General features: G+C 48.4%; 1 protein-coding gene across 1 annotated transcript; it reads left to right on the top strand.

Moving 5' to 3' along the window:
• Window positions 1–12103: 12103 nt before the first annotated feature.
• On the top strand, window positions 12104–40874 carry LOC129148498 (cyclin-Y-like protein 1). The gene is made up of 10 exons (XM_054713479.1): window positions 12104–12362; window positions 18148–18210; window positions 18951–18985; window positions 24655–24752; window positions 27669–27704; window positions 30174–30225; window positions 32701–32820; window positions 35798–35964; window positions 38956–39118; window positions 40764–40874. Exons 1-10 carry the CDS (start codon window positions 12104–12106, stop codon window positions 40872–40874), a joined length of 1104 nt encoding a protein of 367 aa, XP_054569454.1.
• The last annotated feature ends 30678 nt before the right edge of the window (window positions 40875–71552 follow it).

The raw sequence follows: 71552 nt of genomic DNA, 5'->3' as shown, positions 1-71552 counted from the left end.
ATTTGGACAAATCCCTAAAAAACAAATGCAGCAAACAACATACAATCCTAATACTCACTAGATCAGATGGGAATTATTGACATCATCACAGGAAGAAATTCACCCCAAAAGCCAAAGAATATTAACACTCTTCACAAGTTCACATGTCATTTTCAAAGACAGACCATATATTGGTCACCAGCAAAGTCCTTTTCAATTCAAGAAGACAAATCTATATCAAGCATCTCAGATCACAATGGCATAAAACTGATAAATCAACTACAATAAAAAATAAAAATCAAACATATGAGAGTAAATAGCATGCTATTAACTTTTGCACTCGATTTAGTGTGACTCGACAACATTTAGCCATCGGTAGCAGCTCGGAAAAAAAGCAACAATTGCAAATTGTTGTAAACAATAGCTGTTACCAAGAGACACAAGAAATAAATAGCATCATGGCAACAAACAATAATGACAACACAACATCCAAAATATAGGGGAAAAGGAAAGTATCTTGAGAGGGTAAGTTCAGAGCCTACAAGCACTGCAAAAACAAACACATTGTATTAAACCCTAACCCTAACAACTCAAAGAGTTAGAAAGAGAGCAACAATAGAACCCAGTGTAAGTCAAAGGATGTAAAAAATAAAATCACGTGGAGTAAAAACATTATAACCAAAAAAAACAATACAAACGATCAAAAGAACCAAGAGCTGGCTCTTTGAAAGACTAAATAAGATTAATGAACCTCTAGCCAGGCTCACCAAGAAGCAAAGAGAGAGGACCCCAAATAAACAAAATCAGAAATGAAAAAGAAATAACAACAGACCCCATAGAAATACAAAGGATTGTTAAAAATTACTATGAACAACTCTATTCCAACAAACTGAAAACCTGGAAGAAATGGACAATTCCTAGAAAAATACAACCTTCCAAAACACAATCAAGAAGAATCTAAAAATCTCAGTAAGTGCCAAGAACTATGGGACGAAATTGAAGCAGTCATCAAAAAGCTTCTGAAAAGCAAAAGCCCGGAGACAGATGGCTTCACAGTGGAGTTATACCAAACATTCAAGGAAGAACTAAAACCTATCTTCCTCAGATTACTCAAAAAAATTCAAGAGGAAGGAACACTTTGAAGCTCCTTCTATGAAGCTGCATCACCCTAATACCAAAGCCAGATAAAGACAACAACAATGAAAGAGAATAACAGGCTGATATCCCTCATGAACATAGATGCCAAAATCTTCAACAAAATTCTAGCATACTCAGATCCAGCAGTACATCAGAAGATCATACACCATGACCAAGTAGGCTTTATCCCACGGATGCAAGGATGGTACAATAATCCAAATCAATAAATGTGACCACATCACATAAACTGAGAGATAAAAATCACATAGTCATATCAATTGATGCAGAAAAAGCATTGACCAAATCCAAAACCCTTTTCTTGATGAAAACTCTCAGCAAGGTGGGAATAGAAGCCACATATGATAAACCCACAGCCAACATCATACTCAATGGGCAAAAACTAAAACCCATTTCCCCTAAGAACAGAACAAGACTGGGATGCCCACTCTCACCACTCCTGTTCGACATAGTACTGGAAGTATTAACCGTTTGCAATTACACAAGAAGAAAAACATAAAAGGCATCCAAATTAAAAAATAAAAATTAAAACTGTTCCTATTCGCAGATGACATGATATGTACATAAAAAACCCCAAAGACTCTATCAAAAGCTATTAGACTTAATAAATGAATTTGGCAATATAGGATACAAAATTAACGCCAAGAAATCTCTAGCATTTCTATACACCAATAGTGAACTCATAGAGACTAAAAACGCAATCCCACTTATCATCTCACCAAAAGAAATTAAGATACCTAGGAATAAACTTAACCAAGGAGGTAAAAGACCTATATGCAGGAAACTACAGGACACTGAAAACAGAGACAGAGGAAGACATAAATAGATGGAAGAACTTACCATGTTCATGGATTTGGTAGAATCAACATCATTAAAATGTCCATACTACCCAAAGCATTCTATATATTCAATGCACTCCCCATTTAAATACCAACAGCATATTTCACAGACCTAGAAAAAACTCTCCAAAAATTCATCTGGAATAAAAAAAGGACCCCGGATAGCCGCAGCAATCCTGAGAAAGAAGAACAAAGTAGGTGGGGTCTCAATATCAGATTTCAAGCTGTATTACAAAGCCACTGTTCTCAAAACAGCCTGGTACTGGCACAAGAATAGACATATAGACCAATGGAATAGAATAGAGAATCCAGATATCGACCCAAACCATTATGCTCAATTAATATTTGACAAAGGAGGCATGAACATACAATGGAGTTAAGATAGTCTCTTCAGTAAATAGTGTTGGGAAAATTGGACAGATACATGCAAAAAAAATGAAACTAGACCACCAACTTAACACCATACACACAAATAAACTCAAAATGAGTAAAGGACTTAAACATAAGACAGGGGAACCATAAAAATACTAGAGGAATCCACAGGCAGCAAAATCTCAGACATATGCCGAAGCAATTTCTTCATCAATACCGCTCCTACGGCAATGGAAACTAAAGAGAAAATAAACAAATGGTATTACATCAAAATAAAAAGCTTCTTCACAGCAAAAGAAACCATCAACAAAACAACAAGAAATCCCACTGTATGGGAAAACATATTTGCAAATGTTATCACTGATAAGGGTTTAATCTCCAACATTTACAGGGAACTCATACAACTCAATAAAAAGAACTCAAATGATCCAATAAAAAAATGGGCAATGGACCTAAATAGATACTTTTCTGAAGAAGACAGACGGAAGGTCAAGAGATATATGAAAACATACTCAAAGTCACTAATTATCTGAGAGATGCAAATGAAAACAATGTGGTACCATCTCACACCTGTCAGAATGGCTATCATCAACAAATCAAATGATAAGTACTGCCAAGGATGTGAAGAAAAAGGAACCCTTGTGCACTGCTGGTGGGAATGCAGACTGATGCAGCCCCTATGGAGAACAGTATGGAGTTTCTTCAAAAAACTAAAAATGTAACTCCCATTTGACCCAGTGATCCCACTTCTAGGAATGTATCCCAAGAAACTAGAAACACCAATCAGAAAGGATATATGCACCCCTATGTTCATAGCAGCACAATTCACCATAGCTAAGATTTGGAAACAGCCTAAATTGCCCATCAGCAGATGAGTGGATTAGAAAACTATGGTATATATACACAATGGAACACTACACTGCTATAAAAAAGAAGGAATTCTTACCATTTGTAGCAGCATGGATGGAACTGGAGAACATTATGCTAAGTGAAATAAGCCAGGCAATGAAAGAAAAGTGCCACATGCTCTCACTCATTTATGGAAAAATAAAGAACATTATAACCTGACTAGAGGCCTGTTGCATGAAGAGATTCGTGCAATAGGCCTTCCTTCCCCTGGCTTCCAGCACCAGACCCGCCTTTGCTCTGACTGGAGTCTGCTGCCTTTGCTGCAGACTCTGGCCAGTCTGCCTTCTTCTTCTTTCCTGCAGACTCCAGCCAGAGTCTGCCTTCTTTGTCTTCACTGCAGACTCGGGCCAGAGTCTGCCGTCGTCGCTGCAGACTCAGGCCAGAGTCTGCCTTCTTCATCTTTGCTGCAGACTCTGAATCTGCAGTCTTCATCTTCACTGCAGGGCCAGAGTGCTGCTCCTGTAGATTCCCCTCACCCCCCGCCCTCCCTCTCATAGCCGGCATCCTTCCCCGCCCAGACACTCCACACCTGGCGCAGCTGGGCGGCTGCCATCTTTGTCCTTCTAATTTGCACATTCTCTCCTGGCGGGTGTAGGGGAGGTACGGTCAATTTATATGTTTGTCTATTATTAGTTAAGGTGAACAAAAAGATAGATACAGAGACAGTAAAGCATCGAACAGACTCTTAAATTACAGTGGGAAGGCTGGGAAGTGTTGGGAAGGGGGTAGAGATCAACCAAAGTACTTATATGCATGCACATATGCACAACCAATGGACATAAGACACTGGGAGGGGTTGGATGAGGGCATGCGAGAAGGGGTAGGGGAGGATGGGGAAGTTCAATGGAAGAAAAAATAGGAGATATATGTACTACTATGTGTAATACTTTAAACAATAAAATAAAATTTTGTAGACAGCGCCTGGGAAGACACATGGGCATTTCTTTAATTATCTTCTGCTGAACTCAGGGTGATAGGCAGAGCCACACCCTGGGAACATGCTTCCCCAATAAGGCTGGACATTTTATCAGCTTGGCCTTCATATCAGCCCAGGTGTCAGGGGCAGGCTTTGATATGTGAAGAATGACATAGCACTAATATAGAGCAGAGTGGAAGAAATACCCAGCAGATTAGGGGAAGCCAAGGATCAGATCAGTGAATTAGAAGAGAAGGTAGAAAAAAATCACTCAGAGAAGAAAAAACAAACAAACACAAAAACAAAACTTTAAAAAGGAGCTGTAGGACAACATGAAAGGAACTATTTGCATAATAGATGGCCAAGAAATGTTCCAACAAAATGGACAACCTAAACAGAATGGACATATTCCTAGAAAAATACAATCTTCCAAAACTGTATCAGGAAGAATAAAAATCTCTGAATAGACTGATAACTACTGATGAAATTGAAGCAGTAATTAAAAAAAAAACTTCCAGCAAATAAAAGCCCTAGTCGGGATGGCTTCACAGGGGAGTTTTACCAAACATTCCAAGAAAAAATTAACCAATCTTCCTCAGACTATGCCAAAAATATTCATACTCAATGGGCAAAAACTAAAACCATTTACCTTAAGAACAGGAATAAGTCAGGGGTGCCCACTCTCACCATTCCTGTTGATACAGTACTGGAAGTACTAGCCACAGCAATCAGAAAAGAAGAAAAAATAAAAGGCATCCAAATTGGAAAGAAAGAAAACTATCATTCTTCTCAGATGACATATTGTACATAGAAATATATTCCACAAATGAGTGAGATCATGTGATATTTACCTTTCTCTGGCTTATTTCGCTTAGCATAATGCTCTCCAGTTCCAGCCATGCTGTTGAAAATGGTAATAATTCCTTCTTTTTTTTACAGCAGTGTATTATTCCATTGTGTAGGTGTACCACTGCTTTTTAAGCCACTCATCTATTGATGGGCACTTAGGCTGTTTCCAAATCTTAGTTATTGTAAATAGTGCTGCTATAAACATAGGGGTGCATATAAACTTTCTGATTCGTGTTTCTGTTTTCTTGGGATATATTCCTAGAAGTGGAGATTACTGGGTCAATGGGAGTTCCATTTTAACTTTTTGAGGAAACTCCATACTGTTTTTCACAGTGGCTGCACCAGTCTGCATTCCCACCAGCAGTGCATGATGGTTCCTTTTTCTCCAAATCCTCTCCAGCACTTGTCGTTTGTTGATGATAGCCATTCTGACAGGTGTGAGATGGTACCTCATTGTCATGGTTGATTTGATTATTAGTAACTTTGAGCATGTTTTCATATGTCTCTTGGACTTCTGTATGTCCTCATGTGAAAAGTGCCTATGTATGTCCTTTGCCCATTTTTTGGTTGGATTGTTTATATTCCTTTTGTTAAGTTGTATGAGTACCCTGTAAATGTTGGAGATTAAACACTGATCAGAGGTAACATTAGCAAATATGTTCTCTCATGCAGTGGGCTTTCTTTTGTGTTGTTGATGGTTTCTTTTGCTGTGCAGAAGCTTTTATTTTGATGTAATCCCATTTGTTTATTTTCTCCTTAGTTTCCATTGCCCTAGGAGCTATATTGGTAAAGATATTGCTACATCATATGTTTGTTATTTTGCAAGGAAGAGGCAGAAAGAAACATTGAGGCACAGAACCCACATAATGTGCTCAGGAGACAGGAGATTAGGATGAGGGGCAGGAGTGGTTCAGCTAAGAGCAAAAATGGTCACAAAGCCACGTGTAGAAAGTTTTGTATCCATGCTAGGCAGCGTGTGCTTTATCCAGCAACAATGAAGGGTTTAACCAGGGGAGAGAGACAAGCTGATTTGCATTTCAGAAAGGTCTCTGACATGCCTTGCTATACAGGACACAGCAATCCTGGTATTCATTACTCAAATGCCAACCATTTGAATGGGCTCTGGGAAGGCTCAAACTGCACCTGTGAGAAGTGCCACACAACAGCCTGCTCTTATCAGAGAGTGTGGTCCAAGACAGTGAGGCTGGTGCATGCTGCGGTCCCTGGGGGACAGGGCCTCCTCCTCATCTTCAGCTCCATCTTCAGCCAATAACCTCAATGGCAACTAGGGTGGTTACAGAGTGCATCACATAGAAACTGCTCCCCATTCCTGTTCCAACACCAGTGGCTTCATTACACCAGGGTAGACTCCAATCAGCTGACCCAGCCTCTAGGCACTCCCTAGCTCTTCCTTTCTCTCTGGCTCTTCTCACTATGTTGCAGCCATAGGAGCCTCCCTGCTTCTGTCTGGCATGCCACACTCAAGGCCAGGGCCTTTGCACCCGCCCTTCCCCTTGCCTGGATCATTCTGCCCCTCCTTCTCACAGCACTGGTTCCTTGTAATCCTTCAGGGCTCAGCTTCATCACTTCCACAAAGAGGTCCTCCCTCATTCAGGTGAGTCACTCTGTTATTCTTTATCATAAACCTGCAGATTTTCTTCTGGGCTCCTTTGACAAACTATAATCATTTCACCTGTTACTGTGTTTAACCATTTCTTGCCCATCTCCCCTAAAACACTGTAGGCACCATGAAGGCAGGGATATGGACTATCTTATTCACCTTCAAGTCACCTATACTTAGAACATACCCTGGCATACAATAAGCATTTGATAATTATTTGTTGATTAATTGGACAATGCAAAAATAATACCCAGGGTGGAGAACTGCTGAGAATACCTCATTGTAATTATTGCCTCAATGTTCATTACTAGACATACCCAAGACACAGGAAAATGAGAGAGGTAGTGACACAATACCTTACAATGTTACTGTCCTATATAATAAAGAGGTAATATGCAAATTGACCCCCACACCCTCGCACAAGAAGGCCACCCCCATGTGGTCACAAGATGGCCGCCACAAAATGGTCAGCAGGGGAGGGAAGTTGGGGACGACCAGGCCTGCAGAGGAGGGAGGGCAGTTAGGGGCAACCAGGCCAGCAGGGGAGGGCAGCTGGGGCAATTGGACCAGCAGGGGAGGGCAGTTGGGGGCAATCAGGCAGGCAGAGGAGTTGTTAGGCGTCAATCAGGATGGCGGAGGAGTGGTTAGGGGGTGATCAGGCTGGCAGGCAGGTGAGCGGTTGGGAGCCAGCAGTCCCGAATTGTGAGAGGGATGTTGTGGGGAGCGGGATGTAAGATGACACGGTCCTTGCACCTGTAGGGGCTAGCAAGGCTGGCACCCTACCCACACAGATTTCCCAGGCCTGTTTAGATGGCAACTAATCAGTATAACGAGAGAAGCCCCTGCCTACAAAGCTTTCCCAGGGTTTGTTTATATGACTGCTATCAGTAGGATAAGAGCTACTTTCATGGTTTGCCAAGAAATATGTATTCCAGTTAGTGAGATTTATTGTAACAAGAAACCTGTCCTTCAACTTATCCCTCCAGTAGTGATTTTAGAGAAACAAAATAATGTTTTCCTTGTGAGTGATTCCCTGCTTAGTGTCTTATGTTTAAAAAGCACTGTATTACTAATAAAAGTCGCCAGAGATTCTCGAGAGTCCGTGGACCTCCCGAATCACACTGTCCTGTCTTTCTTTTCTCAAATCCCACCTCCCTACCTCAGCCCGGTTCAACCATCAGGCTAGCCCTGACAGGATGTCTAACTGCTGGTTTGGGATTGGTCCTAAACCGGCAGTCGGACATCCTCCAAAGGGTCCCAGATTGGAGAGGGTGAAGTCTGGGCTGAGGGACATCCCACCCCCACCAAACACATACACATAGTGCACAAATTTTGTGCACCGGGCCTCTAGTTTCATTATAATAATCTTTAGAATGAAAGTGTGGTAAGAATTCCTGCCTCCCAAGTTGGCTGTCAGTTTTAAAATAGAAAGGGCTGTAGAAGTAGCACAGGCAGGGACATTTTGAAGCTTAGCATCTTTCCCGACCAGGGGAGGAGGGTCACTACTCAAACTTTCACCTTACTGTCAATCTTCCTCTTGTTCTCTATAATCACATTGTCTAATACAACCCAAATTAGAAAGATATGAGGAAACTTGTTACTACATAGCTTTTCTTCAAAGCTTGATTCATGATTGCTTTATTTTTCCAAAGCCCATAACTTGCTCTACTAACAAGGCAAAAGATGTCCAAATACCTAGCAACCCGTTTCCCACCTTTATTTTAAAAATAAAAGGTACAACTTTTATTTATTTATTTTTATTGGTAGTTTTTTATTTATTTCTTTTTTTTCAATTAAATTTTATTGGGGTGACATTAGTTAACACAAACATATAGGTTTAATGTGTGGATTACTAAGTTGGTGCACATTTTAGTAATGACCGGTTAAGAACTCACTGTCAGCTGGTGCGGGGAAAGGCTTTTCTCCAGGAGCCAAGTGGGAGTTACTGCTTTCGAACATCAGTCTCAGTTCAAGGTTTCCAGACACTCAATGCCAAATCTTCTAGCTAGAAATGTCCTCACAACTTCCTATAGATAAAACCATTTTGGAAATCAGTGAGCTCCTGCATTTTCCATTCTAACTTAGCCATAATGCCCAGACATAGCCAGGCAGACCAAGAGATGACCAAAGAACCCAGACCGCCTCTGCAAAGTCAGAAGCACTGCTTGGAGTTCACACAAACAGGTCCCGTCAGCGTTAATGTGCTGGAAAATTATTTCCTTGTTGGAACCTCAGTCTCCTCATCTATAAGCTGAGGCCATTGAAATGGATTTCCTATATATCTCTTTCAGAACTAATCTCCAGTGTCCTGTATTGAACATCCATCCAAGTGAAAGCACTGTGTCTGAAGGTTCTCCTCGGCCTTCTGTTTTATTAAAGTTGTAGTTTGTATTTTAAGAAAAGAATGTCTCTAGTTCACCTGGGGCCTGTGGACAGCCATGGACGATGGGGGAGAATGTGTTAGGTTGGGGGAGGCCAGGTCCTGGGCCAGTGGTCTAGCTACAGCAAGTAACCAGTGGTGTGGCTTGATTAATCGCTTTGCTGGTCTGAGTGCTATTTTCCTTCACTGTAAAATAAGTCATGGGACACACAAGGATCGATAACCTTAGTTGCCGATTGACAGAGGTTTGTGAGCTGGAGACCAGTTTTAGGTTTCCACTGTACCCTTATACCATTTGTACCCTGTGAGTTTTACACACACACTTGTACCAACTTTTCATTAAGCAAATACATGTTTAAAAATCTGTAACCTAGAGAGTTGACATATTTCCTTCCATAAGCAAAACCTGCTGTTGTGTTCCTAGCCTACAATCTATATGCTTTGGAGGGTTTATAGTGCCCCCTTCATTTATCACCGTCATGATTTTATGAACAAAACTTGAATCTGGCTCTACGGAAAACTAAATAAAATGACAAAGAAAGCATCCCATTCTGATGCAGGTCATTAATAGGCGTGAGGGGGTCCAAAGCTGTTCCCCAGCTTGGAGCTCCCATTCCACAGCTGGCAGCACAGAGCACGGTGACACTGCCATGCAACCGCACCTTCTTGATTGGGAGTGCTCTCGCAGGGGCAGCCAGTATGTGCCTGGTGAAGGAATGCTGCCGCCACAAAGACAGCCAGGCTGCCAGACAGAATTTTCACTGTCATCACATGGAAATTGGTTTAGTTAATATAATAAATTCCATCCCCAATTTCATTAAATAGGAAATTGGAACCTGTGCACTAATGCCTGGTGATTTCCCACATGTGAGCTGCATATTGTGGGAAAATGTAAGATATGTATGTGTCATATGTGTGTGTGTATGTGTGTGTGTGTGTGTGTGTGTGTGTGTGTATTCTCTCAGATGTATGTTGGAGTGAGGGTACGGAGGATAGAGGAGACAAAATTATGAAAGTTGGCGGCAACATCTCAGAAGCAAGATTTGCAAAAGATTCTATCTAGATTATAATTTCCCAAGTCTATCCCAGTAAATTTCCAGAAACATGACAGGAAGATGGCTCCTTCACCGTAGGCTGTTTTATATGAATCCTTTTGAACCCTGACCTCGGAGCATCCTCTGTGTGTATATCTTTGAGATTTGAAAACTGAGTGCCAGAGGCATGCTGGTTGTTCACAATCAGCAATAGCAAAGGGATGTGCAGGATTCCAGGGATAAGTTTTTGTTTTGTTTTTATTGATTTTTAGAGAGAGAGGAGGGGAGAGGGATAGATAGAAACATTGATGAGAGAGGAACATCACTGATCAGCTGCCTCCTACATGCCCCACACTGGGGACTGTGTCCACAACCCAGGCATGTGCCTCAACTGGAATCAAACAGACGAACTCCTCGTTCCTGGGATGATGCTAAACCACTGAGCTACACTGGCAGGACAAAGTTTTGTTTAATCACTTGATGTAAGCAGAAAGAAACCGTCTCAGAGATGTTGGGCACTCCCTGGTGGTCACACAGCCAGCAGGGTCAAGCAGGAACTACAATGCTTTCAATACGTTTGATGGCTCCCAAGAGCTTCCCATTTCTGGCAGGTGAACATGTGACTTTCCAGGTCAGGAAGAGAAGCTGGGCAGCTGGTAAAGGTAGAGTTTTCCCCAAAGAAGCGACCAAGAAGCAGCGTGCAGTGGACGTTTTATCCGGGTCATTCATGGTTTCTGAACTGTGTCATCTGAATCTTTACCCTTTTTAACAAGTATGAGATTCAGAGGATTGTTGCTGTAGACCCTGCTCTCCGAATGCACCAGCAAGGCAATCATTTGCAGCACTGGCAGCTGTACTTAAGGCTCCGTGATTTATCCCATCTTTGACCCACCAAGGACTGTGAGGTGTGCCAGATGCTCTGCAGAGCCCGACACGGGGGTTGCTCTTCCGTGGGAATGACTAAGCAGCTCTGATTATTTCAATGAACCTCTTGAGTGAAATAATCACCTTCTCAAAACAGACACCGGATGGGAAGAAGGGATACTGCCATCCAGGTAAGGACACTGTCTGGGCCCAGGCCAGGTGTGCTGAAGGCATGCTCAGTGAGCAGTGATATCCTTGGCCCTGCCAGGACCCGGGTGGGTTTGACACTGCAGTTCCTGGTGCAGCAGGATAAAGAGGTGGTGCAAATAGCGGTACGCAGGTCGGTACACAGGTCGTGGGCAGTGCCTATCCCAACAGTGAGGATGTCCTAATGCTAACCCGTCCTGACTGTTCTGGGTGGCAGGTCTAACCCAGTTACAGATCTACTGTGTATCTGTGTGCGCCTATGGAGGCACTGTGAAGGTGGGAACAGGTCGAGAGGTGGGTCTGTGGGCAGGAGGGAGAAGCTGGGTCAGGAGGGAGGCCTGAGCCACCACACACACACCCTCCCACCCTCACCCCCCCAGCCCCTACAGCAGGAATCCAGTTTCCTCCAGGGAACAGGCCTGCACACTGGGGGCTGGAAAGGAAAGGTGGCCTCTGTGAGATCAGGGCACACCCCTGCCCAGGTGCCCCATGTGCCCCATGTGCCCAGGTTCTCCAAGTCGGTGCACCCGCAGATGCAGGTCCCATGGTCTCCCCGGGCCCCGTAGCAGGTCCACCACCTGGTGCCTCAAGATAAGTAGTGCAGGACCAGCCTCCCCTCCCCTCCCAGCACACCCGACCTGCACAGACATCACTCCTGTGGACAGACAGCCTCACTCCCGAGGGGCCACCGAGCCATGGCTTCTGACAAACGGGAGAAAGAAACTCACAGGGGCGCCTGAGGTGACATCTTTGTCCCTCCCCCCGCACTGGTGGGGGGAGCTCCCCTGGGGCTCTGCTTACCTGCAGGTCCCCGCAGGGCAGGGGGTCACGGCCACACCCAGGAGCCTTCAGCCCGGAGCAAAGGGCGTACAGGGCCAACAGGGCGTCACCACGTGCACCAGCCTCCTGACCACAGAGCTCAACTCCCGCAGCCACTGGCCAGGAAGGCACGAGCACGTGCCCAGGGCATCAGCTCACATGCCCCGTGCGTCAGAGCACGTGCCCCATGCGTCAGAGTGCACGTCCCGTGCGTCACAGTGCGTGCCCCATGCGTCAGAGTACACGTCCCGTGCGTCAGAGCGCGTGCCCCCAGCGTGGAGAGCGTGTGCCCTGGACGTCCAGAGCGCATGCCCAGCTGCACGCGGCCTCCCCACACCCCCGGCAGCTGGAGAGCCACGGAGGGCGCGTCTACAGGACACTTTCCGGGCACAGACCAGGGAGACCGCAGAGAGAGCTGGTCAGCGGGGGCTCTCGGGGCCGGGCCCGGGCCCTGCCTGGGCCGTTGTGGGGAGGGGGAAATGGCGTGTGTGGTGTGGCGGGCTGGAGCCAATCTGGCGGACAGGTCAGCGGGGAGGGCAGAGAAACCGCAGGCAAGGGCCATGCAGCGTGCGGCAGGTGTTCATGGCTGAGAATTCGCGCCTGGAAAGCGGTATTTGGAGGGCTAAGTAGACCCGCTCTGGGTGCCCAGGGCCTCACACATCTGCCAACCTCAGAGGGAAAGCTGGTCCAACCCACAGGGACAGAGGACCAGGCCGCCCGGGTCTCCGTCCTCAGGACACGGGAGCGGGCTCTTCCCCAGGAGAGGGGACCCCCAGCTCAGCCCTGAGGACACGGGGCGGGGCTCGCCCACCAGGTGGGGCTCACCTGCCCTCCAGCTCAGCACAGCAGCTTCCCCGCTGCCCGCCAGGCTCCCCGAGGCCGCCCAGGCCCCCAGCCATCACTCGCCGGCTTCGTGGGGTGCTGGGACTTCGGGGGGCCCTGAGGGGTGTCACGGGGACCCTGCCCGGTCGGCCTGGTGCTGCGGGGAGACCAGAGCGGGTTGACCGAGTCCACAGTGAGGAAGTGGGTCCTGGCTCAGGGCCTCTGGTCTGTGCGGGTTCGGAATTCAGCGAAGGCGTCAGGCGGGGGCTCCGGGCGGGCGTGGTCGCGGGGCGGGGGCAAGGGCCCCGCTGCCGCCCCCTTGGCTGTGGCTGGGCGCTTCCTGCGGGGCTCTGCGGGGTCCTGTGCAGGACAGGAGGAGTCTGGCAGAGGCGGATGTGCCCCTTTCTCCAGCCCACACGCGGATTCCATAGGTCCCCCTCTCCCGGATGGAGGTGCAGAGATGGAAGGCGGGAGGCGGCTCCTTCCTTCCGTGTCTGTGTCCACAGGCATCCGTGGAGCCTGCCCTGCGGGGAGAAGCCAGCAGACACCCGGGGACAGGAAGTCTGACAGTGAGGCAGGGCCCTGGCTCCCTGAGGTCTGGCGGCAGTGTGGGGGGCCCTGCTGAACAAATGGAAGGGGGTCCGGAGAGTGGGCTGCCTGGTGCCCTGGGACAGGCCTACACCCGCTCTAACGGGCTTTCTTCTTGTCCCTCCGCGGAGGGGAGGGCGGGAGGAGGGGCAGAGTCCACAGAAGGAGCACGTTTTCCTGGGTGACTGGGCCCGGAGGGAAAACCTTAAATGTCTGGTAGAGGAAGTCTGGTTTTTGTTGGGTGTGTCTCTTGTTAAGTGCGGGCACTGTTTTACCACATCATCTTCAGTGTTGTCTCAAGCTTACAAGAGTCATCAAACTGCTGTCTAATGGCATTCCTAGGACTTTAGACAACAATATTATTAACTAGAGGCCCAGTGCATGAAATTTGTGCATGGAGGGGGGGGGTGTCCCTCAGCCCAGCCTGCACCCTCTCTAATCTGGTACCGCTGGAGGGATGTCTGACGGCCCATTTAGGCCCGATCCCAGTGGGATCTGCCTAAACTGCTCGCCTGCCTGCCTTCCTGATTGCCCCTAACTGCTTATGCCTGCCAGCCTGATCACCCCTTAACCACTCCGCTGCCAGCCTGACTGATGCCTAACTGCTCCCCTGCCAGCCTGTTTGCCCCCCACTTTCCTCCTCTGCCAGCCTGGTCACCCCTCACTGCCCTGCCCTGCAGGGTTGATCGCCTCCAACTGCCCTCCCTTGCAGGCCTGGTCCCTCTCAACTGCCCTCACCTGCTGGCCTGGTGCCTCCCAACTGCCCTCCCCTGCTGGCCATCTTGTAGTGGCCATCTTGTTGTGGCTATCTTGTGTCCACATGGGGTAATGGTGTGTGTTGGAGTGATGGTCAATCTGCATATTAATTTTTTATTATATAGGATAGCAACTAGTTATATCCAGGTCCTACGGATTTAACTGGATGCTATTTAAAAAAAAAAAGCACTGAAGTTCATCAGATCATTTCCCATTCCACTGTGGTCTCCACATTTTAAAATATTACTCATTCTTGTCACCAAAACATACTTATGTCTCTTATACTGTTGAATGTTAATAATCTCTGCTTCCCTGATTTTTTGAGGTGACCTTTCTCTCCTGCTATCCTTTTAATAAAGGAGAACATTCCCTCTGGTCCTTTCTGTGTGTGTGTGGGGGGGGGGGGGAATCTATTTGATTGAAGGGTTTGTAAACGTTTGTACATTTTGTAATTATTGTATACGTCTTTTTCTTCTTGATTTTTTTTCTATTCTTCTCCAAAACGTGTACAGTAATTGAAAAATGTATTCACTTCTTCACCCAGTTGCCACCGCTATGGGCATTTGTAGGTTTCCTGCCCTCCTGACAGCATTTGACTGTGCTGAGGAAATTCTGTAAGGAACCCGAGACTGGGCCACACGTGTGCGCTGGGAAAGGGGTGGAGGGCTGCAGGGCAGGGAGGGCCCCATTCTGACCCGCTGCCTTCTCTGCCCTGCGGGCACGCGGAGGGAACTCTGCCGTGATTGGTCCCTCGTAACCAGGTGACCACAGAATGTGCTCTGGTTGGCTGGGGCCGGCCAGGAGCCCTGCCTTCAGTTGAGAAGCGCTGTGGCAGGCGGTGGAGCTTCGGCTGTGCTCTCTTCTTGCAGTGGTTGTGATTCTCAGCAGTTGCCTGATCAGCACGCCTTTGAACTGAGTGAGACTGCCGGCTGTCCTCACCGACCAGTCACCTCAGTGGACGCGGCAGCGGCTGACAGCTGGGTGGGGGGGCGGGGGGCAGCAGGGGCGGGGTTGGCCATTTTGGGGGGAGAGGGTGGGTTGGGGGGACTGTTGAGCGAAGGCAGTGACAGCAGCGAGGAGTAGAGGTTCCTCATGGGGAACAAACTCACCTGCCGCTGCCTGAAGCCCAATGCCAGCCCCAAAGTGGGCCGGAGCTTGGAGTGGGTGAATCCATACCCTGAGTCTTATGTCTGTGAGGTGACTCGAGCTGCCCGGGAACATAAGGACCTGGGTTTGGTGTTCTGCAAATGCCACCCTGTGCTGCGCCTCAGTGACCTGCAAATGCCCAAAGGTAAGGAGGTGGCAGGTGCTCAGTGCTGTCAGTTCCACCTCTGGCCCCTGCTGACCCCAGGATGCTCTAGATGAGCACCACCTCAGACGCCGTCTTGCCTTCTTTCTGGTATCCCGAACCTTTATTTCTCCCTGTCGTGTCTGGCCACTTCCTTTCCCTGTGCACTACCCAGATGTCCAGTTCTTTCTTCTATACCCAGCTCAGCCTGAGACCCGCCTGTTGTCCCTTCCTGTTCATGGCTCTGTTTAATGTCTCCTGGGACTCCAGGAAGAATTCTGGGTATATGTTCTCCTTTTTTCAATGAAAACTTGAACATCCCAACTGCAGAGTTTCCATCCCATCTCCCTATCCTTATCGAGCATTATGGTACGTAGTGTAGGAATGAGGTAGGGCCCAGTAATACCCTTGCTCCCACCTGTTAAGATAGTTGATACTCTGGACAGTTCAGCTGCAAAGATTTTAGGGTTTGTTATGTAAACTCAAAATCAATAACTGACATAGAACCTATATGTGTTCTTGCGTAGGCTGTTTTCAGTTGCCTGGATAGAAGCTGTTTACTCCTTCCAACTATAATTTGAACACAGAAGGAAATGGTGGGAGAGGGAACTCAAAATTTCTCAAATGATTTTGAGAAACATTACTGCCAGACCTACAGAGAATAGTTGTTTGTTTGAGTTTTACATATAGGAGGACCCAGGGAGTTCTGATTCATATGTCCATGTTGACACAAATTTCCCTCTGTCTTACTTCAGTGACCTAACAGACTTCCCGTCATATCGCTTGTTCTCAAGGAGGGATGGGTTGTTCACAAGAATGTTGGTCAAAAGTTTCCAAAGAAAACACATACATGTAGACTTTAATTTGTAACAAAGTCTTGGCAGTTAAGATGTAAAATTGTGTCCAAGAATGTTTGTCTTCATCGTCTCTCCTACTGCCAGTAGATTCCTGTTTAACTGTAAGAATGTTGAGATAAAAGTTCTAAAGACCAGATGCCTGAAGAGGAGCTTGGGGAGTGGAGAAGTGGGAGGAGAGAGGGAGAAGAGAGAAGATAGGGTACTTGGTTTAAAATAATTCTGGGTAACAATGTAGCTAATGAAGAGTGTGATTTGTGAAGTAGAAAGCATACATTTACAAAGATGTTAAAGCCTCTTTGGCCCATTTTTTTCCATTTAAATGGCAGCGATTATTTAATTATTTCATAGAGAAAAAACATCATAGCTCGTATTCTATTTAAACTCTAGATGAGCTTTTAATTTCTTTAAAAATTAGAATAATTAAGCCCAGGGATTCACCTGGATGATGGATATGTCTTTATAACTGAAAAGTACTCCCTGTTCAGAATATTAAAACAGTGTGAAAAAGTGAATAAATTATGTGAATTAATTAATTGTACCTTTAAACACAAAACAAATGAGAACCTGTGAAATTTCTGTTCACTCTGTTTGGTGCTGTAAAGTATGCCTCTGTCTGAGTGATTTTATAAACCAGTTAGTAGATGGGTAGTATTGGATGAGAGACCAAAATAGGACCTTTATATGGTTCTTTCAAGATTGACAACTCACTCCCATGTATAGCCCGTTTGGTCCTTCTAACTGCAAACAAGTCCTGTGTATATTCTCCTATTGCTGATGAAAAAACCGAGACTTAGAGATGTGAACCAACTGTGAAACCAGCTGCTGAACAGGAGAGGCTGACATGCAGATGATAGATGTGCCCAATTCGATTTGGTGATGCATACAAAGCTCTTTAGAATGCAGCCTATATATTATAAACTCTCCACAAAGTGAGTCTATTTAACTTGCTCCAGTCTTGATTATTTCCATTTGAAATTATTGTATACAACTCAGAAGCAACAACTACCATTCCATCTATGTCTAAAACAACAACAACAAACTGATGAACAAAATTGATCCAGAGATACAGAAATATGAAACAGCTGATGAATCTCAGAGGGAAGGCTGGAGTGGGTGGGTGGCTGGGAATAGATCAAGCAAAAAACTTGTGTGCATATATGCATAACCCATGGACACAGACAATAGGGTGGTGCAGGCCTGGGGGTGGGCTAGAAGGGGACAATTGTGGAAAATAGGGGACATCTGTAATACTTTGAACAATAAAGATTGAAAAAAATCACTTTGATGAAAGTATAAAAAGTCACTGTCATGAAAGGTTCCCTGTAGATTAAAGCAATGAGCTTTTATGCTATTCTTTTAAGTGTGCCACGATGAATAGCCCCAAGTAAGCCTCAGCTAACTAAATAAGTTCATTTTGTGAATGGAGTGAGAATTAGCCTAATAGTAAAGAACATTTGCCAAATACAGCTCATGTGATTTGGGCATATTTGATATATGAGCAGGTAGTTGACAATAATTGGCCACAGTTTAACTTGTTTCTTGACACTTTCTGAAATGTGTTGGTAATATTAGCACGAAAGAGAGTGACCATTTCTAATTGATAAGTAGACGTGGGGAAACACATACATAATTCATAGATTATTTAGGTCCAAGTTAAAAAATAAAGCCTAAGACATAGCCTGGTTTTACTACACATGTATAGCAAATTTCTGCAATTTTGAATTTTCCTAGTAGAATTTTTATATTGTTGCCTTTACTAAAATTAAAATTGGCTTATTACTATTACTTAAAAAGACTTCCCAACAGTAAGTGATATAAATTGATGTATAGCTATTTTTTAAATTATGAATTTTTCTACTCAACAAAATTGTATGCCTTTTTCTGGGCTTCAGGTTTAATCCCTTCTAACCATCCAAGGGCTGGCACAATTTTCCTGAAGAAATGTCAAATGATTGGTAAGTCAAGATAGAATTTAGGTCACAGGTTTTTGTTTGAACAAATAAAAACATCTCAGTTGTTTATATATGAGGATTGAATTTGTGATCTTACATAGTGCTCAAGCAAAGGATGCTATCTCACATTAGAATTTGAAGCTATTCAAACTCTCTCGCTCTATGTAATGCTACCAGGGTACATCAGAGGAACAGAGCCCTCTTGGGTTCCCCAGAAGCTTAGCAGGAGCATGTGCAACAATGTCCATTTCCTGTGTCCTGTTTGTTTTAGGATAAGAACTCAGAACTGTAGGATTTTAACGCTTCTGCTTGCCTGCTTATTTTCCTTAACGTTATGTTCAGTCAAGTTTACTTGCTTTAAAAGGCACACGGATCGAGTCTTTCAGTTGATTGTGACAGCAGAAGTATAGGCAGGGAAGGGTCCATTTTATTTGAATCCATGCAGGTCAATAAAAAGTGGGGGGTTTAACATGCATTTTCATGGCATGTGTACATGACTGTCTGGAGCTGATCATTTTGGTTAGGATTGCTGTATGTCTCAGTTTCTTCCAGAGCCATGGGCTGCTCACCGGTAGAGAGAGGGTGAGACAGTAAAGAAAATGCTATCCTGTGCCCGTCTCTGCAGTCCTAAGGAGTGTGTGCCTCCAGTTTTGTATATTAGTAATCTTTCAGGTAATCAGTAACTTCTGTTTTTTCTACGGCATTTGTATCATTATTGATCAGTTAATTCTTTTTATTCTTAGTGGGAGGAAAGAGAAAGAACAACTATTTCTACCATGTAAGTAAATAGTTGAAAAGTTATGTAAGAAATAGTAATTTGAATTAAAAATTGCCTGCCATAATTGTTAGAAATCTATTATGAACCAGGTATCATTAGCAGGAACCTTTTTTGGAAGATTTTCTTAATCACTTATGTTATCTTAATTAACGAGTTTACATATTCAGGAAAGTTTTTGGCTTAGTAATGGTCATTTTTTAAAGGGGTTCTGACCTTTAAGTTAAATGTCAGTAACATGGTTGTGGTATAAAAATCTGCCTTAATTTTTTGCCTTAACTTTTAATTTTGTTTTTTAACAAAATTAACAACAAGATAATAGCTAAGGCAATTTTTGTGTTATCTATTGACTAATTGTAGCAGCTGAAAGCTTAGCTTCCTCTCTGCAGGGTGGTCTTATTTCCTTTCTTCTGTTCTCCCAACATGTATCATGGTTTTTAGTAAATTAGAATCAGTGTTTCTGTTATCATGACTATGCAAATATTTGTTACTGTTGAGCCATCTAGTTATCTGGCGGTGCCTTTTGCTTGTATACCCTTCATTCTTTTGATCAAAAAATGTATATGCACTCTGCATGATTATGTTGGTGTTTATTAGCTTACTAGAGGCCCTGTGCACGAGATTCATGCACTGGTGGGGGGTGTGGCCTGTGGGCATAGGCCCACTGCTGGAGCAGCCAAGCTGCACTCCCATTGTGGGCATGCACTGACCACCAGGGGGCAGCTCCTGCATTGAGCATCTGCCCCCTTGTGGTCAGTGCACATCATAGCAACCGGCCATTCCACCATTCGGTCATTTTGCATATTAGTCTTTTATTAGGTAGGATAGTTCATTTTCAAAATTTGAAAGACTCTACAGAAGTGAATAAATTTTGTCAGTACCTGTTTTCCAACTGATGACCATTCTGGTCCAGGCACTGCTGGCAAAACAAAGCAATAGAATTGCAAATGTCAAGAATTAATTATTTTAGTCGATAATTGTGTGCCCTCAATTTGTCACCTATTGCCAGTTTTATATCTCCCCATTAAAAAATGTCTAGTCAGAGTTTAAAGTAAGTTTTCTTTGTTCAAAGTATACGCTGGCTTTACCTATTAATTTGAATCAGTTAAACCTGAAAAGGAGTAAAAATTGAGTTATCACCGCAGGTTCAGACATTTGGTGTATGTGCTTGGCTGAGGAGCCGATGGGGCAAAGCTACCATCTGTGGGATTATGACTGAACGCCTCTAAGTCAGAATCCCGCCCAGGCGGAACGATATGGCAGCACCGGGGAGCCTCGGTTGGCCTCAGATAGCGGGTTCCCCCCAGTCCCTGCCAGTGGGCCATCGCGCCCAACCACCTCGCTGAGGTGGCGTGGCATGCTCCGCCATGCTTTGGGACTGGGTCCGGTGCGGAGAGCCCTTTGTCCTGGGAAACGGGGTGGGGCCGGAAAGGGGGCCACCCCCACGCCCTTCACGCATTGCACATTCGTGGGGAACCTGGTGCTAAACCATTCATAGACTACCTGCTTCTGGGTTGGGGTTTCGTACTTTGCAGAGCAGCTCCCTAGCTACAATCTATTGAAAGTCAGCCTTCTACACAAGGGTTTGTAAAGAAAGAAAGAAAAAAGAAAATTGAGTTATCAGCTGTTAAAATGTGTATTCATTTTTGGGACCCCCTATATTACTGAAATTTGAGCACTGCTACACTTCTCCAGGACAATCCAAACCCCTCTTTCTCATCAACATGTCTCACTTAGCCAAATGCAGCAAGTAGGCTGGTCTTTCTCATTTCAGAAATAACTGCTTTATATCTAACAACCTAGGAACTTGGCAGAGAAAGATGACTATTAGACAAATCACTACATTTATGCTACATTAACATAATACCTAGTAAGATTTCATTTTTATGTGTGTGGAATTAATTTTTTTAGTGTAATCACTTCTTTTCTTTTTTTCTGAACATGCTGTGACATTTGTCACATGCCTGTCAAAAATATTTTCCATGTACTAAACACATTTGTTCCATTTCTTATTGGAAGCCATCTTCCTAGCCTTTTGTTATCCTCCTCTGCTATACCCTTGTTCTCCAAAGGCCTGTTCTGTGCCTGCTTTTAAGCATATTCCTTTAAAGTCATCTGGGATCTCACACACTCTTGTGTTGGATCCCTGGTTTCTTAGGTCAGCAATTTTCAACCTTTTTCATCTCATGGCATGCATAAACTAATGACTAAAATTCTGTGACACACCAAAAAATATATTTTTTACCGATCTAAAAAAAAGTATAATTGTCATTCATTCACTTTTGACATCTATTGTGGTATTGGCTGTTGTCATTTTATTATTTGACAATGTAAGGGAAAAGGTCAGTGCCCCTGCCCAAATACTCAGGTATTGCATTTTTTTTTCTTTTTCTTTTTTTAAAAAAACTTTATTAGGTATTGCATTTTGTAAATATTCTTGCCACACACCAGTGTGCTGGGTGGTACACTGGTTGAAAATCTTTGTCCCGTGTTTATGTTTTCCTCTGTATTGTTATTCTCCTTTTTTTCACCCAAGAACTTTTTCCTGGGAAAGGATACATGGGCAGAAATTGTTTAGAGATCTAGCCTTTCTGAAATGCCTCCTACTTATTAATAAAGCAGATAATTATAGGTTGAAATAAATTTTTGCAGTTCTAAATACATTTCTACTATTTTCTCATTATATTGTTACTCTTAAATATATTGGTAATGTATGATACATTATATATTTGCAACTTTAGTAATTTTCCCCACCCTTTCTTCTCTGGAAATGTTTAGAAGCTTACCTATTCCTGGGATTCTGAAGTTTCATGTTATGTTTTGGTATGAACCTTTTCATTTTATTGTGGCCATCAAGACTTCAGGTCTTATCTACTTTCAGGGAATATTTTTGTTTCTTTTATACATTCTTTATTCCTTCTTTTTTCCTAATATTCCTATTACTCAGAAGTTGGAACTCTTAGACTAGTATTCCTGGAAAAATCTCTAAATATTTCCCCCTCTTATTTCCCATTTTGTCTTTTTCTGCTTCCTGGGGATTTCCTTGAGTTTGTTCGCCAAGACGTTTGGTTTTTTTGCTTGTTTTTTTGTTTTTTAGTTTTAATTGATTTCAGAAAGAGATAGAAACGTCAATGATAAGAGATAATCATTGATCGGCTGCTTCCTGCACCACCTCTACTGGGGATCGAGCCTGCAACCTGGGCATGTGCCCTTAACCAGAATTGAGCCCGGGACCCTTCAGTCTGCAGGCCGGTGCTCTATCCACTGAGACAAACTGGCTAGGGCCACCAACATTTTATAATTCTGTTTTTTTTAATAAATATTTATTGTTCAGATTATTACATGTGTTCCTCTTTTTTTTCCCCCATAGCTCCTCTCCACCTGATTCCCCACCCCACCCCATGCCCTTACCCGCCGCCACTGTCTTCATCCATCGGTGTAAGATTTTTGTCCAATCTCTTCCCTCACCCCTCACACCCCCTTTCCCCTGAGAATTGTCAGTCCAAACCCTTTCTATGTCCCTGATTCTATTATATTCATTTTGCCACTAACAAAATGTGCCATTTTGCCACTAACAAAATGAAGTATATTAAAATTGTTGGTATTCTATGATATTAAAGAATACTACTATTACTTTCAACTATTTACAGTGACTAGAATTGGGTTTTGGTTTTACTCTAAGTGGATTTTCCCAACATAGTTTTGGCTATTTCCGTATTTGATTATTGCTGTATTGTTGGGCTCTTAACAAATCAATGAATACTTCTAAAAGACATGAGTATTTCTAGTGTTTTAAAGATAATTTATTCTCTAGCGGGTCTCAAAAAGTTATTGTCATAAATCTGACACTACTGCAGGTAAATTCTAATTGTATCTGTAGTAGGATTTACCTTCCAGTTGCAATTGATTTTAGATAATTGGTCAAACACTTGTTGAACTCCTAATTTGCCCCAGATTCTGTGCTCAGCAGTTGGAGGTAGAAGAGGAGGGAAAGTCCTGCCTTCCCTAGAGAAGCTCACTTTTTATGAGGGGGATGCCCTGGAAGCAGTTGATAACATGTGACAAGTAGTAACTCAGGTGTGTAAAAGTAGAGAAATGGAGAAGTTCTGTAGTGTGGCTGCTGGCAGAGGTACCCTGGAAGTAGATGGGAAGTGGGGTTAACCTTGCTGAGAAAAGGTGGAAGAAAAAGGCCTTGTAGTCAGAGAGAGCAGCTGAGTGAGGCAGGGTCCTGATAAGTATCATGTAGCTTAGGGAATCTATAGATATAAAAGCCTAAGCGGCCGAATGACCCAACATTCGGTCGCTATGATGCATACTGACCACCAGAGGGCAGACACTCAATGAAGGAGCTGCCCCCTCGTGGTCATTGCACTCCCACAGTGAACCTCCCATAGTCCCTCCCCCTGGCTGGCTGGCCCTGATCAGCCCGGATCAGGACTGGGCAAGACAGCCCCAATCGGCCCCGATCAGTGACCAGGCCAAGGGACTCCCACCTGTGCATGAATTTGTGCACCAGGCCTCTAGTAGAATTTGTAATATCATATAAAGTTCCATATTATCTGAGGTTCTCTTTTGAGTAATGTAATAATAGTCTTATTTCAACATGAAGAGGGAGTCAAATTCTCAGAGTTGTTTGATCTGTTTTTGGATGTGAGAGAATCTTAAAACAATACTTTTTAATTCTCAAGGTAAGGAAACTGAGGCCCAGAAGACCTCTTGTCCCTTAACTTATGAGCTACAGGCCAGCCCTGCACACACACCTCTGCCTCAGACACATGTGTTTTGTCACACTGCCTCCTGAACCAACATTTATTATTGGCTTTCGTGGACGTCAATAAGATGCTCTTGCTTCAATATTATAAACTAGAAGCCCGTTGCACGAAGTTTCGTGCAATAGACTTTTCCTTCACCTGGCTGCCGCACCAGTTTTCCGCCAGCAGCAGTTTTCCTCTGGCCACCCGCCGATCAGAGCGCCTCCAGCCAGCACGATCGGCCACCCCGAGAGGAACTCCAATCGGGAGGCGCTCCCATCAGCGGGTGGCAGAGGAAAACTGCTGCTGGCGGAAAACTGGTGCCGGCAGCCATGCAATCGGCCACCCCGAGTTCCGCCACCAGCATCTTCCGCTGGCCCCATGGGTCCTTCTGCAGCGCCGGCCATTTAGGCAGGCGGGAGGAGCGGGGGGTCGGAGCCAATCGGCCACCCTGAGTCCCGCCCCCCACGCCTCCAGCCAGCCCAATCGTGGGAGTAGCGGAGTGATGCAATTTGCATATTACCTTTTTATTATGTAGGATGGCAGTATGTCTTAATGTAGAAAATAACTAGCAGAAATAGAAATCTCAGCAGTTTTTATTTTTTAAGGAAAAAACACTGAAATCTTATTTTAAATGTTTTACATTATTATAAAGGGAATTTATCATATGTGTATGCCAAGTTGGATTATAGGTAGTCTGTCAAGGGCAGCATTTTATGATCCCCTCCTCAATTCTCATTGTTGGAAGTTAGAGCATGTAATGGGTTTACCATAGAGTTGCACATGGTATTGCACTAAAGTAGTTCATAGAGTATGAGAACAATTGTAATGCTTAATTGTTTGACATTTTAGCCAAGGAAAAACATACTTTTATAGGTTTAACTTACTGTCATATTTTCTTCTATTCCCCTTCCCCTTCAGGTATCTCCTGGTCACCTTAGGGAAAAGTACAGCTCATGTGCTACTGTATATGTTGACTACTCGATTTCTCAGCCTGATCTGAGAATCGCTGTGCAGTGGTGAGTACAAATAGGGGACAGACCCCTTATCCTGCCCATAGGTACTTTCATTTGATTGTCCTTTTCAGTGCTCAGGTTAAAAAACTGGTGTCAATTATATATTGATTTCCACTTCCATTTTAATCTCAGAGTGGATGGAAGAAGGGAAACCCACTTAACAATTAAAAAATCCCCCCAAAAGTATTTATCTTTACTTGAGGCATTACTGCTTCTGAGACTCATTGTTGAACACAATGAGAGGAGAAGCGCGTTTTACTGAATGTTTCTGGAATAAAGTATTTCTTCATGAGAAATGGGCCTGGAACCATGTGTACTGACTGCCCTGGAAGCTGCTCTAGGAAGGAGGGGCAGCTTGTCCCCTACTGGCACCAGAGTGCATCTGCATTTACAGCTCATTGGATTGTGTCAGATTTCCCCCATCGTGCTTTCTTTATTCCTGCACCATTTCTGTATCGAAATGCACTCTCCTTCCAGGAAAAATGCATCAAACCAGTCTTAAGGAACAACTTTTCAAGATAATTTCTTTGTGTCTTAAACTTGTTCAGCTGAGGTTTTAATTTCATAGATGTATTAAATGTAGTTATATATATATATGTATAGATATATAAATGCATATTCAAGACACTATATCGATCCATATATAACAAAATCAAAGCAGAAAATCATGAGAGAGGTAAAGTTTTGAAAACCTAGTCACAGCCAGGTTTACGTTTAAGCAAACATAACAGTGTCATGATTATGAAAACTATTCATTAAATTCTGTAAGTTCATAGTCCACAATTGGAGACTTTAAAAAAACACCCTAATCTGAAACCTTCAAGCTTATTTAAGAGAAAAATAAAACCAAACTTGGATGTAGAGCTTCCTGAATTCCATTGGGGTGGTCCAAGGATCATTATCAGTGTCTCCCTGGGATGTGAGGGTTGACTTTCCAGAACACAGTTTGGGAAATGCTACCTGAAAATAATAAAATCCTCATTTCTAATTTTATTTTTCAGTCCTAAAACATAATTTATTTATAAACTTAATTTTGTCTATATTGTACCACCTTTTTTGCTAATTAAATTCTCAGTAACTTCTACGTTAATTAAAAACAGCCAGTTTATAATCATAATGGAAGTTTCTTCTCTCATAACAACAGTTGAGATCAAATTGATTTTCTGCAAAAATTGAGCCCATCTCTCTCTAAAGTCCTGAGTTTTGACACCTGTCTCACAATCACTGAGTCGTTTTCTTCAGTCTGACCACTAAATCTGGGAGTAGAAAACCAGTCCACTCTAGCTGTGTTCCATAGCTTCTTTTGAGTTAGATGATTCTGATGTTACAGTATATAATTCAAGAGTCGTTTTGAATATACACTTTTTTCCTCCAAAATTGTCTAGTTTTTGGAAGTACAGTAAGTTTTCATTTGCTCTTATCGAGTTTTGAAAATGATCATTCAGTACATTTACTATTGATAAAATAAAAGTTTAGTGAGAATTTTAATAGAGCTCATTGGCTTTTAGGAATGGTTTTGAAAAAATGTTTATTGTGGGGTAGTAGTGCATTGTTCTCAATGGGATGGGTGAGCCTTATTATAATCACTTATGCAACTTTTATCTAAATGCGTCTCTATACACATGCATTCCATTACTTCTTTCCCAACACACTCTCCCACTCTCACAAGCCTTCTGATAAGCTGAGGAAGGATAGAAGGAATCTTTATATAGAGAAAAGCATCTGGGATTATTTTTATTTTAATCCTAATTCATGTGTTCCCAAACTTTGCTGCACTTTGCCATCACCTGAGAAGCTTTGAGAACAACCCCAGGTCATACCCAATGCCAGATGAATCAGATCAACTCAAGGTGGTAGAAGGCAGTTTGTAAAACTCCTGTGATGATCCCAATGCACAGCCAAGCTTGGGAACCACATTGCCTGGTTAGAGGGTGGGAGAAGGAGAACTGCTTCTCACTCTTGGTGGGACCTTGAGGAAGTCAGTTTTAAGCCTTGATTATCTTCTCTGTAAAATGGGTTGTTGAATTAAATATCATCACAAGTTCATTAGTTTCTTTCACCTTATATGCTTCAAATTCTATGATTTTAAAATCATTTTGAAGATGAAACTGTTTGAAGCACTATAAAAGTGCCCATCTTTGATGCTAACAATGCTACAGGCCTTTCTACAACTGCTAATATTCTATAACCTAGTTATAAAATTCAGATTTGCTTTTCCTCAATTATTTGGAGCTTCATTTTTGACATTTGGGGCAAAGAGAAAAAGCATATAACTTAATCTACAGCACCCCTTTGTTTCATGTTACACAGCATCTGGGAATAACATAGGGATAATGTAACTTACACAGTATCTGAGCACTTACATCTGCTCATTAAAATTGTATTTAAACTAATTTGGAAATAAATGTTTTTAATACTACACTGTGTATAATTTTACTCCATTGTATTCTTATATTTGCCATTAAATTTTCTTAACAATTATGTAAAAGTGACCTTAAATGATTCAGTTTGGTATAGAGCATTTTATTTAACTTTAGGGGAATGAAGGAAAATAGGTGGGCAGGTGGAAAAACTATATGGCTTAAATTTAAGCATGTGTACAAGTAGGTATTACTTGTACAGGATGAAAGGATATATGAGTAGAAAGGCAAATGATAGGGCAAGAGTGTAATAACTTATATGTTGTAATAATCACCCAAAACATGTCTTCTAACAGCATATTCCTTCGCATTTTGGTTTTCCTAATTTTACTAACCGACAAAGAACTGCAACAAGGCAAAAAGTGCTTAGGAGATACTGTTTTGAATGAGGTCTCATGGCTACTAGGCATATGGGATGGTCTTCCCCCACCACAACCCTTTTAAAACTTGTCTTTAGACCTGACATAAAGTCATTTGTTACTTTTCCTTTTCTCCACAGCCTGGCACTAGCAATATATTACCACATAAAGAACAGGTGAGTTTTAAAATCAGTCCTGTTATTCTAGCTAATAAACTTACAAGATATAACGTTAGTGTTAGGTTTTAACTATAGATATTATTGGAGTAGGCTATAGTGCTTTTATTACATTTTTGAAGCGAACCTTTTTTTTTTTTTTTTTTTGGTCTTAGGACTCCTAATGTTTAAGTTATTGAGGATTCTAAAGAACATTTGTTGATGTGGGCTATATTAATATTTACTGGATTAGAAATTAAAATTGAGAATTTAAAAATAAGTCCCTTGTATGCTAAAACATAGTTTTTAAAGCACTGTTGACATTTTGAGCAGGGTACTTCTTTGTTGTGGGGGATTGCCTTGTGCTTTACAGGATGTTCAGCAACATTCCTGGCCTCTCCTCACTAGATGCCAGTAGCACCCTCTCCCCAGGCCTCATTGTGACAACAAAAATGTCTCTGCCATGGCTGAATGTTTCCTGGAAGACAGAAACACCCCTGATAGCGAGCTATAGCATTAACATAATTCTTTGTAAAAGAGAATCGCTTTCTACAATAAATTGGTCGAATGGAAATTGTGTCACTTATTTACATTTGGCAAATCTCTTTATGTCTGCTTCAACAGAAGACAGCTGATTCTCATGGACACCCTGTCTTCAATCCTTTGTGATTACCTCAGTCATCTCAATAATTTGTTTTGAATAAACAATATGAAGACATAGCCTCATGTATCTTTATGGCTAGAAAAGTTTGTATTTTTTAAGCCTTCAGAATAATTTTGGATATTCTTTGATACTGTACCAGAAGTCCACAGAAGCTGTCTCCTTAAATTAGTTACAATGGTTTTAAATCCTGTCCTTGAACTTGTACTAAGGTCTCTGTTAAATTAGTACCCATGCATACATATTCTATGCTAAATGAATCTCTTACATTGTAAGTAATTTCATAATAACATTATGCATTGGTCATTTGGAAAGTATCAGTTCACATTTCTTTATACAGTATCAAAACTCACTTTTGTTAGTTAGCATCATATAACCACCAGTCTTCCCAGAAAAACCTTTAGGTATTGAAAAGCTGTTAGGTCACAAAAAGGGTACAAGTTTTCCCCAATCTTGATTTTTAGCTTGATAGCTGGAACTGTGCAATTGGCAATAAATGTATAAGTTATTTTTCTGGAAGTGACAGGCTCACTTTTCAGTCTTGAGAGAATGACACTTGTATTATCAAATAAAAATATTATTCTCTGAAAACAGTAGGGCATTCAGCTCACAACTAATTCCAAGTGCTTTTCCTTAACACAAGCACATTTCAGTATGCAGGAGTGCTTAATGCATACTTCCCCTTATTGTAGAGTATAAAAAGAAGATTCAATTTTTAATAACAGTATTCATTGTCATTGCTTTATCAAAGATGTGCTTAAGTAAAGCAGATTTCTTGTCAACAAGTGGCAGTGAAGTGTAGAATGACTACTAGTACAGGGTGGGACCTCTGCCTTGATTCTTGCTCAGAAACCAGTTTTACTGACTTTTGCTTTTATGCAGTCATTGCAAATGTCAGTGTAAATGCAGACTATGCCTTAATATTTCTATACAAACAGTTTTGGCCTCATGGGTCTCCTGAAAATGGTCTAGTGCCGTGGTCAGCAAACTGCGGCTCACAAGCCACATGCGGCTCTTTGGCCCCTTGAGTGTGGCTCTTCCACAAAATACCACGGCCTGGGCAAGTCTATTTTGAAGAAGTGGTTCTAACGCCGAGCCACACTCAAGGGGCCAAAAAGCCGCATGTGGCTCTCGAGCCATGGTTTGCCATTAAATTTTGGCATTAAATGTTGGAGCATTGTCCTGTACACCAAAAGGTGGTAGGTTTGATTCCAAGTTAGGGCAGCACATACCTAGGCTGTAGGTTCAATTCTGTAAGGCTACATAGCTAGGTTTCTGGTTCCATCCACAGTTCAGCATGTATAGGAGGCAGCCAATCCATTTTTTTCTCAAATAAATAGAATGGTTACTTTTAAAATACAAAGGCAAATTTTAAATTCAGACTATTGTAAAGAATCAAGAAGAAATATATAATAAGAATATAGTATAGGAAACTAGTTAGAGAAAAAAAAAACACAGTGAAAAAAACAGGGATCTCATTTTCACATGAAGGATTGCCCATCACTACTGCTTTATAAATTATTCCTGGGTCTTTCAATGAAAAGTTAGAGGAGTGGCAATTGATCTGGTTGACTAGCATTGCCTATTAGGGAGGGTCAATGCTTATAAAGGCAGCTCTGGCAGGTCATTATAGAAAAGGTTTCACAGAATTCGATGTGTTGAGTAAAAAGAGGTCATAAAATTCCTACAGGATATAAGAGAAGAATTTGTAGAAGGACTTTCTTTGTTGAAGGTTAAGCTCCCACCAAAATTCTCTCTACTCCCAACAGATGTGTTGCTAATACAACAATTTCTGGATTACTTTTTAAAATCACGTTCTTATTTTCTAGAGATTCAAATAGATCTAAGGACATTTTTGATGAGAGACTCCATCCTGTCACAGTAAGTGCCAGTTGTATTAAGGTTCCCTCTTTCTCTCAGACACTTGTGTTTATTCCATGCTGATTTGCTTTGAAATTAATCACTAATAGAAAATTACTCTCTCCAGCTTGGAGTTAACGTTACCTTCCTTTTAGTTTTCTTCCCCACCCCATGTTGTATCTAATTATTTTGCAAAAGGAATCAATATATATAAAAGCATAAGCGACCATCCAACCGGTAACTATGATGCGCACTGACCATCAGGGGGCAGATGCTCAACACAGGAGCTGGGGAGCTGCTGTGACTTGGCAGCTGTGGTCCTCAGGTGATGCATCCAGAACCAGAGAGGACGGAGCCCGATTCCAGGGTGCGTAACCTGAGAACTTCCCTCCTGCAATCTGGGACCCTTTGGGAGATGTCAGAGAGCTGGTTTCAGCCTGATCCCTGCAGGCCAGACCGAGGGACCCCACCTGTGCACAAATCTGTGCACCAGGCCTTTATTGTTACATAAGAATCTAGAGGCCCAATGCACAACACTCGTATACTGGGGATGAGTGGTCTCTCAGCCCGACCTGTGCCCTTTTGCACTCCAGGAGCCCTTGAGGGATATCGGAGAGCTGGTTTTGGCCTGATCCCCATAGGCAAGGCCGAGGGATCCCACCTGTGCACAAATCCGTGCATCAGGCCTTTAGTCTATAATAATAAAAGGGTAATATGCAAATAGACCAAACAACTGAACAGCCGAATGACCTCCCAGACTACCTTCTGAATGACCACACTATGACACGCACTGGTGCCAGGCCAGCCAAGGTGGGTGCAATGCAATTGGTCAGGGGGCCCCGCAATCACTCCACGATTGCCCTACAGAGGGAGGCCCAGGCCACCCTCTGCGAGGTGATCAATTGCCCCAAAGAGGGAGACCCATGCTGGCTGGCGGGGCGATCAATCCAGTGGGTCGGCTCCACAATCGCCCCAATGGCGGAGGCACAGACCATTCGCAGAGCCCCAGGTGGGTGGGCAGAGCCCCACGCCCAAACGCCCTAAAGAGGAAAGCCCAGGCTACCCCCACAGACAGCACTGCGGTGGGTGAGCAGGGCCTCCCTCTGCGGGGTGATCAATCTGGGGCACCACAATTGATCAACCCACAGAGGGAGGCCCAGCCCACTGACTAGCGATGTGGTGACGGGTGTGCAGGGCCAGCCAGTTATCACCCCGCAGAGGGAAATTCCAAGCCAGCCAATGATCCCACCCCACACCTGTCACCCACAGAGTGAGGTGACTGGTGGTGGGATAGGGGGTGGCAGTGCTGTACTGATGGCAAGAAGTGGCAGCAGCGGGGCACAACCAGCTGCCTGCAGCCGGGGGAAGGAAAGCCCTGATATGCTCTGATCATCAGCCAAGCCTAGGGACCCTACCCAAGGGGTCCCAGATTACAAGAAGGCACAGGCTTGACTGAGGGCCACCCCCCGCCCCAGTGCACAAATTCGAATTTTGTGCACAGGGCCTCTAGTGTTACATAAGAAACTAGAGGCCCCGGTGGATGACATTCATGTACTGGGGGTCGGGAGGCCCCTAAGCTGGGCCCCTGCCCTTTTGCAGTCTGGGAGCCCTTGGGGGATGTCTGACTGATGGCTTACATCCTTAGTGCTGCTGTGGAGGCGGGGGAGGCTCCTGCCACAGCCGCTGAGCTCGCCAGCCATCATCCTGGCTTCTGGCTGAGCAGCATCCCCCCCCCTCCCCCCTGTGGGAGCACACTGACCACCAAGGGCAGCTCCTGTGTTGAGGCTCTGCTCCTTGGTGGTCAGTGCACATCATAGCAAGTGGTAGTTCCACCATTCAGTAAATTTGCATAAATTTGCATATTACCCTTTTATTATATAGGATATGTCAGTAAGAACTGAGTTTCAGCTTTGTATAATTAGTGAACTAAAGTGGGTCAACATACCCAAAAAACAAAAATTTATATTTTTAAAAGAAAATTTTCAATAGCATCAAACAATATGAATATTTGTACATAAACCTAGTAAATATATCAAGATCTCTAGGAGAAAATTAAACAGCTATTTAAATATTGAATTAATTAGAATGACAAAAATTTTCAAATGTCTTCAGATTTGCTCTATAACAATATGTGGCTGGTGAGCATTGTACACACAGCACAGCCTTAGAGCCCGATGGTTACATTCTCAAAGTTGATTGCAGAGAACTGTGACATGATGACCAACAAGTCCTTGGAGCCTAAAGATAGTTCACATTTAGACAGAATGTTAGAGGGGGAAGGTGGAAAGGAATATATAAATATTCTGAGGTTGTGCCTGTATCTTTAATGAGCGTCATTATTCAATCACTATTGTTTTTAAGGTCCCATTATTTTATTTAAAAGGCTAAAATACATGTTACCCAATAAAAATTATTTTAATTAGCACATGGGCATAAGTGGAACAGGGCTGTTACAAAAGTACTTAATATTTTTCTTCAATGGGTACTTCCTTTCAGGAAGAAAAGGTTCCTGAGGAATCCTTTCATCATGATCCCGATCCCGAATCAATTTACAGATTTATTCGACCTTTTTTCTTTGCCTATAAGGTAACAGCAGGATATGCAATAACAACTTTGGTAAGATAGTTCTTCTTTCAGAACTTTATTAAGGGAAACCTATAAAAGGAAATAAAGTTCACACATTTCAGCTTAATAATCACTATGATTAAAAATGTCCTTGCTTTTTTCACCACAAAATGGTTGCTATTAAAGGCAGCAGGAGAGCGAGATTTCCAATTTCTCCTTCCGGACCTCAGGAGACATAGGCGCAGGCAGTGCACACAGGCACACTTACAAGGTGTGCTGATGGGGCAGGACGGGGGCAATAACAGAGCCTTCTGGGCCCCAGGGAGAGACAGGTTCAGGGTAGGGCTAAGCTGAGTCCCAGGCTGCATTCCCCGGGCAGTTGTAATGTGTGTCCTGACTGACAACTAGAGCCCTAACTTCGCTGTTCCTGGGATGATGGGTGTTCATCCGTCCTTGCTGTCCTCTTGTGACTCCTGTGATGTTGCCAGGATTCTAGTGCCAGTAGGACCTGAAAGGGCATTGCTAGTTGCCTGCTCGGCTACAGCTGTGTAAGGACCTTTGTGTCATTCATCCAGGATTCCTGTGGAAAGAGTATCATTTGGAATGAGCGGTCCATTCTAGTGAGAAGGAATGGGGATTGTATCACTCCTGCCTCAGGCAATCCTAAAGGGAAAAGTCTCCTGCTTGGTGTGAGGGAAGAGTACTTAGGTCAGCTACTTTAGAGAGGTGATCAGAAAGAGCCTCTGTAAAGAGAGGACATCTGAACACTGACCTGACTGAACTGAGGAAGATGAGGAGCTCTGGTGTATGTGCAGATGGAACAAGTGCCAGATTCACAGACGGGAACTTATACTTGGTATTTGAGTAAGAGTGAGGTATGGCCAGTGTGGTCAGAGTGTCAAATGAGGAAAAGAAGGTAGGGCATGAGGGCCAGGAGGGCACGTGCCATCTGATTGGGCCTTTCAGCTTGCAGGCCATGGGAGGAAGTGACATTTTTATTTGTTTGGTGGAAACCCCTTGACAGAGTTGAGCAGGGTGGGGAAGTGCTCTTGATTAAAAAGACTATCCTGGCTGCTTTCGGGAGAAAGACTGTAGCTGGGAGTCTGAGTGGAGAGTGAGAAATCAGGAGGCAATAACAGTGACACAGGTGGGAAGTGAAATAGACTGGAAAGCGATCTGACTACCAGTGACAGGCAGAGATAACAAGAATTGCTCACAGATTGCAGCAGGTTAACTCAATTGGAAGTCTTTGGCCAAGCACCTAGGCAAATGGCAGTGCCCACATGACATTAGGGAATGTGTGAGGAGTGAGGAGCTGTGGTGAAGAGCTCTGGTTTGTATGTGCAAATGCACCGAAGACCTTAGCAGTAGTAGTTTCAGTCTAGTGACAGTGCCGGGGGCAGACTACAGAGGGTGAAGGGGAGAGTGGGAGATGAGAAGCAGCATCAGGGCATTCACTGTGAGCAAACAGAGAAGAAGCATCCTAGGGGTTGTGGTGGGTGGGATGGGTACCATATAAAGACATTCATATTGGGGAGAGTGTCTGGGCCACAGGGAAGTGTTCAAAAAGAGGTAATTGTGGGAGGTGTTCTTCAGAAGTGGGATGGGATTGATTTCACTGCTAGAAGAGTTTCAGTGAGAAGAGAAATCTCAATTCCAATGACACCAGAGGGCAAGTGGTATAAATGAATGGTTAATGGCATATACCAAGTCTACAGTAAAGATTGCAGGAAGTTGAGTGATTTCCAATGTTGTATATGTATCTAATTATTCCCAGAAAGTTGACCGTTGAATCTTGTAAGGAGGTTCATTCATAGGATATCTGAGAGCATTTAGCTTTGGGATATTGGTGCAAACTTTCACTAATAACACATAATGTTCAATAACTGTTTGCTTCCTAAAATACAGCTGGGTTTGAAGACCTTTGGCTAATGTGAGTTGTCCATTTGAGATTATCTGATAACCTCAGACAGTCAACATACTCTTCTTCAAAGAACCCTTTGACGTAACAACAAATCACAGCTTGCCTCTATAATCTTTGCTTAGCTGTTACCTTCACCCAGTTCTTTGTAGAATAGACATGTAATACATGTGAAGAAATCATGAGACCTCACCAGCTACCTGGCAGATTTAGAGGAGAACCAGGGAGACAGAGACTGGCAGCTCTGCTACCACCTGAAACCAACAGAACTGACTAAGCTTCAGGTTGTGTAAGACAGAGATGGATTTCACAGAATCATGATTGAGATGTGAGGCTTAGGAGACATAAAAGGACTACCCTTGGTGTGCATGTGTGTTTCTTACAAAGGCACTAAATCCAGGAATACTTGACAGTTGTAGAGACCTGCCTCAGACACACCTGTTTGCACTGCCTGTCCTGCTGCACCACACAGCAGCCACTGGGGGAGCTGTGTTTAAATTTTTTTTTTTTAACCTTTTGCACTCGGATGTCGAGATTAAAATTACTCTTTGAATGTATCAATAATTTGAAATATGAAAAAATCCCAATAAATAAGTTTGTATGAAAAGAAACTCCAGTTTTTTATTCTACTGCCGCGCTTTGTAAAATCTGGGGTATTTAAAAATTAAATCCCGAGTAGAATAAAGGAATTGAGAAAAAAGCAAGCGAGTGCAAAGGGTTAATCCTTACCAGAGGATATGTTTTCCATTGATTTTCAGAGAAAGTAGAAAAGAGAGGGGAGGAGAGGAAAAAGAGAGAGAGAGAGAATGAATCATCAGTATGAGAGAGAGACATCTGTTGATTGCCTCCCGCATGAGTCCTGACTGGGGCCAAGAGTTGGACCAGAGACTCTTTGGTGAGCAGGCTGTAAATTCACCTGGAAAGTAGGCAATAAAAGTATCTGATTTGCAACTGTTTCTTGGCCTCTGGCTTTTGCTGGCCAAGCAGTCTCTCTAGAACCTAAGAATAAAAGGCATGTCAAAAACTGATGAAATCTGTCATTCCTGTAAGTTCTTATCACAGCACTTAAACTGAACTAGAATCAAAGACCAGTGTTCTACTTTGCAGGTTTACATAGAAAGACTTTTAATTTATGCTGAAATCGACCTTTGCCCATTTAACTGGAAACGCATTGTTTTGGAAGCGATTATTCAGGCCTACAAGTATCTGCACGATCTGGCTATATGGAATACTCACTTCACCCGATTGCTAAGAGGCATTACAATCAAGGACTTGTGAGTTTGCAAGGTTTTGATGAAGTTTCTAACCATTTTCGAATACCTTATTTGCCCCCATAAAATTTACAAAATAAATATTTTGAAAGGTTACATTGTGCAGAGGACTGAACTAGGCATAAAATTACATATATTTTTCTATCCACATTTGCTATAAACATTTCATACTCCTCCTCATTAATTAGTATGCCTTCATGTGTTATTATTGTAATAATCTGTGTGATAATTTGGTATATTTCTCTGGTAGCAAACTTTGTAGAAGCTCACATCCAAAAACAACAGTGATGTAAATATTTTCATGGCTTCCTTAACGCTGTCTACCAGTTTAGGTCTTTTATTTCCCCCTTTTAAAATTTCATTTATTTTCAATAAGACTTTACATTCGATATCTATATATAAAAGCCTAAGGGATCGGCTGACCAGCCAGTAGTTATGACATGCACTGACCACCAGGGGGAAGACGCTTAATGCAGGAGCGAAAACCATAGGCATGGAAACATGGAACAGACTCATGAATCTCAGAAACAAGGGGGTAGAGGGGAGGACGGGAAGAGATTAACCAAAGATCTTTTATGCATACTAGAGGCCCAGTGCACAGATTCGTGCACCAGTGGGGTCCCTCCACCTGGCCTGCGGGGATCGGGCCAAAACTGGCTCTCTAACATCCCCTGAGGGGTCCCGGATTGCGAAAGAACACAAATCTGTGCACTAGGCCTATAGTTATTTTATATTAATCTCAGGTGTACAGCATAATGGTTAAAAAACCATGTGCTTTGCAAAGTGTTTTCCACAATATTTTTAGTACTGACCTGACACCATGCATAATTATTGCAGTATTATTGACTCTCCTTACTATGGCATAATTTATATCCCCATAACTGCATTGCAATTGCCAATCTGTACTTCTCAATTTCTTCACCTTCTCTACCCAGCCCCCCAAACCTCTTCTCCTCTGACAACCATCAAAATGTTCCCTTTACCTATGAGTCTGCTTCTGTTTTTGTTCATTTATATTGCTTTTTAGTGAAATCACATGTTATTTATATTTCTCTGACTGACTTATTTCACTAACATAATACCCTCTAGGTCCATCTGTTCTCTCGCAAATGGAAGGATTTTATTCTTTTTTATGGATGAGTAATGATATTCCACTGCTTTTTTATCCACTCATCAGTTAATGGGCATTTGAGTTGCTTCTACAGCTTGAGGATTGTAAATAATACTGCAGTGAACATAGGGTGCATATATTCTTTCAAATTAGTATCTTGGTTTTCTTCGGATATATACTCAGGGTAGAATCACTGAGTCATAAGGCAGTTCCATTTTTAATTTTTGAGGAACTTCCATACTATTTTCCACAGTGTCTGCACCAGTATACATTGCCACCAAAAGTGGTTTCCCTTTTCTCCACATCCTTATCAACACTTGCTGTTTGTTGATTTATTGATGATAGCCATTCTTACAGATGTGAGTATATCTCATTGTGGTTTTAATTTGCATCTCACTGATGATCAGTGATGTTAAGCATCTTTTCATGTATATCAGCCATCTGTATGCTCTCTTTGGAGAAGTGTCTGTTCAGGCCATCTGTCCATTTTTTAATTAGATTGTTTGTATTTTTGGTGTTGGGCTATATATGTTTTTTATAAGGTATTGAGTTATATATGTTTTTTATAAATTTTGAATATTAAACCCCTTATTAGATATATCATTGTCAAATACATTTTCCTGTCAGTGGATTGTCTTTTTATTTTGTTGATGTTTTCTTTTGCTATACTAAAATTATTAGTTTGATGTAGTCCCATTTCTTTATTTTTTATTTTATTTCACTTGCACAGGGTAATCTATCAGCAAAACACTAAGAAATATTCCAGACTTTAGTGCCTATGTTTTTTTCTATGAGTTTTATGGTTTTGACTCTTACATTAAGTTAATAATCCATTTTGAGTCTATTTTTGTATGTGGTGTAAGAAGTGGTCTAACTTCATTTTTTGAATGTATCTGTCCAATTTACCCAACATCATTTATTTAATAGACTGTCTTTATACCATTGAATCAAGTCTCCTCTTTTGTCAAATAGTAATTAACCATACAGGTATGGGGTTATTTCTGGATTTTCTATTTTGTTCCATTGGTCTATGTTTGTTTTTATGCTAGTACCATGCTCTTTTGATTACTATAGCCTTGTAGTAGAGTTTGATAGCAGGTAGTGTGATACCTCCAAACTGTTTAGTTTTTCTCTCAACTGCTGTGACTGTTTAGAGTCTTTTGTGGGTCTGTATAAAACTTTGGATTATTTGTTCTACTTCTGTAAAAGATGGCATTGGCATCTTGATAGGAATTTGGTTGAAATAGATTATTTGAGGTAGTATGGACATTTTAAAGGTGTTAATGCTTCCTGACCATGAGCTTTGTATATGTTTCCATTTATTTGTCTCTTCCTCAACTTCTTTTTTGGTGTCTGATAATTTTCCAAGAGTTTTCCCCTCAGAGATAATAGTAGTGGCTCTGAATGGACCCATTTGTTGCTGCGGTGATGTGCCCAATCCTTTTGTTGTCACATCTCTACTTTACTAATCCCTTTCCTGTTATCAGCCTGATGGAAATGTCTGCAAGTTCTTCAGGGCTAAGAAACAGCATACATCATTCCTTCCATCTGAACACTAGAGTGGGGCCCTGTGAGTGAGCAAAGAGAACAAACCTACACTAAGGGGACTCTGATAATTGAGCCCCTACCCAACAGCAGTTGTGCACAAGAGACATAACCTCCTTCCCCGTGCCCCAAACTCAAAGTCCTGGGAGGCAAAAGGGACCGCACATTGTTGAACCTTGTTTGCCTGTTTGAACATTAGTGTATTAGCCCAGCTGGGTAGCCTTTATTTGTTTCAAAACTAAACTCAGAGCCAACCTATAGCTTAGAATGACAATTTTGAAGAGAACCATGTTGACTAAAATTGTCCTCTGGTGGTTTTGTGTTTTCCTTTTCCCCAGAAATGAGTTGGAAAGGCAGTACATATGTCTACTGCGGTTTCATCTTTATGTTTCTGCCAGTGTCTATGCCCAATACTATTTTGACCTTCGGTCTTTAGCAAGTGACCATGGACTGCCTATTGCACTTGCTCCTCTTCAAAAAGAAAGAGCACTGAACCTAGAGGTAAGGCTGTGGATTCACAAAGTGGGGTTTGCTGCCAGACACAAAAGCCAATATCTGTGGGTAAATCATATTATGTAGTATTAGGAAAATGAAAAGCTGTTTTAACTAGAACATTGAATAAGACTTATTAACTCTTTCACATCATATTAGCGGTATTTTTTATGGTGTGTATAAGAATCCCATATTATAAAAATTATCTTTTCTGTGACCATGATTCAGAATAATTTAAATCCATTTTAAACTTTCATGATTTTTTTGAATCTGTATTCTATTTTCTAGCCATACATGAATAATTTCTTACAATTGTATCGCTAATCATATCTATAACCATATTTTACTTATCACTCCTAACTCAGTTTGCAAATTCATGTCTTTTCTGTATAGATCACAGTTCAGTACCTTTAGTTTGTTAGACAAAACTAACCTCAGAGAGTGACACTTAGATCATAGAATATATACTTCAAACACTGGGTGTAGAAAGTATATGGGTTTTCAATGGCAATTGTAAAGTATGTGTAACAAAGTAATATTTATGGCTTATGAATTCTGGGGAGTATACCACAAAATTACAACTGAAATGGACAGTTTCTGTGGTACTTTAATGGTCCTTTAGAATAAGATGTGCTTCTACCTTAATGTGCAAGTGAAATAGAACCTTTATGGTGCTTCAATCACTAGACCTTTTCTACATTTCAATAAAATTCAGAACTTGCCTGCCTCATTAAAATTTGCTTAGAGTAAATTCTAACTAATGAAGATTGGATAGAATGTAAATAGCTGAGTAAACAATGACTTTTCCCAACTGTATCTATACTAATAAAAAAGTAATATACTAATTAGACCGGGAGACATTCCGGACATCCTTCTGGACAAAGCCATGGTGGTGGGGCCAAGGCAGAGGAGGTTAGGGGCAATCAGGCTGGTGGGGGGGGGGAAGTTGGGGGCTATCAGGCCAGCATGGGGGGCAGTTGGGGGTGAGCAGGCTGGCAGGGGGGACATTTGGGGGCAAGAAGGCTGGTGGGGAGCAGTTGGGGGTGAGCTGGCTATCAGGGGGGCAGTTGGGGGCTATCAGGCTGGCATGGGGGAAGTTGGGGTGATCAGGCTAACAGGGGGACAGTTAGGGGTGATCAGGTTGGCAGGCAGAGTGGTTAGGGGCAATAGGCAGGCAGGCAGGTGAGTGGTTAGGAGCCAGTGGTCCCAGATTGCGAGAGGGATGTCTGACTGCTGGTTTAGAGTCCGACATTCCCCCAAGGAGTCCCAGATTGGAGAGGGTACAGGCCAGGATGAGGGACAACCCCCGGGCACAAATTTTGTTCACCAGGCCACTAGTATTTATTATATTTAAGGAACCAAGTGTACAGACAACAGATGGTATTATTGTTAGGAGACTGTCACACCTTTGACATCTTTGAAAAAACCCATACTTTAAAAAATTCTAAGTTCCCCTTTGCTCTGTCAATCTAATCAGAGTCCCTAAACTACTTAACTTTGTGAATGAACATAAAATAGGAGTGTAGACCACAGCTCTCCGGAGAAGCAGTAACTATAATCCATGTAAAGAAGTGGGAACGTGTGGCTTTCTCTGTGAAGGCTGCAACTCTTTTATTTTGAATGTCCCTGTGCTCTATCTCATTTCTCCTCCTAGGCCATTTCCAAATATTGTGAGAACAAAAACCTGTGCAAGGTGGCCATAAAAAAGTCTGGCAGCTGTGATAACCTTACTAATGTGCAACATGCCAATGCCATCTTATCTTAAGGAGGAATGAGGGCTGTGACATGATGAGCCTCTCATCTGCAAGGACTGGAGAAGAATTACTGCTCCTGCTCCAATCCCAGCTAAGTTATTTCCTTTTAAGGGAGATTTAAGGTATTGACATAATGAGTTTCTCACTTACCAAAACAAGGACTGTTGAAATATAATTTTTTCTTGTTCCAGCAAGTTTAGTATTTCCTCTTTTAAAAAAAAAATGAAGGGTTTCAAACCTTATGAAGATCATTTTTAGCCTGTGCTTAATTTATGAGCCTTAATATTTTTCATTTCCCTTTTAATTATTTTAATTATCAGAGGATATTACATTTGTTTAATTTTGTTTTCATTTTTGGATAAAAGGGAAATGTCTCTGTTAAACTTTTAAAAAGTTCTAGTTAACTTTCCACTTGACATTTTCTTTTGAGCTTTAATTATCTCATTTAAAAGGTTAAAGTACCTATTTCTGTATACTACTACTATAGTTTCAAATGCTTTAATGTTTACTTTAATAATGTGGGACATTGATTTTTTTTACAATAGAAAATTCCTTAAATATTTTTTATTGCTTCCTAGAGCAAAATGGGTACTTTTTTTTCTCATTATGTGCTGTTTCCTTTCCTCCTGAAACTTTTGGACATTGTTACTGTATATGAATTACTTTAAAGCAATCTTAATCATGAGTTTTCATTTCAGTTTTTCTGACTTTGTAGATTTCTCTTTCTTTTTAATTGATATTAGAGGGAAAGGAAGGGAGAAGGAAAGAAATGGAGAGAAAAATGGATATGAGAGAAATATCTATCGGTTGCCTCCCATCCAGTGTCTTAGACTGGGGATCCAACCTGGCACCTGGGTACATGCCCTGACTGGTCACCGAATCCTGGACCTTTGGTGCCGGGGAAGACACTCCAATCCACTGAGCCATCTGGCCAGGGTGAAGGTTTCTCTTTCAAAGAAACTAAATAACAACTATCCTCATTATAAAAATCATATATTCTGTGCTCTTTAGGCTTTGAAAATTCTTGTGTAACTGGCCTTAAAACTGCCACAATGAACTAGTAAAGTGGAGATTTCTGGTGGTACAGAAGTTGGATACAAAGGGTGGCTGTTCTGTATTACTTTCCAGGACCTCCTTGCTAGCAGATAGTTCCAAGGGCTTATATTGAATAAGTGACTTACTCTACCTATAATGCATGTCGTTAGCTATCATGTCTATAAATTGTTTTTAAAGAAATTAGACAAACAATTTCTAGAAAGTAAATTTTCATTGTTTGTGATCTATATCTTGCTTTCCCTGTAGGAAAGAATGTGATGCACTATTGCCTTTTTGAGTTAAAATGAGTCTGTGATATCAGCATTTTCTCTCCTTCCTCTGCAGTTACAATGGCCAATTCTAATAGCACATTAGCAAGGAAGAATTTTTAAAATTTGACCAGATCCATGATGTTTCTTCTTGAGGCTTTTCAAGCATAACCTTTCAATTTAACATGTTTAGAGTTGATAATACAGTTGAAGCAACTGAGTAGAAAATATTCACTAGGATGACAGTTAAAAGTGTCAGTAAGATTGGATTTAAATATTTCCAGGTTTTACTGGGTTGCATGTAAGCATATTTAATATTTCATTAAAGTTATCAAAACGTTGGCAGGAATAGTTGAAGTAATTAAAATTTTTTGTAAAGATTAGGTGCTTAAAGCCAGTCTCTATATTAAAAAGTAAGGAAATAGTAAGATATTTTATTGTAACTTTTTCTATTAGTATCTTAGTATATACTGCATACTTACTGTGGACAGTGCTGTAAGTTCCACAGTGATAGGTTAAAAGGCTTAATAATACATTAAGTTTGCAGACGCCCAGCTCCCTGCGATCAAAACCAGGAGCGAACCCAACTCTCTGCGATCAATCGCAGGCTCCGCTCCTGCCCAGGGCCGAAATCCTCTGGGGGAAGCTTTTGGCCTTGGGCAGGAGTGAACCCCCAGGTCCATGTGATCCATCACAGAAGCAGATGCACGCTCCCTGCAATCGATGGCAGGCTCCGCTCCTGCCTCCGAGGGAAGCTTTCAGCCTTCAGCAGGAGCGGACCCCCAGCTCCCTAAGATCGATTGCAGGCTACACTTTTGCATCTGGTGGAGGATACAGCCTTGGGTAGGAGCAGACCTCCAGATACCTGTGATGGATTGCAGGCTCTGCTCTAACCCAAGGCCAAAGGCCTCCTTGGGAAGCTTTCAGCCATGGGCATGAGCATAACCCCAGCTCTCTGCGATCAATCACAGGCTCTGCTCTTGCCAAAGGCTGAAAGCTTCTGGGGAATTTGCAGCCATGGGCAGGAGCAGACCCCAAACTCCCTGCCATCAATCGCAGGCTCCGCTCCTACCAAAGACCGAAAGCCTCTGGCGAAGGCTTTCGACCTTGGGCAGGAGCGGACCTCCAGCTCCATGCAATCGATCGCAGGAGCAGATCCCCACCTCCCTGACATCGATCACAGGCAGCTTTCAGCCTTGGGCAGGAGTGGACCCCAAGATACCGGTGATCAAGAGCAGGAGCGGACACCTGCTCCCTGCAATTGATTGCAGGCTCCGCTCATGCCTCCGGCAGAGGCTTACGGCCTTGGGCAGGAGCGGACTCCCAGCTCCCTATGATCGATCGCAGGAGAGGACCCCCAGCACTCTGTGATCTATAGCACGAGTGGACCCCCACTCCGTGCAATCAAAGGCAGTCTCCGCTCTTACCCAAGACCTAAAGTGTTCACCGGATGCTTTCAGCCGTGAGCAAGATCGGACCCCTAACTCCCTGCGATCGATCATAGGATCGGACCCCCACTCTCTGTGATTGATCACAGGCTCTGATCCTGCCAAAAACGGAAAGCCTACGGGGGAATATTTGCCCTTGGGCAAGAGTAGACCCCCAGCACCTTGCGATCAATCGCAGTCTTCGCTCCTGCCCAAGGCCGAAACCCAGGGGGAAGTTTTTGGCCTTGGGCAGGAGCGGAGCCTGCCATCAATTGCAGGGAGCGGGAGTCGGGTTCCTAAGATCGAATGCAGAGAGCTGGGGGTCTGCTCCTGTGATCGATCCCAGGGAGCTCAGGGTCAGCTCCTGCCCAAGGCCGAAAGCCTCCTGGGTAAACATTTGGCCATGGGCAAGATCGGACACCAAAATCCCTGCGATCGATCATGGAGTGGACCCCCACTCTGCGATTGATTACAGGCTCTGCTCTTGCAAAGGCAGAACGCCTACTGTGGAAGTTTCAGCTTTGGGCAAGAGTTGACCCCAACTCGCTAAGATGGATTGCAGAAACAGACCCCTGCTCCTCAATCAATTGCAGGCTCCGCTCCTGCCTCAGGTGGAGGCTTTCGGCCTTGGGCAGGAGCGGACTCCCAGCTCCCTACGATCGATCGCAGTAGAGGACCCCCAGCGCTCTGTGATCGATCGCAAGAGCGGACCCCCACTTCCTGCAATCAAAGGCAGGCTCCGCTCCTCCCCAAGGCCTAAAGCATTCGCCGGAGGCTTTCAGTCGTGGGCAGGAGCAGACCCCCAACTCCCTGTGATCAGTCACAGGAATGGACCTGCGCTCCCTGCGATCGATCACAGGCTCTACTTCTGCTATTGCTTGCAGAGAGTGGGTGTCATCTCCTGCGACCGATCGCAGGGAGATTGGAGTCCACTCCTACCCAAGGCTGAAAGCCACCTGGACATGATCACAGGGAACTGGGGGTTTACTCCTGTGATCGATTGCAGAGAGCTGGTGGTCCGCTCCTGCCCAAGGCTGAAAGCCTCCGCCAGTGATATTCAACCTTGGGCAGAAGCGGAGCCTGCCATTGATTGCAGGGAGTGGGAGTCTGCTCCTAAGATCGAACGCAGAGAGCTAGGGGTCTGCTCCTGTGATTAATCGCAGGAAGCTGAGGATCAACTTCTACAATTGATCGCAGGGAGCTGGGTGTCCGCTCCTGCCCAAGGCCGAAAGCCTCCTGGGTAAACATTTGGTCATGGGCAAGATCGGACCTCTAACTCCCTGCGATCAATCATAGGAATGGAACCCCGCTCTCTGAGATCGATCACAGGCTCTGATCCTGCCAAAGGTGGAAAGCCTACGAGGGAAGTTTTGGCCTTGTGCAAGAGTGGACCCCCAGCACCCTGCGATCGATCGCAGGTTTCACTCCTGCCCAAGGCCAAAAGCCTTTGGGGAAGCATTCAGCCATGGGCCGGAGTGGACACCCAGCTCCCTGCGATCGATCGCAGGAACAGAACATCAGCTCCCTGTGATCAATGTCAGGAGCAGACCCCCGCTTCTGCCATCAGTCCAAAGCCTCTGGCACAGACTTTCAGCCTTGGGCAAGAGCGAACTATCAGCTCCCTGCCATTGATAACAGGAGCGGGCCCCCAGCTCCCTGACATAGATCGCAAGAGCGGACCCCACTTCCTGATCGAAGGCACAGCTTCTGCCCAATGCCAAAATCCTCTGGCGAAGGCTTTCGACCTTGGGCAGAAACGGACCTCCAGCTCTATGCAATCAATTGCAGGAGGAGATCCCCACCTCCCTGCCATCGACCACAGGCGGCTTTCAGCCTTGGGCAGGAGTGGACCCAAAGCACCCTGTGATCAATATCAGGCAGGGGATTACCCCCACTCCCTGCAATCGAAGGCAGGCTCCACTCCTACCCAAGGCCTAAAGCATTCACCGGAGACTTTCAGCTGTAGGCAGGAGCAGACACCCAACTCCCTGTAATCAATCACAGGAATGGACCTGCACTCGCTGCGATCAATCACAGGCTCTGCTCCTGCTATTGATCACAGAGAGCGGAGGTCCTCTCTTGCGATCTATTGCAGGGAGATGGGGCCCACTCCTACACAAGGCCGAAAGCCACCTGGACACCATCGCAGGGAGCTGGGGGTCCGCTCCTACCCAAGGCTGAAAGCCTCCGCCAGAGGCGTTCGACCTTGGGCAGAAGCGGAGCCTGCTGTTGATTGCAGGGAGCAGTAGTCTGCTCCTAATATCTAACGCAGAGAGCTGGGGGTGTGCTCCTATGATCTTTCACAAGGAGCTGAGGGTCTGCTCCTTCAATTGATCACAGGGACCTGGGATTCCGCTCCTGCCTAAGACTGAAAGCCTCCTGGGTAAATATTTGACCGTGGGCAAGATCGGACCCCCAACTCCCTGCAATCGATCATAGGATCAGACCCCCACTCTCTTCTTGGGCAGGAGAAGACCCCCAGCTCCCTGCGATCATTTCCATGTGGCTTTTGGCCTTGGGTAGGAGCAGACCCCAATCTCCCTGCGATTGATCGCAGGAGACGACACCCACTCTCTGCGATCAATTGCAGGAGCAGGCCTGTGATCGATCGTAGGGAGCGCAGGTCCATTCCTGTGATTGGACAGGCTCTGATCCTGCCAAAGGCGGAAAGCCTACGGGGGAATATTTGCCCTTGGGCAAGAGTAGACCTTCAGCACCCAGTAATCAATCGAAATCTTCGCTCCTGCCCAAGGCCGAAAGCCCCGGGGGGAAGTTTTTGGCCTTGGGCAGGAGCGGATCCCTAGCTGCCTCTTATCAATCACAGGAATGGACCTGCGCTCCCTACGATCGATCACAGGCCTGCTCCTGCAATTGATCGCAGAGAGTGGGTGTCGTCTCCTGCGATCAATCGCAGGGAGATTGGGGTCTGCTCCTACCCAAGGCCAAAAGCCACATGGAAATGATCGCAGGGAGCTGGGGGTCTTCTCCTGCCCAAGACCAAATGCCACCAGCATTCGATGGCAGGGAGCTAGGGGTCTGCTCCTCTGATTGATCCCAGGGAGCTGGGGGTCCACTCATTCCCAAGGTCAAAAGCCTCCGACGGAGGCAGGAATGGAGCCTGCAATTGATTGCAGAGATTTAGGAGTCCAATCCTGTGATCGATCCCAGGGAGCTGGGGGTCCGCTCCTGCCCAAGGCCGAAAGCCTCCTGGGTAAACATTTGGCCATGGGCAAGATCGGACCCCCAACTCCCTGCGATCGATCATAGGAGCAGACCCCGCACTCTGCAATGGAGCACAGGCTCTGCTCCTGCCAAAGGCAGAAAGCCTATGGAGGAAGTTTCGGCCTTGGGCAAGATGAACCCCAAGCTCACTGCGATAAATCACAGGCTTCACTCCTGCCCAAGACCAAATGCCCCCGGGGAAGCTTTCAGGCTTGGGCAGTAGTGGATCTCCAGCTCCCTGCGATCGATTGCAGGAGTGGAATCCCAGCTCCCTGCAATCAATAGCAGGCTCTGCTCCTGCCCAAGGCCAAAAGCCTTTGGGGGGAGCAGTCAGCCATGGGCAGGAGCAGAACCCCCAGCTCGCTGAGGTAGATCGCAGACTCTGCTCTTGCCAAAGGCCGAAAGCTTCCAGGGGAATTTTCTGCCATGGGAAGAAGCGGACCCCAAACTCCCTGCCATCAATCGCAGGCTCAGCTCCTACAAAAGGCTGAAAGCCTCTAGCGGAGACTTTCAGCCTTGGGAAGGAGGGGAGCCTGCAATTGATGGCAGGGACTTTGGGGTCCGCTCCAGCATATGGCCAAAAATTCCCATGGAAGTTTTCAGCCTTTGGCAAGAGCACAGACTGTGATCGATTGCAGGGAGCTGGGGGTCCACTCCTGCCCAAGGCTGAATGCTTCCCCCAAAGGTTTTGGCTTTGGGCAGGAGTGTAGCCTTCATTGATGGCAGGAGCGGGGTCCGCTATTGCAATCGATCACAGGGAGCAGGAGGTCCGCTCCTGCGATCGCTTGAAGGGAGCTGGGATCCGCTCCTACCCGAAGCCAAAATCTTCCCCCGAGGGCTTTCGGCCTTGGGCAGGAGCGAAGCCTGCGATTGATTGCAAGGAGCTTGGTGTTCACTCTTGCACAAGGCAGAAACGTCCCCCGTAGGCTTTCCGCCTTTGGCAGGATCAGAGCCTGTGATCGATCGCAGAGAGTGGGGGTCTCCTCCTATGATTGATCGAAGGGTGTTGGGCGTCCAATCTTGCCCATGGCCAAAGATTTACCCAGGAGGCTTTTGGCTATGCACAGGAGCGGACCCCCAACTCCCTGTGATCAATTGTAGGAGCTGACCCTTAGCTCCCTGCGCTCGATCACAGGAGCAGACACCCAGCTCTCTGCGTTGGATCTTAGGAGCAGATTCCCACTCCATGCAATTGATGGCAGGCTCTGCTCCTGCCCCAGTTCCAATGACTGTGGCAGAAGCTTTTGGCTTTTGATAGCAGCAGAACCCTAGCTCCCTGCGATCGATCGCAGGCTCCGCTCCTCCTTCCAGCATAGGATTTCTACCTTGGGCAGGAGTGGAACCCTGCTCTCTGAGGTCAATCATAAGCTCCTCTCCTGCCAATGGCTGAAAGCCTTCAGGGGATTTTTCAGCCTTGGGAAAGAGTAGACCCCCACCTCTCTGTGATCATTCACAGGAATGGATGCTAGCTCCCTGCAATCGATGGCAAGCTCCTCTCCTGCCCAAGGCCGGAAGCCTCTGGGGGAAGCTTTTGGCCTAGGGCAGGAAAAACAGATTTTTCCCAAGGCTGAAAAATCCCACGAAGGCTTTCAGCCACTGGCAGGAGCGGAGACTGTGATCGATTTCAGCGAAACTTTCAGCCGTGGGCAGGAGCGGACCCCCAGCTCCCTGCGATCGATCACAGGCTCTGCTCCTACACAAAGCCAAAAGCCTCTGCTGAAGGCAGGAGCAGAGCCTGCGATCGATCCCAGGGAGCATGGGTCCACTCCTGCGATCTATCATAAGAAGCTGGGGTTCCACTCCTACCCAAGGCCAAAAGCTTCCACCAAAGGCATTCGACCTTGGGCAGGAGCGGAGCCTGCCATCAATTGCAGAGAGTGGGAGTCTGCTCCTAAGACCGAACGAGAGAGCTGGGGGTCTGCTCCTGTGATTGATCGCAGGGAGCTGAGGGTCTGCTCCTACAATTGGTTGGAGGAAGCTGGGTGTATGCTCGTATGCTTAGCCAAAAGCCTCCTGGGTAAATCTTTGGCCATGGGCAAGATCAGACTCCCAACACCCTGCGATCGATCATAGGAGCAGACCCCCGCTATCTGCGATCGATCACAAGCTCTGATCCTGTCAATGGCAGAAAGCCTATGGAGGACGTTTTGGCTTTGAGTTAGAGTCGACACCCAGCTCCCTGCAATCAATTGCAGGATTCGCTCCTACCCACGGCCGAAAGTCCCCGGAGGAAGATATCGGTCTTGGGCAGGAGCGAACCCCCAGCTCCCTGCAATTGATCGCAGGAGGGGACCCGCTGCTCCCTTCGATCGATTGCAATAGTGGACCCCGCTCCTGCCATCAATCTCAGACTACTCTCCTGCCCAAAGCCAAAACCTTTGGGAGAAGCATTCAGCCATGGGCAGGAGCGGACACCCAGCTCCCTGCAATGGATCACAGACTCTGATCTTGCCAAAGGCCGAAAGATTCTATGGGAATTTTCGGCCATGGGCAGGAACGGACCCAAAACTCCCTGCCATCAATTGCAGACTCCGCTCCTGCCAAAGGCCGAAAGCCTCATGTGGAGACTTTCATTCTTGGGCAGGAGCAAACTACCAGCTCCCTGCGATCGATTAAAGAGCGGACACCCAGTTCCCTGAGATCGATAGCAGGAGCGGACCCCCACGGCCTGCAATTGATCGAAGGCTCTGCTTCTGTCCAATGCCAAAATCGGCTGGCGAAGGCTTTCACACTTAGGCATGAGAGGGCACCTTCTCCCTGCCATCAATCGCAGGCTACTCTCCTGCCCAGAGTCAAAACCTTTGGGGGAAGAATTCAGCCATGGGCAAGAGCGGACCCCCAGCTCCCTGCAATTGATCACAGACTCCTCTCTTGAAAAAGGCTGAAAGCTTCCACGGGAAATTTCAGCCATGGGCAGCAGCGGACCCCAAACTCCCTGCCATCAGTCGCAGGCTCCGCTCCTGCCAAAGCCAAAAGCCTCTGGTGGAGACTTTCATTCTTGGGCAGGAGCGGACCCCCAACTCCCTGTGATCAATCACAGGAATGGACCTGCACTTCCTGTGATGGATCACAGGTTCCGCTCCTGCGATTGTTCGCAGAGAGCGGGTATTCTCTCCTGCGATCAGTCACAGGGAGATTGGGGTCCGCTCCAACCCAAGTCCAAAAGCCACCTGAACATGATCTCAGGGACTTGGGGGTTCGCTCCTGCGATCGATTGCATGGAGCTGGTGGTCCGCTCCTGCCCAAGAGTCCTGCTTTGGGCAGGAGTGGAGCCTGTGATCGATCGCAGAGATTGGGGATCCATTTCTGTGATTGATCACAGGAAGCTGGGGGTCCGCTCCTGCCCAAGCCCGAATGCCTCTGACAGAGGCAGGAGCGGAGCCTGTGATCGATCGCAGAGATCTGGGGGTCTGCATCTGTCCAAGGCCAAAAGCTCCCCCCAGAGGCTTTCGGCCTTGGGCAGGATCAGAGCCTGATCGATCGCAGAGATCTGGGGGTCTGCATCTGTCCAAGGCCAAAAGCTCCCCCCAGAGGCTTTCGGCCTTGGGCAGGATCAGAGCCTGTGATCATTTGCAGGGAGCGGGCATCCATTCCTGTTAATGATCACAGGGAGGTGGGGGTCGACTCCTTCCCAAGGCCGAATTTTCCATTGAAGTCTTTCGGCCTTTGGCAGGAGCAGAGCCTGTGATCAATTGCAGGGAGCGGTAGTCCACTCCTAAGATCGAACGCAGAGAGCTGGAGGACTGCTCCTGTGATTGATCGCAGGGAGCTGAGGGTCCGCTCCTACAATCGATCACAGGGAGCTGGTGGTCCGCTCCTGCCCCAGGCCGAAAGCCTCCTGGGTAAACATTTGACCATGGGCAAGATCAAACCCACAACTCCCTGCGATCGATCACAGGCTCTGCTCCTGCCAAAGGTGGAAAGCCTACGGGAGAAGTTTCGGCATTGGGCAAGAGTGGACCCCCAGCTCGCTGCGATCAATCACAGGCTTCGACTCTGCGAAGGCCGAATGCCCCTGGGGGAAGCTTTCAGCCAAGGGCAGGAGCGAAGCCTGCTATTCATTGCAGGGTGCAGGGGGTTGACTCTTGCCCTAGGCCAAAATGTCCCCCATAGGCTTTCCGCCTTTGGTGGGAGCAGAGCCTGTGATCGATCGTAGAGAGTTGGGGGTCCGCACCTATGAACTACCGCAGGGAGTTGGGGGTCCGATATTACCCATGGCCAAATGTTTACCCTGGAGGCTTACTGTCATGTGCAGGAGCAGACTCCCAGCTCCCTTCGATCAATCACAGGCTCTGCTCCTGCCCAAGGCCAAAAGCCTTTGGGGGATGCATTCAGCCATGGGCAGGAGCAGACCCCCAGCTTCCTGCAATCGATCATAGGCTCCGCTCTTGCCAAAGGCCGAAAGCTTCCGGGGGAATTTTCCGCCATGGGCAGGAGCGGACCCCAAACTCCCTGCCATCAATCGCAGCCTCCGCTCCTGCCAAAGGCCGAAAGCCTCTTGCAGAGACTTTAATTCTTGGGCAGGAGCAGACTACCAGCTCCCTTCGATCGATAGCAGGAGCTGACCCCTGCTCCCTGCAATTGATCGCAGGCTCCGCATCTGCCTTCGTCGGAGGCTCTTGGTCTTGGGATGGAGCGAACCCCAGCTCTCTGCGATCAATAATAGGATCCACTCCTCCCCAAGGTCGAAATCATCTGGGGGAAACTTTCAGCCGCGGGCAGGAGCGGACCCCCAGCTCCCTGCGATCGATCACAGGCTCTGCTCCTACACAAAGCCAAAGCCTCCAGGGGAAGCATTCGGCCATGGTTAGGAGCGGATCCTTAGTTCCCTGCGATCGATCCCAGGAGCGGAACCCTGCTATCTGCGATCGATCACAGGCCCTGCTCTTGCCCAAGGCCCAAAGCCTCCGGGGCAAGTTTTTGTCTTGGGCAAGTTCGGACAGCCAGCTCCCTGCAATCAATCGCAGGCTCCGCTCTTACCCAAGGCCAAAAACTTCCGCCAGAGATGACCCTGAACTCCCTGCGATCGATCACAGGAGCAGACCTCCAGCTCCCTGCGATCAATCGCAGGAGTGGACTCCCGCTCCCTGCGATCAATCACAGGCTCTCCTCATGCCTCTGGTGAAGGATTTCAGCCTTGCGCAGGAGAGGACCGCCCGGTCCCTGCAATTGATCGCAGGAACAGATCCCAGCTCCCTGCCATCGATCGCACCTCCACACCTGCCCAAGACTTAAAGCCTCCAGGAGAAGTTTTGGCCTTGGGCAGGAGCGGAATCCAACTCCCTGCAATTGATCGCAGGTATGGAACTCCAGCTCCCTGCGGTCGATTACAGGCCCTGCTCCTACACAAGGCTGAAAGCCTCTGGCAGAAATTTTAGGCTTTGGACAAGAGTGGACCACATGCTCACAGTGAAAAATCGCAGGCTCTGATCCTGCCCAAGACCGAAAGCCTCTGGCGGAGGATTTTGGCCTTGTTCGGGAGCAGACCCCCATCTTTCTGCGATCGACTGCAGGAGTGGACCCCCAGCTCTCTGTGATGGATCACAGGCTCTGCTCCTGCCAAAAGCACAAAACCTATGGGGGACATTTCGGCCTTGGGCAAGAGTCGACCCCCAGCACCCTGCAATCAATCTCAGGTTTTTCTCCTGCCCAAGGCCAAAAGCCCCTGGGGGAAGCTTTCGGCCTTGGACAGGTACGAATCCCCTGCTCCCTGCAATTGATCAGAATAGTGGAGCCCGCACCTGCCATCAATCGCAGGCTACTCCCCTGCCCAAAGCCAAAACCTTTATGGGAAGCATTCAGCCATGGGCAGGATCAGAACCCGAGCTCCCTGCAATCAATCACAGGCTCAGCTCTTTCCAAAGACCGAACACTTACGGTCGAATTTTCAGCCATGGGCAGAAGAGGACCCAAAACTCCCTGCCATCAATCTCAGGCTACGCTCCTGCCAAAAGCCAAAAGACACCTGGACAGGATCGCAGGGAGCTGGGGGTCCACTCCTGCAATCAATTGCCAGCAACTGGGGGCCTAATCCTTCCCAAGGCTGAAAGCCTCCCCTAGAGGCTTTTGGCTTTGGGCAGGAGCAGAGCCTGGGATGAATCGCAGGGAAGGGACATCCATTCCTGTGATTGATCACAGGGAGCTGGGGATCTGCTCCTGCCCAAGGCCAAAAGCTTCCCCCAGAGGCTTTCAGCCTTGGTCAGGAGCGGAACCTGTGATCCACCGCAGGGTACGGGCGTCAATTCCTGTGAATGATCACAGAAAGGTGGGGGTCCACTTGTTTCCAAGGCTGAAAAATCCCCCGAAGGCTTTCAGCCATTGGCAGGAGCGGAGCCTGTGATCGATCTCAAAGAGCGGGGTTCCGCTCCTGCCCAAGGCAAAAAGCCTCTGCTAGAGGCAGGATCGGAGCCTGTGGTGGATCGCAGGGAACAGAGGTCTACTCCTGCGATGGATCGCTGGGAGCAAGGGTTCCGCTCCTACCCAAGGCCAAAAGCTTCCGACAGAGCCATTCGACCTTGGGCAGGAGCGGAGCCTACCAACGATTGTAGGGAGCGGGAGTCTGCTCCTAAGACCGAACGCAGAGAGCAGGGGGTCTGCTCCTGTGATCAATCGCAGGTAGCTGAGGGTCCGCTCCTATAATTGATCGCAGGGAGGTGGGCGTCCGCTCCTGAGCATAGCCAAAAGCCTCCTGTGTAAATCTTTGGCCATGGGTAAGATCGGACCCCCAACACCCTGCAATCGATCATAGGAGGAGACCCCCACTCTCTGCGATCGATCACAGGCTCTGATCCTGCCAAAGGCAGCAAGCCTACAGGGGACATTTCAGCCTTGGGCAGGAGTCAACCCACAGATCTCTGCCATCAATCGCAGGTTCCCGTTCTATCACAGGCAGAAAGACTCTGGTGGAGACTTTCATTCTTGGGCAGGAGCGGACTACCAGCTCCCGGTGATCAATTTAAGCAGCGGACCCTCAGCTCCCTGAGGTCGATCTTAGGAATGGACCCCAGTTCCCTGAAACCGATCGCGGGACCGGACCCCCACTGCCTGCAATTGATTGAAGGCTCCGCTTCTGCCCAACGCCAAAATCCTCTGGCGAAGGCTTTCCACCTTGGGCAGGAGCAGACACCCGCTCCCTGCGATCAATTGCGGGCTCTGCTCCTGCCTCTGGCAGAGATTTTCGACCTTGGGCAGGAGCGGATTCCCAGCTCCCTATGATCAATCGCAGGAGAGGACCCCCAGCGCTCTGTGATCGATCCCAGGAGTGGACCCCCACTCCCTGCAATCGAAGGTTGGCTCCATTTCCTCCCCAAGGCCTAAAGCGTTCTTCGGAGGCTTTCAACCGTGGGCAAGAGCGGACCCAAAACTCCCTGTGATAAATCACAGGAATGGACCTGTGCTCCCTGTGATGAATCACGGGCTCCGCTCCTGCGATTGAATGCAGAGAGCGGGTGTGCTCTCCTGTGTTCGATCACAGGGAGATTGGAATCCGCTCCTACCCAAGGTCAAAAGCCAGTTGGACATGATCACAGGTAGCAGATGGTCCGCTCCTGCGATCGGTTGGAGTAAACGGGGGTCCACTCTTGCAAAGACTGAACATCTCCCCCAGAGGCTTTCTGCTTTGGGCAGGAGCGGAGCCGGTGATCAATCGCAGAGAAGGGGCATCCATTCCTGTGATTGATCACAGGGAGCTGGGGGTCCGCTCCTGCCCAAGGCCAAAAGCTTCCCCAAAGGCTTTCAGCCTTGGTCAGGAGCGGAACCTGTGATCGATCGCAGGGTACGGGCGTCAATTCCTGTGAATGATCACAGAAAGGTGGGGGTCCACTCCTTCCCAAGGCTGAAAAATCCCCCGAAGGCTTTCATCCATTGGCAGGAGCGGAACCTGTGATCGATCTCAGTGAGCAGGGTTCCGCTGCTGCCCATGGCAAAAAGCCTCTGCTGGAGGCATGATTGGAGCCTGAGGTCGATTGCAGGGAACAGAGGTCTACTCCTGCGATGGATCGCTGGGAGCAAGGGTTCCGCTCCTACCCAAGGCCAAAAGCTTCCGACAGAGCCATTCGACCTTGGGCAGGAGCGGAGCCTACCAACGATTGTAGGGAGCGGGAGTCTGCTCCTAAGACTGAACACAGAGAGCAGGGGGTCTGCTCCTGTGATCAATCGCAGGTAGCTGAGGGTCCGCTCCTATAATTGATCGCAGGGAGTTGGGCGTCCGCTCCTGTGCATAGCCAAAAGCCTCCTGGGTAAATCTTTGGCCATGGGCAAGATCGGACCCCCAACACCCTGCGATCGATCATAGGACCAGACGCCCGCTCTGTGCGATCGATCACAGGCTCTGATCCTGCCAAAGGCTGAAAGCCTACGGGGGACGTTTCGTTCCAGGGCAAGAGTGGACTCAAAGCTCCCTGCAATCAATCGCAGGCTTCGCTCCTGCCCAAGGCAGAAAGCCCCAGGGGGAAGATTTTGGCCTTGGGCAGGAGCTGACCCCCAGCTCCCTGCAAGCGATCGCGGGAGCGGACCCCCAGCTTTCTGCGATTGATTACAGGAGTGGACCCCATGCTCCCTGCAATCTATTGCAATAGCGGACCCCTCTCTTGCCATTAATCACAGGCTACACTCCTGCCCAAATCCAAAATCTTTGGGGGAAGCATTCAGCCATGGGCAAGAGCGGACCCCCCAGCTCCCTGCAATCGATCACAGCCTTTGCTCTTGCCAAGGTCCGACAGCTTCCATGAAAATTTTTGGCCATGGGCAGGAGTGGACCCCAAACTCCCTGCCATCCATCAATCGCAGGCTCCGGTCCTGCCAAAGGCTGAATGACTCTGGTGGAGACTTTCATTCTTGGCAGGAGTGGACTACCAGCACCCTGCGATCAATTTAAGCAGCAGACACCCAGATCGCTGAGGTCCATCCTAGGAGCCGACCCCCAGCTCCCTGAGACCAATCATGGGACCGGACCCCTACTGCCTGCAATTGATCGAAGGCTCCGCTTCTGCCCAACGCCAAAATCCTCTTGCAAAGGCTTTCCACCTTGGGCATGAGCGGACACCCACTCCCTCCAATCAATTGCAGGCACCGCTCCTGCCTTTGGTGGAGATTTTCAACCTTGGGCAGGAGCGGAATCCCAGCTCCCTATGATTGATCGCATGAGAGGACCCCCAGCTCTCTGTGATCGATCCCAGAAAAGGACCCCCACTCCTTGAAATCGAAGGCCGGCTCTGTTTCCTACCCAAGGCCTAAAGCGTTCTTTGGAGGCTTTCAGCCGTAGGCAAGAGTGGACCCCCAACTCCCTGTGATCAATCACAGGAATGGACCTGCGCTCCCTGTGATGAATCACAGTCTCTGCTCCCTGATTGATCGCAGAGAGTGGGAGTGCTCTTCTTTGTTCGATCGCAAGGAGATTGGGGTCCGCTCCTACACAAGGCCAAAAGCCAGCTGGACATGATCGCAGGTAGCTGGGGGTCCGCTTCTGCGATCAATTGCAGGGAACTTGGGGTCCACTCCTGCCCAAGGCTGAAAGCCACCCGAGAGGCTTTCTGCTTTGGGCAGGATCGCAGCCTTTGATCAATCGCAGGGAAGGGGCATCCATTCCTGTGATTGATCACAGGGAGCTGGGGGTCCACTCCTACCCAAGGCCGAAAGCCACCAGGACACGATCTCAGGGAGTAGGGCGTCCGCTCCTGTGATCGATTGCCAGGAACTGGGGGCCCACTCCTGCCCAAGGTTGAAAGCCTCCCCTAGAGGCTTTCTGCTTTGGGCAGGAGCGGAGCCTGTGATCGATTGCAGGGAAGGGGCATCCTTTCCTGTGATTGATCACAGGGAGCTGCGGGTCAGCCCCTGCCCGAGGCCTATATCCGCCTGTGATTGATTGCAGGGATCTGGGGGTCTGCTCCTCTGCATAGCCAAATTCATCCTGGGTAAATCTTTGGCCATGAGCAAGATCGGACCCCCAACACCTTGCAATCGATCAAAGGAGCAGACTCCCGCTGTCTGCGATCAATCACAGGTTCTGAACCTGCCACAGGCGGAATGCCTACGGGGGACGTTTCGGCCTTGGGCAAGAGTCGACCCCCAGCTCCCTGCAATCTATCGCAGGCTTCGCTCCTGCCCAAGGCCGAAAGCCGCAGGGGAAATTTTACGGCCTTGTGCAGTAGCATACCCCAAACTCTCTGCCATCAATTGCAGGCTCCGGTCCTGCCAAAGGCCGAAAGACTCCAGTGGAGACTTTCATTCTTGGCAGGAGCGGACTACCAGCTCCCTGCTATCAATTTAAGCAGCGGACCCCCAGCTCCCTGAGATCAATCGTAGGAGCGGACCCACTGCTCCCTGCGATCGATTGCAATAGCAGACCTTGCTTCTGCCATCATTCTCAGGCTACACTCCTGCCCTAAGCCAAAATCTTTGGGGGAAGCATTCAGCCATGGGCAAGAGCCGACCCTCCAGCTCCCTGCAATCGATCATACACTCCGCTCTTGCCAAGGTCCGAAAGCTTCCACGAAAATTTTCGGCCATGGGCAGGAGTGGACCTCAAACTTCCTACCATCAAACGCAGGCTCCGGTCCTGCCAAAGGCCAAAAGACTCTGGTGGAGACTTTCATTCTTGGGCAGGAGCGGACTACCAGCTCCCTGCGATCAGTTTAAGCAGCAGATCCCCAGCTCCCTGAGATCGATCGTAGGAGCAGAACCCCAGTTCCCTGAGACCGATCGTGGGACCCGACCCCCACTGCCTGCAATTGATCGAAGGCTCCTCTTCTGCCCAAGGTCAAAATCCTCTGGCGAAGGCTTTCCAGGTTGGGCAGGAGCGGACACTCGCACCCTGTGATCAATTGCAGGCTCTGCTTCTGCCTCTGGCGGAGACTTTCGACTTTGGGCAGGAGCGGACTCCCAGCTCCCTACGATCGATTGCAGGAGCGGACCCCAGCGCTCTGTGATCGATCCCAGGACGGACCCCCCACTCCCTGCAATCTAAGGCTGGCTCCATTTCCTACCCAAGGCCTAAAGCGTTCTTCGGAGGCTTTCAGCTGTGGGCAAGAGCGGACCCAAAACTCCCTGTGATCCATCACAGGAATGGACCTGCGCTCCCTGTGATGAATCACAGGCTCCGCTCCTGCGATTGATCACAGAGAGCGGGTGTGCTCTCCTGTGTTCGATCGCAAGGAGATTGGGGTCCGCTCCTACCCAAGGCCAAAAGCCAGCTGGACATGATCGCAGGTATCTGGGGGTCCGCTCCTGTGATCGATTGCAGGGAACTGGGGGGCCCACTCCTGCCTAAGGCTGAAAGCCTCCCGAGATGCTTTCGGCTTTGGGCAGGAGCAGAGCCTGTGATCGATCACAGGGAAGGGGCATCCATTCCTGTGATTGATTACAGGGAGCTGGGCTTCAACTCCTGCTCAAGGCCAAAAGCCCCAGGGGGAAGTTTTTGGCCTTGGGCCGGAGCGGACCCCCAGCTTTCTGTAATCAATCGCAGGCTACACTCCTGCCCAAAGCCAAAACCTTTTGGGGAAGCATTCATGCATGGGGAACAGCGGACCCCCACCTCTCTGAATCGATTACAGGCTACGCTCTTGTCAAAGGCCAAAAGCTTCCATGGGAATTTTCGCCCATGAGCAGAAGTGGACCCCAAACACCCTGCTATCAATCGCAGGCTATGTTCCTGCCAAAAGCCGAAAGCCACCTGGACAGGATCGCAGGGAGCTGGGGGTCCACTCCTGTGATCAATTGCCAGCAACTGGGGGCCTAATCCTTCCCAAGACTGAAAGCCTCCCCCAGAGGCCTTCGGCTTTGGGCAGGAGCAGAGCCTGTGATCGATCGCAGGGAAGGGACATCCATTGCTGTGATTGATCACGAGGAGCTCGGGGCCCGCACCTGCCCAAGGCCAAAAGCTTCCCCCAGAGGCTTTCAGCCTTGGTCAGGAGCGGAACCTGTGATCGATCGCAGGGTACGGGCGTCAATTCCTGTGAATGATCACAGAAAGTTGGGGGTCCACTCCTTCCCAAGGCTGAAAAATCCCCCGAAGGCTTTCAGCCATTGGCAGGAGCGGAGCCTGTGGTCGATCAGAGGGAACAGAAGTCCACTCCTGCGATCGATCGCTGGGAGCAAGGGTTCCGCTCCTACCCAAGGCCAAAAGCTTCCAATAGAGGCATTCGACCTTGGGCAGGAGCGGAGCCTACCAATCAGCTATTGCAGGGAGCGGAAGTCTGCTCCTAAGACTGAACACAGAGAGCAGGGGGTCTGTCCTGTGATCAATCGCAGGTAGCTGAGGGTCCGCTCCTATAATTGATTGTAGGGATCAGGGGGTCCGCTCCTGTGCATAGCCAAAAGCCTCCTTGGTAAATCTTTGGCCATGGGCAAGATCAGACCCCCAACACCCTGCGATCAATCATAGGTGCAGACCCCCGCTCTCTGCATCACAGGCTCTGATCCTGCCAAAAGCAGAAAGCCTATGGGGGAAATTTCGGCCTTGGGCAGGAGTCAACCCACAGATCTCTGCAATCAATCGCAGGCTTCGCTCCTGCCCAAGGCCAAAAGCCCCCAGGGGGAAGTTTTCGGCCTTGGGCCGGAGCAGACCCCCAGCTCCCTGCGAGCAATCACAGGAGCGGACCCCCACCTCCCTGCCATCGATCACAGGCAGCTTTCAGCCTTGGGCAGGAGTGGACCCAAAGCTCCCATTGACCAATAGCAGTAGCGGACACCTGCTTCCTGTGATTAATTGCAGGCTCTGTTCCTGCCTCCAGTGGAGGCTTTCAGCCTTGGGCAGGAGCGGACTCCCAGATCCCTATGATCGATCCCAGGAGAGGACCCACACTCACTGCAATTGAAGGCAGGCTCCGACCCTACCCAAAGTCTAAGGCATTCACCAGAGACTTTCAGCCGTGGGCAGGAGCGGACCCCCAACTCCCTGTGATCAATCACAGGAATGGACCTGCGTTCCCTGCTAACGATCATAGGCTCCGCTCATTCAATTGATCGCAGACAGCGGGTGTCCTCTCCTGCGATCAATCGCAGGGATATTGGAGTCTGCTCCTACCCAAGGCCGAAAGCCACCTGGACACGATCGCAGGGAGCTGGATGTCCGCTCCTGGTATTGATCACTGGGAGCTAGGGTTCGGCTCCTGCCCAAGGCCAAAGCCGAGTTTGGGACTGATCGCAAGGAGCTGGGGGTCCGCTTCTGCCCAAGGCTAAAAGCCTCTGCCAGAGGCATTCGACCTTGGGCAGGAGCAGAGCCTGCCATCGATTGCAGGGAGTGGGAGTCCGTTCCTAAGATCGAACGCTGAGAGCTGGGGGTCCGTTCCTACAATTGATCGCAGGGAGCTGGGGGTCCGCTCCTAAAATTGATTGCAGGGAGCTGGAGGTCCGCTCCTGCCCAAGGCCGAAAGCCTCCTGGGTAAACATTTGGCCATACACAAGATCGGACCCCCAACTCCCTGTGATCAATCATAGCAGCGGACCCCCACTCTCTGTGATCGATCACAGGCTCCGCTCCTGCCAAAGGCCGAAATCCTCTGGTGGAGACTTTCAGCGGTAGGCAGGAGTGGACTACCAGCTCCCTCCAAACGATTGCAGGAGCGGACCCCCGCTGCCTGCAATTGATCGAATGCTCTGCTTCTGCCCAACGCCAAAATCCTCTGGCGAAGGCTTTCGAACTTGGGCAGGCGCGGACCTCCAGCTCCATGCAATTGATCGCAGGAGCGGATCCCAACCTCCCTGCCATCAATCACAGGCGGCTTTCAGTCTTAATCAGGAGTGAACCCCAAGCTCCCGGTGATCAATAGCAGGAGTGGACACCCGCTCCTTGATCACAAGGAGCTGGGGGTCCGCTTCTGCCCAAGGCCAAAAGCCTGTGCCAGAGGCATTCGACCTTGGGCAGGATGGAGCCTGCCATTGATTACAGGGAGCAGGAGTCGCCTCCTAAGATCAAACGCAGAAAGCTGGGGTTCCGCTCCTACAATTGATCGCAGGGAGCTGGGGGTCCGCTCCTACAATCGATCGCAGGTAGCTAGGGCTTCTCTCCTGCCCAAGGCCGAAAGCCTCTTGGATAAACATTTGGCCATGGGAAGATTGGACCCCAAACTCACTGGGATCGATCATGTGAGCGGACCCCCGCTCTCTGCGATCGATCACAGGCTCTGCTCCTGCCAAACGCAGAAAGCCTACGGGGGAAGTTTCGGCCTTGGGCAAGAGTGGACCCCCAGTTACCTGCGATCAATTGCAGGCTTTGCTCCTGCCCAAGGCCGAATGCCCCCGGGGGAAGCTTTCGGCCTTGTGCAATAGCGAGCCTCAAGCTCCTTGCAATTGATTGCAGGAGCAGAAACACAGCTCCCTCTGATCGATTGCAGGAGTGAACCCCCGCTCCTGCAATACAGGCTCCACTCCTGCCCAAGAATGAAAGACTCTGGCGGAGGCTTTTGGCCTTGTTCAGGAGTGGACCCCGAGTTTGCTGCAATTGATCGCAGGAGAAGACCTCCGCTCCCTGCAATAGATCGCAGGCTCCGCTCCTGCCTCCGGTGCAGGCTTTTGGCATTGGGTAGGATCGGACCCCCGCTCCCTACAATCAATCACAGTCTCTGCTTCTGCCCATAGCGTAAAGCCTGCGGGGGAAGCATTCGGCAATGGGCAGGAGCAGACCTTCAGCTCCCTTTGTTCAATTTCAGGAGCGGACCCCTGCTGTCTGAGATTGATCACAGGCTCTGCTCCTGCCAAAGGCCAAAAGGATCTGGGGGAAGCTATGGGCCTTGGGCAGAAGTGGGCCCCCAGCTCCCTGCGATCAATCACAGGAGCGGACCCCCGATCTCTCCGATCAATCGAAGGCTCCACTCCTGCCCAAGGCTGAAAGCTTTCTGGGGAAGCTTTCGGCCTTGTGCAGGCGTGGACCCCAGGACCCTGCTATTGATCGCAATATTGGACTCCCGCTCTCTGCTATCGATCACAGGCTCCACTCCTGAGAAAGGCCAAAAGCCACTGGGGGAAGTTGTGGCCTTGGGCAGGAGTGGACCCCTACCTGCCTGCGATCAATTTCAGGAACGGACCCCTGCTCTCTGCGATCAATCACAGGCTCCGCTCCTGACCAAGCCCAAAAGCCTTCTGGAGTAGTTTTCGGCCGTGGGCAGGATTGGCCCCCAAGTCCCTGAGATCGATCGCAGGAGTGGACCCCGGATTCCTGCAATCAATTGCAGGCTCCGCTCCTGCCGAAGACCGAAAGTCTCTGGTGGAGGCTTTTGGCCTCGGGGAGGAACGGAACCCCAGCCCTCTGGGATCAATCGCAGGAGCAGACCCTGCTCCCAGCAATCTATCGAAGGCTCTGCTCCTTCCTCTGGCAGGGGCTTTTGGCCTTGTTCAGTAGCAGACCCCCAGCTCCCTGCGATCGATCGCAGTCTCCACTCCTACCTCTGGTGCAGGATGTCGTCATTGGGTAAGACTGGATCTCTAGCTCCCTGCAATCGATCTGAGGAGCTGATCCCCATCTCCCTACCATCGATGGCAGGCTCCGATCCTGCCCAAGTCCGAAAGCCTCAGACGGAGGCTTTTGGCCTTGTTCAGGAGCGGACCCCAACTCCCTGTGATCGATCACAGAAGCAGACCCCTGCTCCCTGCAATCTTTCACAGGCTCTTCTCCTGCCTCCAGCAGAGGCTATCGGCCTTCGGCAGGAGTTGACCTACAGCTCCCTGCTATTGATCGCAGGCTCTGCTCCTGCCCAAGGTGGAAAGCCTCTGTGGGAAGCTTTCGGTCATGGGCAGGAGCGGAACCCCAGTTCCCGGTGATCCATCGCAGGAGTGGACTTCCGCTCTCTGAGATCGACCACAGGCTCCACTCCTGCCAAAGGCCGAAAGCCTCCGGGGGAAGTTTTGGCCTTGTGTAGGAGCGGACCCCCAATTCCCTGCAATCAATTGCAGAAGCAGACCCTGCTCCCTCCAATGAATCGCAGGCTCCACTCCTGCTTCCGGAGCATGCGTACGGCATTAGGTAGGACAGGACCTCTACGATCCTGCAATAGCTCTCAGGAGCGGTCCCCCTCTCCCTGCAATCTATTGCAGCCTCTGCTCCTACCCAACACAGACTGCCTCTGGGGGAAGCATTCAGCCAAGAGCAGGAGCAGACCCCCAGCACCCTGTGATCAATCGCAGGAGTGTATCCCCGCTGTCTGAGATTGATCACAGGCTCCGCTCCTGCCAAAGGCCAAAAGCCTTCTGGGGAAGCTTTCGGCCCTGTACAGGAGCGGACCCCCGATTCCTGCAATCAATCGCAGGCTCTGCTCCTGCCTGCGGTGGAGGATTTTGGCCTTGGTCAGGAGGGGACCTACAGCTCCCTGCTACTGATCACAGGCTCTGCTCCTGCCCAAGGCAGAAAGGCTCTGCGGGAACCTTTGGGCCTTGTGCAGGAGTGGACACCAAGCTACCTGTGATTAATTGCTGGACCGGAAACCCACTCTCTGCGATCTATCACAAGCTCTCCTCCTGCCCAATGCCGAAAACCTTCTTTCTGGGAAGCTTTGGGGCTTGGGAAGAACTGGATCCCGAGCTCCCTGCGAATGATCACAAGAGTGGACCCCCACTCTATGGGATCGATTACAGGCACCGCTCCTTCCTCTGGCGCAGGCTTTTGGCATTGGGTTGGACGGGACCTCTATCTTCCTGCAATAGGTCTCAAGAGCGGAACCCACCTTCCTGCAATCCATCGCAGGCTCCACTCCTCCCCAAGGCCGAAAGCCTCTGGGGGAAGCATTCGGACATGGGCAGGAGCAGACCCTCAGCTTTCTGTGATCAATCGCAGGAGTGGATCCCCGCTCTCTGTGATCTATCACAGGCTCCGCTCCTGCCCAAGGCCGAAAGCCTTCTAGGAAGCTTTGGGCCTTGAGAAGAAGCGGATCTCGAGCTCCCTGTGATCGATAGCAAGAGAGGACCCCCGCTCTCTGGGATCAATCACAGGCTCCGCTCCTGCCAAAGCCGAAAGCCTCCGGGGGAATTTTCAGCCTTGGGCAGGAGCGCACCCCCAGCTCCCTATGATCAATTGTAGGAACGGACCCCCTCTCTCTGCGATCGCTTGCAGGCTCTGTCCCTGCCCAAGGCCAAACGTCTATGGCGGAGGCTTTTGGCCTTGTTCAGGAGCGGAACCCGAGCTTTCTGCGATCGATCACAGAAGATCGATCACAGGCTCCGCTCCTGCTTCTGGTGCAGGCTTCTGGCATTGGGTAGGACAGGACCTCTAGGTCCCTGCATTAGATCTCAGGAGCAGACCCCCGCTCCTTGCAATCGATTGCACGCTCCGCTCCTGCTTCAGGTGCAGGCTATTGGCATTGGGTAAGACAAGACCTGTAGGTCCCTGCAATAGGTATCAGGAGTGGACCCCCAATCCCTACAATCAATCACTTTCTCTGCTCCTGCCCAATGCAGAAAGCCTCTGGGCGAAGCATTCGGCCATGGGCAGGAGCAGACCCCCAGCTCCCTGTGATCAATCGCAGGATCGGAACCCCGCTGTCTGTATCGATCACAGACTTCGCTCTTCGAAAAGGCCGAAAGGCTCCGCAGAAAGCTTTGGCCTTGTACGGGAGCTGACCCCCAGCTACCTGTGATCAATTACAGGAGCGGATCCCCGCTCTCTGTGATTATCACAAGCTCTGCTTTCGGCCTTCGGCAGGAGCGGAGCAGTGATCGATCTCAGAAAGTGGGGTTAGGACCCTGCCCAAGCCCGAAAGCCGCTGCTGGAGGCAGGAGCAGAGCCTATGATCGATCTCAGGGTGCGGGGGTCCACTCCTGTGATCGATTGCAGGGAGCTGGGAGTCCGCTCCTGCCCAAGGCCAAAAGCCTCTGGGGGAAACATTCGACAGTGGGCAGGAGTGGACCGCCAGCTCCCTGTGATCGATCCCAGGGTAAGCTCCTGCCCAAGGCCGAAAGCTTCTGGGGGAAGCTTTGGGCCTTGGGCAGGAGTGGACCCCCAGCTCCCTGCGATCAATTGCATGAGCGGTCCTTCACTCTTTGCGATCTGTCACAGGCTCCGCTCCTGCCCAAGGCCGAAAGCCTCTGGGGAATCTATGGGCCTTTGGCAGAAATGGACCCCCATTTTCCTGCAATCGATCACAAGAGTGGACACCTGCTCTTTGCGATCCATCACAGACTTCGCTCCTGCCAAAGGCCAGAAGCCTCTGGGGGAAGTTTTGGCCATGAGCTGGAATGGACCCCCAGCGCCCTGTGATCGATCGCAGGCTCCGCTCCTGCCCAAGGCTGAAAGCGTTCTGGGAAGCTTTTGGCCTTGTGCTTGAGCAGATCCACAGGACCCTGCTATCGATCACAAGATTGGACTCCTGCTCTCTGCTATTGATCTCAGGCTCCGCTCCTGAGAAAGGCCAAAAGCCTCCAGGAGAAGTTTCGGCCTTGGGTACGAGTGGACCGCCATCTCCCTGCGATCAATTTCAAGAACGGACCCCCTCTTTCTGCGATAGATCACAGGCTCCACTCCTGACCAAGGCTGTAAGCCTTCATTCAGGAGTAACTTTTGGCCTTGGGCAGGAGTAGACTCCCAGGATCCTGCGATTGATCACAGGAGCGGACCCCCGATTCCTGCAGTCGATTGCAGGCTCCGCTCCTGCCAAAGGCCGAAAGTCTCTGGTGGAGGCTTTTGGCCTTGGGTAGGAGGGGACCCCCAGCACCCTGTGATCAATTGCAGGAGCGGACCCCTGATCTCTGCGATCAATAGAAGGCTCCATTCCTGCCCAAGGCCGAAAGCCTCCGGGGGAAGCATTTGGCCATGGGCAGGAGCAGACCCCAAGCTCCCTGAGGTCAATTGCAGGATCAGATCCCCACTCTCTGCTATCTATCACAGCCTCCGCTCCTGCCCAAGGTCAAAAGCCTTCTGGGGAAGCTTTGAACCTTGGGAAGAAGCAGATTCCCATCTCCCTGTGATCAATCATCAGAGTGGACCCCGCTCTCTGCGATCGATCACAAGCTCCGCTCCTGCCAAAGGCTGAAACCATCTGGGGGAAGATTTGGCCTTTTTCTGGGGCAGACCCCCACCTCCCTGCTATCAATCGCAGTGCGGACACGCAGCTCCCTGCGAACAATCGCAGGCTCCGCTTCTGCCCAATGCCGAAAGTCTCCTGGGGAAGATTTGGCCTTGGGCAGGAGCGGACCCTCAGCTCCCTGTGATCAATCGCAGGAGCAGACCCATGCTCCCTGAGATCGGTCACAGGCTCCGATCCTGCCTCCGATGCAGGCTTTCGGCATTGAGTAGGACCGGACTTGCAATCGCTCTCAGGAGCGAACCCCCACTCCCTGCAATGGAACGTAGTCACCGCTCTTGCCCAAGGCGGAAAGCCTCCGGGGGAAACATTCGGCTATGGGCAGCAGTGGACCACCAGATCCCTGCGATCAATTACAGGAGCGGACCCCTATCTCTGCTATCAATTGCAGGCTTTGATCCTGCCCAAGGCTGAAAGCTTCCTGGAGTAGCTTTCAGCCTTGGGAAGGATTGGACCCCCAAGACTCTGCTATTGGTCACAGGAGTGGACCCCCGATTCCTGCAATCAGTTGCAGGCTCCGCTTCTGCCCAAGGCCGAAAGGCTGTGCCGGAGGCTTTGGGCCTTGGGCAGGAGTTGGGCAGGAGTGGACCACCTGCTCCCTGCAATCAATTGCAGGCTCTGCTCCTGCCAACCGCGGAGGCTTTTGGACTTCGGCGGGAGTAGACCAACAGCTCCTTGCTATTGATCGCAGGTGCAGACTCGCAGCTCCCTGCGAACAATCGCAGGCTCCACTCCTGCCCAAGGCCGAAACCCTCTCGCGGAGGCTTTTGGCCTTGTTCAGGAGCAGACCCCTGCTCCCTGCGATCAATCCCAGGAGAAGACCCTGCTCCCTGCAATCAATCGCAGGCTACGTTCCTGCCCAAGGCCGAGAGCCATCTAAGGGAACCTAAGGGCCTTTGGCAGAAGTGGACCGCCATCTCGCTGCGATCGATCACAAGAGTGGACCCATGCTCTTTGCGATCCATCACAAGCTTCACTCTTGCCAAAGGCCAAATGCTTCCGGGGGAAGTTTTGGCCTTTGGCAGGAATGGACCCCCAGCTCCCTGCGATCAATCGCAGGAGCATACCCCTGCTCTCTGTGATCGATCGCAGGCTCTGCTCCTGCCCAAGGCCGAAATCTCTGATGGAGGCTTTTGGCCTTGGGCAGGAGCGGACCCCCAGCTCCCTGCGATCAATTGCAGGAGTGGACCCCAGATCTCTGCGATCAATCACAGGCTCTGCTCTTGACCAAGGCTGAAAGCCTTCTGGAGTAGCTTTCGGCCTTGGGCAGGATTGCACCCCCAATTCCCTGCGATCAATTGCAGGAGCGGACTCCTGATTCCTGCAATTGATTGCAGGCTCCGTTCCTGCCCAAGGCCGAAATTCTCTGGTGGAGGATTTTGGCCTTGAGCAGGCGCGTACCCTGAATTCCCTGCGATCAATCGCAGGAACAGACCCAGGCTCTCTGCAATCAATCGCAGACTCTGCTCTTGCCTCCGGCAGAGGTATGCGGCCTTCGGCAAGAGTGGACCTACAGCTCCTGGCTATCGATCGCAGGTGGGGACACGCAGCACCCTGTGAACAATTGCAGGCTCCGCTACTGCCTAAGACTGAAAGCATGTGGCGGAGGCTTTTGGCCTTGTTCAGGAGTGTACCCCCAGCTCCCTGCGATTGATCACTGGCTCTGCTCCTGTCCAAGGCCGAAAGCCTCTGGGGGAATAAATAAAAAAAAAAAAAAGCCTTGAGCAGGAGAGGACCCCCAGCTCCCTGCGATCAATCGCAGGAGCTGAACCCTGCTCCTTGCAATTGATCGCAGGCTCCGCTCTTGCCTCCGGTCCTGGCTTTCATCATTGGGTAGGCCCGAACCTCTAGCTCCCTGCAATCAATCTCAAGAGTGGACTCCTCCTCCCTGCAATCAATCACAGTCTCCGCTCCTGCCACAGCATAAAGCCTCCAGGGGAAGCATTCGGCCATGGGCAGGAGCCGACCCCCGCTGTCTGAGATCAATCACAAGCTCCGCTCCAGCCCAAGGCTGAAAGCCTTCTGGGGGAAGCTATGGGCCTTTGGCAGAAGTGGACCCCCATCTCCCTGAGATCAATCACAAGAGTGGACCCCGCTCTCTGTGATCCATCACAGGCTCCACTCCTGCCAAAGGTCAAAAGCCTCTGGGGGGAATTTTGGCCTTGGGCAGGAGTGGACCCCCAGCTCCCAGCGATCGATCACAGGCTAAGCTCCTGCCCAAGGCCGAAAGCCTCCAGGGGAACCTTTGGGCGTTGGGCAGGAATGGACCCCCAGCTCCCTGCGATCGATCACAAGAGTGGACCCACGCTCTTTGCGATCCATCACAGGCTTTGCTCTTGCCAAACTTCTGGGGGAAGTTTTGGCCTTTGGCAGGAGTGGACCCCAGCTCCCTGCGATCGATCGCAGGAGCCACCCCCGCTCTCTGTGATCGATCACAGGCTCCGCTCCTGCCCAAGGCCGAAAGCGTTCTGCGGTAGCTTTCAGCCTTGGGCAGGAGTGGACCCCCAGCTCCCTGCAATCATTTGCAGGAGCAGACCCCCGATACCTGCAATCGATTGCTGCCTTCGATCCTGCCCAAGGCCAAAAGTCTCTGACGGAGGCTTTTGGCCTTGGGCAGGAGTGGACCCCCACCTCCCTGCAATCAATTACAGGAGTGAACCCCCGATCTCTGCGATCAATCAAAGACTCCACTCCTGCACAAGGCCGAAAGCATTCTGGGGAAGCTTTCGGCCTTGTGCAGGAGCGGTCACCCAGGACCCTGCTATCGATCGCAAGATTGGATTCCAGCTCTCTGTTATCGATCACAGGCTCCGCTCCTAAGAAAGGCCAAAAGCCTCCATGGAACTTTCAGCCTTAGGCAGGAGCGGACCCCCCGCGAAGCCTGCGACTTATAGCAGGGAGCAGGGGGTCCACTGCTGCCAAGGCCAAAAGCTTCCACCGGAGGCTTTCGGCCTTGATCAGGAGCAAGGCTGCGATCGATTGCAGGGAGCAGTGGTCCGCTCCTGCGATCTATCGCATAGAGCTGGGGGGCCGCTGTGTGATCGATCACAGGGAGCTGGGGGTCCGCTCCTGTGGTCGATTGCAGGGAGCTGGAGGTCCGCTCCTGCCCAAGGCCGAAAGCCTCCACAAGAGGCATAAGCGGAGCCTACGATCGATCGCAGAGAGCGGGGGGTCTGCTCCTGTGATTGACCCAGGTTGCTGGGGGTCCGCTCTTGTCCAAGGCCATAAGCCTCCACTGAGGCATTAGGCCTTGTACAGAAGCAGAGCCTGCAATAGTTTTCCAGGAGCTGGGGTTCGCTCCTGCGATTGATTTCAAGGAGCTGGTGTTCCGCTCCTGCCGAAGACCAAAAGACTCAGCCTCGGAGGCTTTCGGACTTGGTCAGGAGTGGAGCCTGTGATCAATTGCAGGGTGCAGGGGTCCCCTTCTGGATAGACCGCAGAGAGCTGGGGTTTGGCTTTGTGATCGATCACAGGGAGATGGGGGTCTGTTCCTGTGATTGATCGCAGGGAGCTCTGGTTCTGCTCCTACCATTGATCTCAGGGAGCTTGGGATCCTGTCTTGCCCAAGGCCAAAAGCTTCCCCCAGATACTTTCGACCTTATCAGGAGCGGAGCCTGCAATCGATCGCAGGGAGCTGGTGTTGGCTCCTGCGATTGATCACAGTTAGCTGGGGTTCCGCTCCTGCCCAAGGCTAAAAGACTCCGCCATAGGCTTTCAGCTTTGGCCAAGAGAGGAACCAGCCATCGAATTCAGGGACTGGGGTGTCCGCTTCTGCAATCAATCGCATGGAGCTGGGGGTCCGCTCCTGTGATCAATTGTAGGGAGTTCGGTGTCAGCTCCTATGATCGATTGCAGGGAACTGGTGGTCCGTTCCTCTGCTAGAGGTTTTCGGCCTTGGGCAGGAGCAGAGACTGCAATTGATCGCAGGAAACTGGGGGTTCGCTCCTGCCAAGGCCGAAAGGCTTCTGGGGAAGCTTTGGGCCTTGGTCAGAAGCAGACCCCCAGCTCCCTGCGATCGATCAGAAGAGTGGACCCCCGCTCTCTGCAGTTGATCACAGGCTCCACTCCTGCCAAAGGCTGAAAGGCTCTGGGGGAAGCTTTGGGCCTTGGGCAGTAGTGGACCCCCAGCTACCTGTGATCAATTGCAGGATTGGACCCACGCTCTCTGCGAACGATCACAGGATCCACTCCTGCCCAAGGCCGAAAGCATTCTGGGGATCCAATCCTGCTTTCAGCCTTGGTCAGGAGTGGACCTCCAGGACCCTGAGATTGATCGCAGGAGCGGACCCCCAAAACTTGCAATCGATTGCAGGCTTCGCTCCTGCCCAGGGACAAAAGTCTCTGGCGGAGGCTTTTGGCATTTGGCAGGAGCGGACACCCAGCTCTCTGCAATCAATCGCAGTAGCAGACCCCTGCTCCCTGCAATCGATCGCAGGCTCTACTCCAGCCTCTGACAGAGGCTTTTGGCCTTCAGCAGGAGTTGATCTCAAGTTACCTGCTATCGATCACAGGTGTGGACTTGAAGCTCCCTTCGAATAGTTGCAGGCTCTGCTCCTGCCCAAGGTCGAAAGCCTCTGGCTGAGGCTTTTGGCCTTGTTCAGGAGCGGGTTCCCTGCGATCGATTGCAGGAGAAGACACCCACTCCTTGCAATCGATCACAGGCTCTGCTCCTGCCCCCGGCAGACAGCCTCCAGGGGAAGTTTTGGCCTTGGGCAGGAACAGACCCCTAGCTCCCTGCGATCAATTGCGGGAACAAACCCCGCTCTCTGCGATAAATCTCAGGAGCAGACCCCTGCTCCCTGCAATTGATTGCAGGCTCCAGTCTTGCCTCTGGTGCAGGATATCGGCATTGGGTAGGACCGGACATCTAGCTCCCTGCAATAGATCTCAGGAGCTGTCCCCCATCTCTCTACCATCGATCGCAGGCTCCGATCCTTCCCAAGGCCGAAAGCCTCAGATGGAGGCTTTGGCCTTGTTCAGGAGCGCACCCCCAGCTCTGTGATTGATCACAGGAGCAGACCTTCAGCTCCCTACAATCAATTGCAGGAGCTGACCCCGGTCCTTGCAAACGATCGCAGGCTCCGCTCCTGCCAAAGGTCAAAAGCCTACAGGGGAAGCATTCGGCCATGGGCAGGAGTGGACCCCCACTCCCTGCAATCGATAGCTGTCTCTGCTCCTGCCCAAGTAGGAAAGTCTCTGGGGAAAGCATTCAGCCATGGATAGGAGCTGATACCCAGCTTCCTGTGATCAATAGCAGGAACGGACCCCCGCTGTCTGAGTTCGATCATAGGCTCCGCTCCAGCCAAAGGCCAAAAGCCTCCGGGGGAAGTTTTGGCCTCAGCAGTAGCGGACCCCCCAGCTCCCTGCGATCAATCGCAGGCTCTGCTCCTGCCTCTGGTGCAGGATTTCGGCAGTGGGTAACACCAGTCCTCTACCTCCCTGCAATCGATCTCAGGATCTGGCCCCCATCTCCCGGCTATTGATCGCAGGCTCTGCTCCTGCCCAAGGCTGAAAGCCTCAGACGGAGGCTTTTGGCCTTGTTCAGGAGCAGACCCCCATCTCCCTGAAATCGATCGCAGTAGCACACCCCTGATCTCTGCAATCGATGGCAGGCTCTGCTCCTGCCTCCGGCGCCTTTAGGCCTTTGGCAGGAGCTGACCCCCAGCTCTTTGCGATTGATCACAGGAGCGGACTCCCAGCTCCCTGCGATCAATCGCAGAAGAGGACCTCCG

Source organism: Eptesicus fuscus, unplaced genomic scaffold (genome assembly GCF_027574615.1).
Source record: "Eptesicus fuscus isolate TK198812 unplaced genomic scaffold, DD_ASM_mEF_20220401 scaffold_63, whole genome shotgun sequence".
Classification (NCBI taxonomy): Eukaryota; Metazoa; Chordata; class Mammalia; order Chiroptera; family Vespertilionidae; genus Eptesicus; species Eptesicus fuscus.
The sequence above is the reverse complement of the archived record's forward strand: the minus strand, read 5'-3'. Positions and strand labels throughout refer to the sequence as shown.

What these genes read in the sequence shown, in the direction of transcription:
- LOC129148498 (XM_054713479.1), top strand. Translation starts at nt 12,104, where the DNA reads ATGCCCCGTGCGTCAGAGCACGTGCCCCATGCGTCAGAGTGCACGTCC. An exon ending in GGAGACCGCAGAGAGAGCTG is followed by an intron (nt 12,363 to 18,147) that starts GTCAGCGGGGGC and finishes TCTGGGCTTCAG; the next exon opens with GTTTAATCCCTTCTAACCAT. An exon ending in AAAGAGCACTGAACCTAGAG is followed by an intron (nt 39,119 to 40,763) that starts GTAAGGCTGTGG and finishes TTCTCCTCCTAG; the next exon opens with GCCATTTCCAAATATTGTGA.